Source organism: Gouania willdenowi, chromosome 12 (assembly GCF_900634775.1).
Source record: "Gouania willdenowi chromosome 12, fGouWil2.1, whole genome shotgun sequence".
Taxonomy (NCBI): domain Eukaryota; kingdom Metazoa; phylum Chordata; class Actinopteri; order Blenniiformes; family Gobiesocidae; genus Gouania; species Gouania willdenowi.
The window spans coordinates 13,518,783-13,590,871 of NC_041055.1; positions in this window are offsets into that span (position 1 = coordinate 13,518,783).

Below are 72,089 nucleotides of genomic sequence, written 5' to 3' on the forward strand. Positions count from 1 at the left end.
AATTGAGTCCAAGGTGGATTTTAGTAGACTAGCAGAGCTATCGACAAGCGATAATGTGCGCACCACCACGATAGCTCTGACCTTGCCGTACGCACAAAATCATGAAAAACGGTAGGATGAAAATAATACATTTGTGTGCAATAATCGAACATTTCACAATACATATCATATATGAAGGATGCATTTGCAAAAACGGAGGAAAACATTACACTGATGCCCCAGGGAGTGAGTGACATGCACGCACCTACAAATACAGTTTTATATTAATAATCAGAATTGTAATCAAAATCACATGATCAATACGCAAAACTGCTGATCAATTGGCTGCAACACCTGTAGCTGTTATAAAAAGGAACGCACTCACAATGCGTAAAGACAGTGGTTTATCTGGCACTGCTGGAGGACATGCGGATGAGGTGTAGCGGGAGGGTGGACGAGGCTGCGGTGGAAGGGAGGACAAGGTGCTGCGGAGCCCCCGGCCTCACTCACCAGTAAAAACCCTGAAACTAATGAAAAATATGGTTTTACTTGAAATATTGTGAATTACATATAGTTCCAAATGTGTTTTACCACCTGTTCATTTATATTATTTTTTAACAAGGAAATACAATTTAATCCCATGCTTCTGGTGCATATAGTTCACCTGATTTTGTTTTACTGACTTAAAACCAAAACAGAATTACAGAAAAATCAAAAGCCAGACAAGCAGTCTGTTTTCTGTTTTGAAGTTAAATCTTCTGTTTGTGTGATTAGGGGTGACACTTTAATGCGTTAATTGCATTTAATTAATTACAGGAAAAATGAATGTGCTAAAATAATTGCGTTAATCGGTTCTTCTTTTTTGCACTGCAAACAACGAGGAACCTTTCTTTATGCACACATTCCCGTTATACTCGGAAATACTGATGCACCGGCTACAACGGTAGAAGCTGAGGAGTCTTTGAGCGTGTTACTTTTAGTTAAAAAAAGGGATGGAAAACTAAAGTTATGTGCAAATTTTGCAAGAAAGAGTTTGTGGATCAGCGGAGATGTTCTAGCCTCCAGTGGAGCTTTTCCACCTCAATGCTAACTATGTAGCAGCTAGCACGGACAGCAGTTCTTCGGATGGTACACATGAGCGAGCAGACTGAGTGGCCCATACAATCCACACTGGACAAGATGACAGGGTGGATAAATTATTATAGTGGACACTCGACCACTATTGGTGGTAGAGGATGTGGGCGAGGCTACTACTACTACTAGTAGTGACTTAATTTTGTGATGAACAATATTATTTTTGATGTGCTATAATTTACAGCACTGTGATTTATGGGTCTGTTTTATTTATTTTATATTATCTGAAGGAAATAAAAAACAAGTTCGGTGTTCATTAATTGTATTGCTCAGAAAATAGTTCTTACTGTTTATGATGTGCTAACTTATAGCACTACATATGAACCTGATGTTTTATTTCATTTCTATTTTCTGTTATTTAGAGATTGACTAAAGTACTCATCAATATTCCCCTGATGGTCTAAACTAAAGGTGTCAGCAGCCCTTTATAGTCTCACAAACAGAAACATTGAAATGTTTCAAATCTGTTAAACACAATAAAGGACTTCATAAAGCCACTTTGTTACATATCATTTATTTGATTTGCTACAATAATGTAATTTAAATGAAAACACCTCAATTTGAGGGCATTTCTCAGCATATTTTAGGTGAGATTAAAAAAAAAGAATAATTAGATACATTAATCACAGAGCATAATTAATTAATGGCACAATATTTTTAATCTTTTGACAGCACTATGCGTGATTTTTGGATATTTATGAGGAAACTATGGACGAGAACTTCATGTTTTAAGCTCTGTATTTCCGTTTTGGTTTTGTCAGTAAAACAAAATAACCACACTGTTTATGAGTTATTTTGATTTGGTTTTAAAACGGAATAACCAAAGAATGAAGGGTACTAGGATTATCATAGAATACAAAGTTGAATACATAGTAAAATCAAACGTAATACTTTGTAAGGGTATAGTCATTCCGGTGTGATTATAGGCCCACTGAAAGAGAACCTCGTCTTATACTAATGCTATGTTTTCTTTAACACGTAGACCAAATACAAATCAAATGACTTGGACTTACCCAAGCTGTTATTGTTGAGGATATTGCTTGCACGATGGGCGATGTCCCAAAATCCTGTATTTAAAAAATTTAAATTTTATCTCCACTTTTGCACAATAAGCATTGCTCTGCTAAGTAGCGTTGCTTGAGAGTTTTCCACTTGCTGCAGAGAATTTGCCATGGCTTGTCAAACCCTTTCTCCCTCATTTCCTCTGTTGTGTACTGTCTAATATAGCGGTAATATTTTTTGCCATTATAATACTGAGTAAAGGTTCGGTCTCCTCTTCTGCCCACGTATATCGCGCCATCTCTTTTTCTTCTTCTTCTGTCTTTAGTGGGTTTTTTTGGCGGTTGACCCTTACGTCACGTCATATGACATGGTTGCATTAATTTTCCTATCTACAAAAGATTTGACCTAAACTTCTATAGGAGTTGTTTCTTTACTTTTAATGCTTAAGCTTAGAGATACATTATCTGCAAAGTCATGAGAACTCTCAAAATGCTATTATATCTAGACAACACAGGATTGGTTGGTAAATTAGGTTGTCTGGCCTTTTATATTCCCGAGGTTGAGGTGTCACAAAGAACTGTCTGTTTGTTTGCTCTACAGTTGATTGCTTCCGAGGTTACCACAGCAGTTGCATGTAGACTGTTTACAATTTTATTTCCATTCTGTGAAAAAACAAACACTAGCATTTGACCGATTAACAGTCCTGATCGCCCCATTGGATAATTATCTGGAACTGCTGGAGGATGTGCGCACGGGAGACTCAGGAGAGAGTGGATCTTCAGAGACCAGCGAGACCTATTTGCAGAACCGTGCCCATGAGGACAAGGCTGCTGTGGGAGGGTGGATGAGGAACTGTGGAGCCCCCGGCCTCAAACACTCAGCCACAGCACCACCGACCCAGTTAACAGCCTGACACTGAAGAAAAATATGCTTCTCCTGGCCCTGCAAATGAAGTTCAGAAATGTCACGTGTCACGCTGGATTTCTGCCAATCAGAGATATTTCTACAAACGTGTGCTTCATCGGCTGTTTTGTGTGTTTCTATTGGCTGCTCAAGTGAAGTCAGGCACGTTCACGTACCATTGATAGTAAACGTGTAATGGTAGAAATTCCAGCAAAAGACTCCATCGCGGTGTTTGGCACAACAGTTGTTTCTCTGTTCTGAGTGGCAGCTGAGATCACAGCCGCCTGTATGACCTCTCTGGTGAGGGTAAGCTGACGGCAGCAGCCGTTGCTCAGGGCAGTAACTACAGAGTGATACGTGTATTAATGTTCGAGTCTCTAAAACACCAGAAAACTCTCCAATAACACAAGATAAAGTCCATAATGATTTTTTGGGGCTGTTCGGAAATCATGGAGACGTGGAGTTTTCCTCACGCTTGTAAATGTCATTGAAATTCATGGAAACTGATGGAAAACGTCACTTTTGACAGTAAGTAGTACTGTAACGCAATATTTTTTTAAAGAAATAACGCCGTTACCATTACATTATGGTGCGTTTGTCCGTTACTTTGCTAGCTGCAGTGTACTTCCTGTTTACAGTGGCGCTACAAATTTTTGCGGGACGCCTTGCCAAACACGGTAAAACAGTAGAAGAAGAAGGCGAGAGTGGAAATACGCATATTTTAACAGACTGTGACTGTTATCCAGGGACAGATCAGCCAAACTATTGCACGGTATGTTGTTGTAAATATGCAGACTGTCGCTGCTGCTGAGTCACCGCTAACAGCAGCTCATTAGCCTGATATGTTTAGCATTGTGTAGCTGAGAAAAATGCTGTGAATTAGTTTTTCCACATTTATTTTCATAAGAATTTTCAACAGCAGAATGTGCACCTGGAATTTACATTACTATGCAAAACTGTTTTAGTTTTGAAGCAGTTGTTTTGTGCTTTATATGCACATCATTTATGGTTGTTTTATAGCAGTTGATCAACAGTGGATTATTATATTATTACAGCACTGATATGAAGCTGTACGGAAACAAATGACCCAAAATAAATAATACATTCTTTAATTCTAAGTAACTCAAAAGTTGCTTTTTCCAGTAACGCATTACTTTTTGGTGTAAATAATCAAAATAGTAACTGAGTTACTTTGTGAATGAAGTAATTAGTAACAGTAACTAGTTACTTTTTTTCAGTAACTAGCACAACACTGCCTATCAGCAGCATTTGACACAGTAGATCATGCCATCCTCCTGGATCATCTGCAATCCAACGTTGGTCTTCGCGAAATGGCCCTGAGCTGGTTCCAGTATATTTGGCAGGTTGGACTGAGTGTGGTGCACTTGGTGGCGCAAAATCCTCTACCCAGCCGGCCACCTGTGGTGTCCCCCAGGGATCTGTCCTTGGCCCACTTTTATTCACTTTATACATGCTCCCCCTTTGCCATGTGATCAGCAAGCATGGCGTGTCATTCCATTGTTATGCCGATGACACACAGCTCTACATCAGAGTGGAGCCATCACCCCCTACAGCACTTTCATCATCTTCATCATTCGCCACACTGACAACCTGTCTGGAGGAGACTAAGGCGTGGATGTATCTCAACTTCCTACAACTCAATAGTTCCAAAACCGAAGCCATGCTGGTCGGCACACCACATCAGGTTCAAACATCCCCCATAACCTCTATCACCTTTGCTGGTCAGGAAATTCCACTCTCCCCAGCAGTCACCAACTTGGGTGTGAGAATGGATTCCCACATGACGTTTGACACACACATCAAGCAGCTGTGCAAAAACTCCTTCTACCACCTAAGGAACCTCACTAAACTCCGCCCCACACTTTCTCCGCCCGACGCTGAAAAACTGGTACACGCCTTTGTCTCCTCCAGGCTAGACTATTGTAATGCTCTCCTCATCGGGATCCCTAGCAAGAGCATTCGCAAGCTTCAATACATCCAAAACAGTGCTGCTAGGATCCTGATGGGGTTTCACAAATATGATCATATCACCCCCATCCTGAAATCATTGCACTGGCACCTTCTGGAACAAAGGATTGAATATATGATCTCCCTCCTCACCCACCAGTGTGTACATGGAAATGCCCCAGCCTACCTAAAGGAACTTCTTATCCCCCAGACCTCCTCACGCACCCTCCGTTCCGGCAAAGCTCCCCTCCTGAAGAACCAAGCTGTGCAGCATGGGTGATCGAGTCTTCTGCTCAACTGCTCCCAGACTGTGGAATGCTCTCCCCGAATATCTGAGAGCTCCACAGACTGTGGATTCTTTTAAATGCAGCCTAAAGACTCACCTTTTTACAAAGGCCTTTCCGTAGCCTTTTTTTTTATGCCTCATTGTTTTTGGTTTTAAACTGTTTTACTAGTCATATTTATAGTAGGTCTTCTTTCTTTGTAGCACTTTGAGATTTATTTTATGTAAAGTGCAATACAAATTAAATGTATTATTATTATTATTATTATTATTACTATTATTATTATTACGTGTGCATGCACAGTTCTCTGCGGCACACCTCAGCAGGTGAGCGCAATCGCACTGATGAGAGCCTTTGGCTGTGCGCAACGGAGCTGAGAACACCAGAAACTTGCACTGCACAAAACGCATGGGAAAAGGACTCAAACCAAAAGGGCTTCCTTTGTGAGCTCATATTGACTGGACTGTTAAAATGTGATCTCATCATTGTATAATTCATTTGCTCAATTCATTTGCTGAGTTAATCAATTTGTTTATATGAGAAGTTGAAAAGAGAGCATTAAAGGGCAAAAATAAGTTAGTATTTAAAATATAGCAAATGTCTTTAATAAAATTCAGAGTGAAAATATTTAATTTATGTATGAAAATAGTATAATATAAAAGTATTTTGTTGAGAAACTGTTAAATTAAAATTAACATTGTGCTATCTATAATTTATATAAACATAAGAAAAATGTTTTCAGGTTATAAAAGTAGACCTAGTTTTCTATTTGGTCAATGCTTATTTTTACAGAATATTTACCTGCAATGGTTTTGTAAAAGTAAATTTCAAATATACTTTTACCTAATTAATTGTGCTTACCTGAAATTGTGTTTATTCGTACTTATCTTGTTTGATAAAAAAATGAACTTATTTGCATTGAGCTCTATTCTCCCATGCGCATAAGTAAAAAAAAAGCAGTGCAGCGGTGCTGTTTCTGGCTGCGCACTATTCTCCCCCTTTACTTAAGCAGTGTTTGGAATAACGGCGTTTAAAATAACGGCGTTACGTAACGGCATTTGTTTTTCAGTAACGGGGAAATCTAACTAATTACTTTTTACGCCGTTACAACGCCGTTATCGTTACTGAACGTTAAATGCGGTGCGTTACATGCATTGATTGAATAAACTGTTATCTGAAAGCGTCACTGGCTTCTTACTCAATGTAGTGAGGAGGTGGGTTAAAAACAAGATGAGCGATTATGTTTGGCTAAGGCGACGTCATGTTTCATGGTAGCCAATCAGAGCCAGTATTTTTACACATGTGCCAGCAAGAGGAGGCGGGTTAATAACAAGGTGAGCGATTATGATTGGCTATGGCGACGTGCCAGCACACACGACACACAAACACGCGACACACACACACTGCAGATTGGATGAAGCAGCAGAGATGGCGAGCGTGGAGCAATCTGATGAAAAGTTGTCATTTTTAAGGTGACGATACAAACACTACTTTATATTAATTGTGGTCAAAGGCAAGAAAGTTCATGTGAAGTGTACATTATATCCAGGAGTGAAGACTTCGTCGACATCCGTTGTAAGCAACTCATATTTAAAGAAACACCTCACAACGACACAGGCATTTAAAAAAATTGAATTCTTTGACATATAGCAACTTTTTTTTTTGAAACAGTAACGCAAATAGTTACTTTCATTGGTAATGAGTTACTTTTATTATAGTGTAATTCAGTTACTAACGCAGTTACTTTTTGGAACAAGTAGTGAGTAACTAGAACTAATTACTTTTTTAAAGTAACGTTCCCAACACTGTGCTTAAGTCAGTCACTGCGTGCACCATCCCAGTTACGGACACTGGGTGAAGTGGCCCTGAAATGTGGGCTTTCCCATTCAAATTTGGCCTTACGCGTATTCTGCTTGAGTTTTTTCCTCTTACGCGCTTCTGAACCTAGAATAAGTGCAGCACCCTGATAAGATGAAACATTATATTGCACAAGTATAAACTTAGTTACAATTTAAGCCACACACACTCATAATATTGCAGAAGAGACTCACAGAGAAAATCTATCCAAACAAACACTGTCACAGGGGTGGGGGGAGTCACACAAGCACCACAACGGATTGATCACATCAGCATTTTTAATATGTTCACATTTACCAGTTTTAGAAAGAAAAAAATGTGTTACATTTAATTATACTTTATTGATGCTTTTCACTCCTTGTCCTGGAAGGGGGTGCGTCACGGAGCTGATCAGCTGTGTGCAATGAAACTATTTTAACACTATGTACAATGCTTTCCATAAAGGTGGGTTAACAAACATAATTTATCCATACCCTGCAATGGGAAACTCTAGATATTTGATGTGTGCACGTCAGCAGTGTGTAATGTTACTAACGTGTGTCATATAAGAGTGTTAAGGAACATTAAAGTGTTCCTTGAGAAGCGTGTTCAGGTGGGTGGAGCCAGGTAGTTCCCAGGGTTTATTCAAAAAAACATGCAAGCGAGCAGGTTGAGTTCTTGGAGAATGTTACCATGGTAACAGACTCAGAGAAGAACATACCTCGCGTTTAGAAATAGGATACTCAGACTTTCCCTCATTTGAGCCCAAACATACTCATAATTTGAACATAACCCGCCTTCTGGAATACCTCTCCGATGTGGAACCAGGAGAATCATCCTTGTTTTTTCAGTTCATGTTCTAATCAAAATCATTTATATATCGTCATCATTTTGTGTTTTCTGTGTCAATTTGTGTGTTTCTCGTATCATTTTGTATATTTTGTTTTGGTGTGTGGTATTTCAGTTATTCTCTCTCTGATTAAAATTCTATCTTTGAATGTAAATGGCTTAGAAAACCCAGTGAAAAGAGCTAACACATTTATCAAAAACAGAAAATTAGAAATTGAAGAGATTTGGATTCAAAAATACATTCCACAGCTTTTATCCAATTTAAGTATGAGTGTCAAAAAGAAGTAAAAGATAATGGAGGTTGGTATGTCATTGTAAAAGGGATTATTGATAAAACACTAATCATATTGGTCAATAATTATGCACCTCCTGAGAGCACGAATGAATTTGTTTGTTGTCATTGCAGTAGAAGCTGAAGATATATGTTTATGTGGGGGAGATTTCAATGTGATTATGGATTATGATCTGGATACAACCAGTATTAGGAGAAGTTAAAAAAATCTATCACAATACTGGTCAAAAAACGGGTGGATGGGAGGAAATATATATTTTGGATGTGTTGAGAGACCTGCACCCCCTGCAGAGCGATTTTAGTCGTTACCTTTCAACACATTCTGTTTATTCCCGGATTTATTTTTTTTCTTTATTGATTTATTTTGCAGAAGGAAAATAGAGAAATAATACAAGAAAGTCAAATTGGGGTGTCAGGTCTATCAGAACATAGTGCCATCTATCTGACAATATGCTTAGCACATAGAAGAAAAGATACGTTATGGAAGTTGAATGAGGGAATATTAAATAATGAATCAGTTTTCAAACAAATTAAATCAGACATTCGGATTTGGAAGACAAAAAATAATGGTGAAACAGACCCAGCGGGATGCACTGAAAGCTATGTTATCCGGGGAAAATTGATAGCAATCACAGGCAATCTTAAGAAATCAGAATAGTAAAGTACAAGACACTTTGAACTAAATAAAACATTATAGTATAAACATAAAAATACGGAAGACCCGATAATACACACACAAATTAGCGAGGTAAGAAAATAAATCAACAACCTGCTCCAAATTGAAATCGAGACAAAAGCAAGATATTTAAAAGAAAATTACTATCAATAGGGTCCGAAAGCTTCAAAACTATTGGTGAGATGACTACGAAAACAACAGGTAGAAACTACAGTTCATAAACTATATGATCTACAGACAAATCAACCTAAATATGAGCCAAAAAGATTAGTGAGTGTAGAGTGTAGATGCAGGCATAAAACAAGAGATTAGAGTAATGTATCTCATTGTACGTCTCATTCAGCACTGTTATTTCTGAATAAAATCTATGAAGGTAGATATGTTGCAAAATGTGAGAGCTTGTAGAATGCGATGTGAAGTTGTAAAATATGATGTGAGCTTGTGTATAAAAAATCCACACACGTGAAATGAATTTAATGTCACAAAAGATGGGAAAAAAATAGAGACTGATATTTACACAAAAATTACAGCTGCAAACTTGTAGTCCAATATTTTTTCACATGTTTTTTAATTACTTGCGTAAATGATTGTTTACAACCACAACTCTCCAGTTACAACTTCTCGAATTTGCCGCTACAGATGCACAAACTACTTTTCTCGTGTGAATCTGCGCTGCTTGAGTTTTGCAACACATTTTGCGAGACGTCTGTAGCAAAACCGATTCATGCTTGTTTTTGTTTATATTTAGGTTAACGCTATGTGGAGATGAGGATCGAGAGCTGACAGCTGATGCAGTGGCCAAGTGTTTAACGTATTTAATAAAATTTTCATTTTTATGAGACAGTTCACATACATGTTCATTGTTTTATTGTTTCATCACATTACACAGATTGTAGATTTTGTAAAATACATTAATACTTGTTGCGCAGATTTCAACAAGGAGAATCACTCTCCATGACAATTTTTGTTCATAAATGACGCAAATTAAATTAAAGAATGTATTATGTTTTGGGTCATTTGTGTCCATACAGCTTCATATCAGTGCTGTAATAATATAATAATCCACTGTTGATCAACTGTGCCCGTGTATTAAAATTGTTTTGGATAAAAGCCTCTGATGAATGAAATGTTATTGTATCCAACCCAACAGTTTCTAGTCATTTACATTCACTGTACTAAACTCTGCTCAGTATTAGTCTTTACAAACACCAATCTGACTGAAACACTAAGTATTCTTTCAATAACAGTTTATTTACTGAGACCAGCAGAAACTGAAAATGTTACATGGAATTGTGAAATAAATAAAACACAAAACAACCTGAATATTATTCTAAATCAATGATCAAAAATTAAAGAGGCTTCAGCATCATAAAACGGTTGTGTTTAGCCTTAGAATGTTCACTTAGAGCTTAAGTACAAAAACTAGCATAATGTTCAACATAAACATAAAAAAACCTTTAAAATAAATACATGAAAGTAATCTGAATTAACATTCAGAATACATTTTGACCAACTCTGCTTTACAAAAACTGCTATAAAACAACCATAAATGATGTGCATATAAAGCAGAAAACAGCTGCTCCAAAATTAAAACAGTAATTTTTCAGCCTTAGCACAGTAATGAAAAGTAAGCTGTGCATATTCCAGGTTCACATTCTGCTGTTGAAAATGCTTATAAAAATAAATGTGTAAAAACAAATTCACAGCATTTTTCTCAGCGACACAATGCTAAACATATTAGGCTAACGAGCTGCTGTTAGCAGTGACTCATCAGTAGCGACAGACTTCTTATTTACAACAACGTACCGTGCAATAGTTTGGCTGACCTGTCCCTGGATAACAGTCACAGTCCGTTAAAATCCAGCCGCTGTTTTTTCAGTGCAGAGGCTTCCATCACGTCCACCATTGCAGCATTAGCTTTGCTTCACCGATGCATCTTTTGGAGACAGATGAGTAAATCAATGTGCATTTTTCCAATCTGAGAAGCACGTCCTGCTCTCGCATTGACTCACATGCGCATGTGATGTTAACAGAAACATGCTGACAATGCTTCTTCTTCTTCTTCTTCTGTTTTAGCGTGGTTGGCACGGCATCCTGCAAAAATATGTAGCGCCACTGTAAACAGGAATTAGACTGCTGCTAGCAAAGTAACGGACAAATGCACCAAATTGTAACGGTAAATGCGTTATTTCTTTAAAAAAATATTGCGTTACAATAGTTACTGTCAAAAGTATCGTTGGGGCGGTAACGCTTTACAAGTCAGTGAGGCTTCATCTGACCATAAATAATTAAACCTTTACTTGAGAGTGACTACGAGCAGTTATAAGATGCTGTGGTGGAGAAAGAAACAGTAACAGTCTATCTTGACCTGGTCCCAGCCTTTTTCTTTATCGCTTCTTAGCAGTACAGATCATCAACGGCAATGCAGCATGCACACAGCACCTTGGCAACATCTCAGGAAAACATGCAGCTCGGCTCTATTTTTCCTCTCCCAGCCCAGATGTACCACTTAGTGATGGGAATTCTGGCTCTTTCTAGGGAACTGGCTCCTTCCGCTCACCTCACTCTTCAGATTTTATGGTGCTTAAATTCATTTATCACCAAAAAGTATGCGCAATATGAATTACTAATGTAAAAAAACAAGCACTATATAAATACACCTTTAATTCTATACTCAACGGAGTGATTAAAAAAAAAAATTATAAAGTACAAAAACAAACATTTAACTATTTACAAATAACTTAACTACTTTAAACCATTAGCTTTTTAGTAATACACTAATTTAAAGTGAAACATGCAGGAACTTACAGAATCACACAACATCCAGCATCCTCCTTTAGTTAAAATAGGCATTCAGGAAAATGAAGTGCCTCAGCTTTGAGGGGTTGGCCCTATTTCTTCTCTCTGTAACGATGCTGTAAACACTGCAGTAGCAGCAACAGTTGCATAGACACACTGACACCTTCATTAATATCAGGTCCACTTGCTTGTCTTTGTTCTTCCCAATGGATGAACAATTCTCATGTCTCATGTCAAGTTGTTTGTGAAGCCTGCGCTATATGAGATTTTCATCTTGCAGACGTAGTTTGGGCAAAGTAATTGAAATGTGTCCAGATTTTGCTGTGTTTCCTGTTGTCACTCATTTTCTCAATTTTTTTTACCTTTCCTGTCTGTTTGCGTTGCGTCCTTGCTCTCTTTCATTCTCATCTCCCTCCTTCCTATCCATGTGCTTGCAGTGTATTGTGTGTGTATGTCCGCCTCTCCCTCCTCTGCTCAGTGCACGGAGCACCGCAGACAAAGACATCACCACATATTGACCAATCATATGCGGCTTGAAGAAAACGTAAAAAAAAAAAAGCGGTTCCCAATCAGGTGCTGACTCCCGTCGTTCACGTCAAAGAGCCGGCTTTTAGAGCCGTTTCGTTCGCGACCGACACATCACTTGCCTTAATTAGTCAAATACCCCTTCCAATTCAAACAATGGTATCTTCCAAATCAAAGCATTCGCGTCTAAGGATGCAAGTGTCGATTTCCTTTATTTTGGGGGATTTACAATCGGCCGATCCTTGCAAATGAAACCGATCTTTTCCTCCAATCTTTTCTACCTCCGCAAACATCTTAAAGTCAGTCACTGTCCTCTTCTGCTGTGAGAAGACTGACAGGATCACCTATCAGGTCATGTGTGTATGTGCATGCTGCCCTTGCCTCTGCTACACAGAATAACAACAACAGTCACGGAGGCGGTTTGCTTAGCTTTTCTGCTGTTCGGCAGTAGTACACAAAAAAAGAGAACAAAAAGCAATTTAAAGAGAACAATTTTTAATTCCTGTAACGCGTAAAAAAGTCTGGTGGAGCTGCAAACAAAACGCTACCTGATTCACTAAGACTGCCACACCGCTGAGTGTGGAGTGTGGTGGGTTTCCCCTTTTCTAAATGCTGATGATGTAAAGAAATCTCCGCGGACACCTTCTTGATATAAACATAACATTTTATTAATACAAAGTGAAGATGACTCTTCGAATTAGACTCTCCATGTTAAGGTCTGAGAGCAGCAAAGCCAAAAGCTACTCTAAGGGAAAACAGCAAAGCAAGGGCCCAAAGAGAGGAAGCAACAAATGTTTACTGTGGACCTAAAGGTGATAAAAATCCTATTTGTCAAAGCGCCGGAATCAGCCAGAATCAGACACTTTTATGACATACAGCTGCGGCTAGTCTGGGAACAAGGAACCTCCTTGGTTTCCGGCTCAATATATCACTCTAGCAACTGGGCTGGCTGGGTTTAATTGTGAAAATGTGAGAATGTTTAACTTTTCAGAGCTTTTATCTTGTAAACTGTTGCGGATTATTTTTCAATTTATATTTTTACATTCAAATATCCACAAAGCTGCTGTATTTGGACATTTTTTTAATTTTTGCACTACAAGGAAACCTAAAACTCAGGACACTTTATTGGTCGTTTAAGACGTTTTTTGTTTAAGTTTGTCCTGTAAATTATTATTTTATCATCTACGCCAAACCCTGTGATTTTTTCTTATTTGTTAAACTATAATATTGCAGTGTAACCTGATGGACAAGTTTCTTTGTTTTTAAAATGTGAAAATGAAAGATTACAGGAACTGATATAATTAACTACCTCATGTGCAGTTAAAACAACAAGTTTTTATTGTTCCGTGGATATTGTTCAATGTTTTACAATAAAATAAGATTGGGATATTCAGGGTGCATGCTCTAAAAAATAAATAAATAAATAGATTACAAAAATCGGGAAGTCAGGCTTTTAAAAAAAAAAATCTGTGATCGGCCAGAAAACTGCAATCGGTGCACCCATATTGGCATCAGGTGTTGCCATTTAAAACATTCTACATTTTCAAAATAAAACTACAAAACACATTCTGTTTAAATGTTTAAATCATGTTTCAGTGAGGGAGAAGCTTGTTATTTCCCTCATTGTATGTTAAACACAAAAGGAAAAGTGAGCTGGGTGAACAAATCTCAGAGAACATCTGGATCTATATGTGGAAAAAAAAACAATACAACACAATCACTCAGCTGGAAGGATATCACCTGGAAAAATCAAATACAGTATTTCTTTACACTGCAAATTAAAAGTAAACAAATGCAGGTCCCACAATCATGCTGGGATAGTGTCACAACTTGGAACCAAACCACACACACATTTTCTGGAAATGCAACAAATTAGAAGCCGCGGGATAATCCATTTTGAGATGCTTCATTGTTTTGTACTTTGGACACTTGGATGGATCAATACATAAACGAGACCAATATCTGGTGAAGATCTTTCTAGCAGCTGGAAAGAAGGCCATCACTAAAAACTGGCTCATGATCAAAGGATCAAACCTCAAAAAATAAATGATAATTATGGATGATAATCTTGAGATAGAAAGGCTTACTTTTAATTTAAAAATGATGGTAGAATGCTTTGATAAGATACAAAGTAACACACCACAGTTATGTTATTAATACACACCCTCTGAGAAATATAGTCTTGATTTTGTATTTCTTTTTTGTTGTTTTTTACTTTTAGTTCATGCTTTCATTTTATTTCATAATTTTCTTTTTTTGTCATGTGGAAAAAATAAGTGCACTGACTAAACAAAATAAAGATTGAAACGGGTGAGGTTGAGAAAATGCACATAACTCTGCAAAGTGTAGCAAAAATTCATACTTGTGCTTTTTTGATAAGGTTGTTTTTCTTCCTGAAGCTGCATGAGGGCGTTCTGCATCTGACTCCTCGCCGCTGTCTATGGCCATGCTAGTAGCTAGGCCACTAGTGTACTGCTGCTAGTATCTTGGTCCACCGTACACCGTGAATATTGTGTGCTGCTGTCGCTGGGAGGTAACGTTTCAACTGTGGGCTGACTAGTGGTAGCAGTCGATGTGAAAGGAGATTTTATCTCTTTTAACCTATTCAAATCAATCAATAAGTTTAATTCACATCAGTCTAAAAATAGTGAATTTATATATACTGTCCATCCATCCATCCATCTTCTCCCGCTTAGCTGTTTCCGGGTCGCGGGGGCAGCATCCTCATTAGGGAGGCCCAGACTTCCCTATCCCCGGCCACTTCCTCCAGCTCTTCCGAGGGGACCCCGAGACGTTCCCAGGCCAGCCGAGAGACATAGTCTCTCCAGCGTGTCCTGGGTCTTCCCCGGGGCCTCCTTCCGGAGGGACGTGCCCTGAACGCCTCACTAGAATGCCCCCTGAACGCCTCACTAGGGAGGCGTTCAGGGGGCATCCTAATTAGGTGCCCGAGCCACCTCATCTGGCTCTTCTCGATTCGGAGGAGCAGCGACTCTACTTTGAGCACCTCCCGAATGACTGAGCTTCTCACCCTATCTCTAAGGGAGAGCCCAGCCACCCTACGGAGGAAACTCATTTCGGCCGCTTGTACCCGTGATTTTGTTCTTTCGGTCATGACCCAAAGTTCATGACCATAGGTGAGGGTTGGAACGTAGACCGACCTGTAAATCGAGAGCTTCGCTTTTTGGCTCAGCTCCCTTTTTACAATGACGGACTGGTGCAGACTCCGCATCACTGCAGACGCCTCACCAATCCGCCTGTCGATCTCTCGCTCCATCCTTCCCTCACTCGTGAACAACAACCCGAGGTACTTGAACTCCTCCACCTGGGGCAGAACCTCATCTCCAACCTGGAGAAGGCACTCCACCTTTTTCCGGTCGAGAACCATGGACTCGGATTTGGAGGTGCTGATTCTCATTCCGGCCGCTTCACACTCGGCTGCGAACCGATCCAGTGAGAGTTGAAGGTCACGGTATGTTGGAGCCAACAGGACCACATCATCTGCAAAAAGCAGTGATGTAATACTGAGGCCCCCGAACCGGACCCCCTCAACGCCCTGACTGCGCCTAGAAATTCTGTTCATAAAAATTATGAACAGAATCGGTGACAAAGGGCAGCCCTGGCGGAGTCCAACCCTCACCGGAAACGATTTCGACTTACTGCCGGCAATGCGGACCAGACTCTGACTCCGGTCATACAGGGAACGAACAGCTCCTATCAGGAGGTTCGATACCCCATACTCCCGGAGGAACCCCCACAGGAATCCCCAAGGGACACGGTCAAATGTCTTTTCCAGGTCCACAAAACACATGTGGACTGGTTGGGCAAATTCCCATGACCCCTCAAGGACCCTGCTGAGGGTGTGGAGCTGGTCCACAGTTCCACGGCCAGGACGAAAACCACATTGCTCCTCCTGAATCCGAGGTTCAACTATCCGGCGGACCCTCCTCTCCAGTACCCCTGAATAGACCTTACCGGGGAGGCTGAGGAGTGTGATCCCTCTATAATTGGAACACACCCTCCGGTCTCCCTTCTTAAAAAGGGGGACCACCACCCCGGTCTGCCAATCCAGAGGCACTGCCCCCGATGTCCACGTGATGTTGCAGAGTCGTGTCAGCCATGACAGCCCCACAACATCCAGGTCCTTGAGGAACTCCGGGCGGATCTCATCCACCCCCGGAGCCCTGCCACCGAGGAGCTTTTTAACCACCTCGGCCCCAGAGATAGGAGAGCCCACTCTCGGGTCCCTGGGCCCTGCTTCCTGATTGGAAGTCGTGTCGGTGGGATTGAGGAGGTCTTCGAAGTATTCCCCCCACCGATCCACAACGTCTCGAGTCAAGTTCAGCAGCGCACCATCCGCACCATACATAGTGTTGACGGTGCACTGCTTCCCCCTCCTGAGACGCCGGATAGTGGTCCGACTAAGAGCGGTTCAATAGCCATATATGAAAGATAAAAATCAAAGGCAGTTCACGTCGCCCGGATTGGCGCTACCGGGGCCCCACCTTGGAGCCAGGCCCGGGGTTGGGGCTCAAGTGCGAGCGCCTGGTGGCCGGGGCTTTGCCCACGGGCCCTGGCCGGGCAGAGCCCGAAAGGACGACGTGGGCCCGCCCTCCCGTAGGCCCACCACCCGCAGGAGGGATCATATGAGGCCGGTGCAGTGTGGATCAGGCAGTCGTCCAGGGCGGGGGCCTTGGCGATCTGATCCCCGGCTACAGAAGCTAGCGTTAGGGACGTGGAATGTCACCTCTCTGACGGGGAAGGAGCCTGAGCTTGTGTGCGAGGTGGAGAAGTTCGGACTAGATATAGTCGGTCTCACCTCGACACATAACAAGGGCTCTGGAACCAGCCTTCTCGACAGGGGTTGGACTCTCTTCTACTCTGGAGTCGCCAATGGTGAGAGGCGCCGGGCTGGGGTGGCTATACTTCTTGCCCCCCGACTTAGTGCCTGTACGTTGGAGTTTACCCCGGTAGACGAGAGGGTAGCCTCCCTCCGCCTTCGGGTGGGGGGACGGATCATGACTGTTGTTTGTGCCTATGGGCCAAACAGCAGCTCGGAGTATCCACCCTTCTTGGAATCCTTAGAGGGAGTACTGGAGAGTGCTCCTTCTGGGGATTCCCTCGTTCTGCTGGGGGACTTCAACGCTCACGTTGGCAGCGACAGTGAGACCTGGAGGGGCGTGATTGGGAGGAACGGCCCCCCTGATCAGAACCCGAGCGGTGTTTTGTTGTTGGACTTCTGTGCTCGCCACAGATTGTCCATAACAAACACCATGTTCAAGCATTAGGGTGTCCATATGTGCACTTGGCACCAGGACACCCTAGGCCGCAGTTCGATGATCGACTTCGTAGTCGTGTCATCGGACTTGCGGCCGCATGTCTTGGACACTCGGGTAAAGAGAGGGGCGGAGCTGTCAACTGATCACCACCTGGTGGTGAGTTGGCTCCGATGGCGGGGGAGGATGCCGGTTAGACCTGGCAGACCCAAACGTATAGTGAGGGTCTGCTGGGAACGCCTGGCAGAGTCTCCCGTCAGAAGGAGCTTCAACTCCCACCTCCGGGAAAACTTCAACCATGTCTCGGAGGAGGCGGGGGACATTGAGTTCGAGTGGGCCATGTTCCTTGCCTCTGTTGCTGAGGCGGCTGATCGGTGCTGTGGCCGCAAGGTAGTCGGTGCCTGTCGTGGCGGCAATACCCGAACCCGTTGGTGGACACCGGGGGTGAGGGATGCCGTCAAGCTGAAGAAGGAGTCCTACCGGGCCTTTTTGGCCTGTGGGACTCCGGAGGCAGCAGACAGGTACCGACGGGCCAAGCGGAGTGCAGCCACGGCGGTCGCCGAGGCAAAAGCCCGGACATGGGAGGAGTTTGGTGAGGCCATGGAGAACGACTTCCAGACGGCTTCAAAGAGATATATATACTGTATATACAGTAATTCATGGTGGCTCCTGACTGCTGCTTTATTTTCTAATTTCCATTGTTGTCACACTGTTTTTCATTTTTATTCAATTACCCCTTGGGACAATTTACATACCCCTGAGGGTACCAGTACGGCACTTAGGGAACCTAAGTGTCGTATTTTAGATTCATGATTAATTCAAGACAATACCAGTGATACATGGCTTTTCAAGGTCAACACTATACTGTATGTAGTGCAATCTTTTTGCGACAGCAATGCATGTTTTTTGATTGCAATTATATAAATGAATTTATTTTATTGCATAATTGTGACCATCACCAGCCGTCCCTAAGAAAGTTTAAGAAAAACTTTATTAAAGGGAGTATATAAAAAGAGATGGGAGTGTTAGACCTTGGTGGGGGGTGGGGGACAGGGTAGGTAAGGGGTGGAGAAGAGTAGACTATTTTAGGGTAATGTGATTTTTTTTTTTTTTTTTTCGCTGGTACGTCTTCATTCATCCATCTCTTTTCTGAGTTGTTTCCGGGTTTGTTGCCGCCGTCGGCACAAATCTCGCGACAACTGGCACCCAGGCCATTTCAGGTGGCAGTTCTCGCGAGGCTAGCGACAGCGTTCAGTTTAGTAAGGCATCTTTTAATTATTATTACATTAAAATACGTGATATTTACGGGAACATACTAATATTGGAAGATGGTGGGAAAGAGGGGTAAAATACGGGAGTTTCCCGGCCAAAACGGGATACTTGACAGGTATGGTAATGCTACTATCCTGTGGCCCATTACTGAGGTTTTTGATCTGTGGTTTAGGGTATTTTTTAATAAACCTACAGATTTATGATAGAATAATCATTCTTCTTTTCTTTTTAATGATTTATTTTCCCTTTGATTAAATCAGAAGGTATTTCTTGAACTGGAACAAATCTTCAAACATTTTCATTTAGGTCAGGGTCTGTTTAGTTGTTGTTTTTACCAGTACAACAAACTTTCAAGGAGATAATTAGTCTCCTTAGTCCTGGTTTTGTAATATACCTGGTTTCTATCTCTCTGCTCTGCTGTGTGGTTTTCAGTCATCTTTATATTTCAAACCCATTATTTGTCTTAACCAGGTTTAACTTAAATAATGGCTTGGATTTAAATAGCACTTTTTCAAAGCCTGTTACACAAACCATTCATTCATTTCCGTGCGCAACAGTAGATTCCGTGATTTTGTCTGCAATTTTGTTAATGTGGATTTTATAGGGCCCTAAAAAATTATGTATGGTTGTCACAAAATCCCACGGCAGACTCATGGAACTCTATCCAACCATTATAGGCGTTCTGTTGATCCCACTACAACACTTGATTTGCCAAAAAATACTTTTTCATAACTTGAATGAGTTTTTATTTAAAAACTGAAAAAATAGTACAAATCTAGTTCATCAATTTAAACATTCTGGTTTCAACGAGTACTTTAAACAGTTAAGTACTTGAGGTGCAGACTGAATAGTTTATTGGTGTATTGGTGTGTGATTCTTCGTGTGGTGAGGATTCTAAGTTTCATTACTATACACTATCATTTATTTGGCCAAACCTGTGCACTGGGGGCCTTTGCCTTTTTTATTATGTGTAATATAATATTGCATCACATACATTAAGAGAAATGTGATCAAAAACATTTGTATTAATAAAAATCCATTAAAATGATGAAAAAGTTTTTTTTTTTTGTTGTTTTTTATGTCAAAGTGTTGTAGTATGATCAGCAGGAGACCAATGAAGATTTCAGTGATTTTGGTGACGTGCAGTGACGTTATTACATATTCTTGTGTCTGTAAATTTAATTAATCTTCAGCAGATTCTTATGTACTGCCCCCTAGTGGAGGGGTAGTGCTTTACACATGTGGGTCAGTAGCTTTGTTTGTGTTAATCTGTCTCAAAAACGTGGGCCAGTTCACAAACGTACTTTGCTCAACCCACAAACACAATAGCATATTTATACATGATAAGTCATGACAAATACACACACATACACACGTGTAAATTGTGGCTGTATTTATTGATCCAAAAAACATGTGGACATCTGAAAAGCACATGTAAAAATTGTAAATACTGTGTATTTGTTAATTTGAAAAACATCTGAAGATTGGGTATCTATTTGTGAATATTATTGAGACGAGTCTCTCCCCTTGCAGCAGTGGTCATCCGTCAGCTCAGACACCTGGAGCTCGTCTTACAGTCTGAGTTTGAAAAGCTGTGAGAGCCTCAGAGCAATGCACACTGTCCTCAACTCCTTAAACTCGTTTCTGAACGTTCCATTCACGGTGATATCCAGTGGCTGTGCCAATTTATTCATCCCACTAGTGTAGGAGACCATGTCTGTGACTTGTCACAGATACTACAACACACCTTTTAACCATAGGAACAGTGAATTGAACCTCCATTTTTCCCCTCTCTCTCACAAGCTGAGAACAAAAAGGCTACAGAAATTTACAACTTAACTGTGTGTCTTCCCCCTACTTGCCATGAACCAAGGCATAGACACTGTGCTTTTCCTCCAAGAATTAACAATGAACACATTTTAAAAGTGGATAAGTGGATTTGTGATACAAATTGAATTTATTTATTTATTTTTCCTACGCTGTGTCATTAACTCTCTTATTCACAGGAAACAAGGACATTCTTCGAATACGGTTACATACAGTAAAGTTACAGAAAAACAATCCTGGCTCTGATTGTTTCTTTTTGCTCGGTCGCGGTGCATTCTGGCAATCTGCCAAAGGCTGCAGGAGCAGCAGGGGGGACTCAAAGTGCCTGTTTTTTTCACACAAACTGCTAGTTTCATGTAAAGCTGTCCTTACATAGGGACAGCTTTAGCAAATATGAAAAAGTCGCTTTTAAAAGAGTTGCAGACTGCACCTTTAAGTCAGTCACTGCACATTCAAATCTGGCTTTACGTGCTTTCTCCAGGAGACTTAAGTTATTTTCCTCTTATGCATCGGCTGCAGCTTACAATGAAACTATGACAGACGTCAGGCTGATGTCCAACTATTTGAACACTGTGTATAATGTAAATAGCAGTAAATAATAAGAGAAACATTGATGACAGATGGTGATGATGATGACTAATGCAAGCTGATCATTTCTGAATGCAGGAATGTAGGAAGTTAATAAAAACAGGCTTTCCACACAAACAAACATTAATCTGGCGTTAGTATGAGGGGGAAAAAGAGAGAGATTGTAACTGTGGTCCGGACAGAAAAATGGGGCCGATCCTCACCCTGCAATATTCTGATCAAATCAACACTGTTCATCAATGAAGGAGTTTCAAATTAAAAGTGCAAGTTATCATTTTCAATGACATTTACAAGCGTTGGGAAAACTCCATGTTCCGTGATTTCTAGACAGCCACCAAAAAATGACATCATGGCCCATTCTACCTCCCTGGCTTCAGAACGCTTTCATTCACAGATCGCTTTTAGTTGACTTAGGGTGTACTCATACTGGCGACTGAGGAGTTTCTAACCCAGTCTTTTTTTTTTTACAAATCTGAAAATGATAAACTTTATAATATATTGCAATCATTAATATGACTCTTCTCAAAATAACAAGTTTTGTATATTGTGTTATCAATTCACTAATGCACTGTGAACTTACGTATAGCATTTAACATAGTGCGGTTATGTCCAAAGGCAGCTCTATACGCTGCGTAAATGGTTGTCATCTTGGGGAACTGACTACGCATGTACAAACACATGCTATGGGAAGAGAGGCAGAGCAGCCGTGTGCTTTTGGGAGGGGGCGTGGCCTCCTCCTGCCTTACAGTAAAGTGAGACACAGCCGTTCCAGGAAATAGCGCTGTTTTAGTAATTTGGGCTATGAAACGCACAAAATGCGGACCCTTTCAAACTTATTGGTACTGTAGACTATTGGAAATGGAAAAATAAATCATTCATAATTATATTATAATTAAAACAAATAATCACAATAATAATTCACCCTTGGGTAGGCACTGCCTACCTTGCCTACCCTGACTGCATGTCACTGTCTACCACGTATGAGTACAATTACCATAATTACAACTCCTTAGCTTTCAGAAACTGTTGGAATTTTTCAGATAGAGCAAAAAATGAGCGGAGCTACGGTCATTTTAATTAACGTGTTCCCAAGATGCATGGGGCCCTGGAAACCCAGTCCAATCATGTAATCCAGCCGTGAAAAGAGGACGTGCCCTATGTCACCAGCTGGTGACAGACACAGCGCACTATCTCCAAATCCTCACTTCTGATTGATCAACCCCACACACGGGGGAGAGGGGAGGGGGGCAGTTTTGCTACAGATGTCTCGCAAAATGTGTTGCAAAACTCAAGCAGTGCAGATTCACACGAGAAAAGTAGTTTGTGCATCTGTAGCAGCAGATTGGAGAAGTTGTAACCGCAGAGTTGTGGTTGTAAACAATCATTTACGCAAGTAATTCAAATAACATGTGAATAAATGTTGGACTACAAGATTGCAGCTGTAATTTTATGTGTAAATATCAGTCTCTATATTTTTTCCCATCATTTGTGACATTAAATTTATTTCACGCGTGTGTGGATTTTTTATACACACGCTCACATCACATTCTACAAGCTCTCACATTTTGCACCATATCTACATTCATAATCTAGAACCTGGACTAATAATATGCACAGGAGACTTGGGTCCTGTATGTGAAAAATATGGGTTATGCCGGAAAGTGCATTCCTACAGCATAGTAAAGTAGTTTTGTTACCAATATTTTAAGTGTAGTGCGTTACTTTACTTTGTTACCCAAAAAAGTAATATTTTCACTGTGACGGATTATCTCCAACACAGCCTGGGGCCTACTGAACAGAAAAATGACTGCCATTTAATAACTACGGCCCCTCTAACCACCACAAACATTAATAATTCATATCAGGCAAAGTGCCATGCCGAGGGACACAACAATGACTGGGATAAAGTAGGATTCGAACCACCAACCCTTCGGTAGTTGACAACCCACTTTCACACTGATCCACTCTCTAATATCACATTACAGTTGGAATTTATGGCCTTTTACTTTTAGGTTATTGACAGTGATGAGTCGTAATTGAACCCCTTGTGAGAGGATAATATGAACAATTACAGTGAGACATGATCGGACTGGTGAGCTTGGAGGGCAAAGTTGGACCTTATAATCAATGTCATTTGATCAACTACAGTTTGGACCACTTTAGTTTTTTATGTCTTTTTCATCATTTCTTCATGAGGCTCTGGAAAATTATATATCAAAAGTTATAATCAATTTGAAGTTTTTGGCAAGAAAAATAGGTTCTTTAACTGTAATAAACAACTGCTTTAATGACAAAACAAATGTTTTCCTTTTACCAAACCAAAGTTTGTTATGAATGCACTCTTGTTCCATTGCCTGCTTTTTAAAGGTGTGTCATTTGCTTTTGTCAATATTTGGCATTTCTTTTCTCTGGATCTTTGATCTGAAACATTTTGATTCCTTAAAGTATTTGCACAATCAGTGCAATGACAGTCTGTATCATATTCCTACTAGTGTGTAGTTCAAATACAGTTTCTCTTTATCTTGCTTTGATTTGATAATCTTAAGATAACATATTCAAAGCTTTCAAATAAACTTATTTCCAATAGCTCACATTCCAGCTGCAGAACCTAAATAGCCCACTAGGGGGCCACATCCAGTATTTGCATACTGCAGTGTGTCTCACAGGACCACACTTTATTTGAGGTGGTGGTTTTCTGGGAGTGGGGGGTGAGGTCTGTTTTTACAGGCACACAAAAAAGAAAGAAAAACAATGAGTTAGAAATAGACTCTAATAAAATAAATGAATTAAATGACATAAAAATGACATAATAATAAAATGTAATTGTTTTTTAAATAAATAAATAAATAACTAGGGATGTACCGAAAATGAAAATTCTTGGCCATATTGCAATTGCATACATTTACATTAATGCTTCAAAAAATAAATCAATTTTATGTTATCTTTTTTATTTTTTTTATTTTTTATTTTTACATAGCAGTGACATTCCAACAGTGCACAATATAAAATTAAATACATAATACAAAAGTTTAACTTGACCCCACTTATGTTTATATTAAATTATAATGCACAGGCCTATAACTGACTGGGCTGCTGAAAGAGAGTCCAAATCTCCACCAGATAAAAGAACAGAGCTGCCTTGCGTTTTATCAACAGAGTTTGTTGTAACATCAGACACAGAACTAGACTCTTTCATGCACCATTTTACAATATGCATGTCTCAAATTTGTCAATTTATAATACAGATGAAAGAACATAACCACCAATGGTCTATTGCAGGGGTGCACATAACATTTTGGGTCTGGTGGCTTTGACTTGGTGCTCATCTTTTCTATAATCACCTCACAGGCGGTACAAAATAGAGGGGTGCATGTCACGTTACATTTACTTGGCCTTGTAGTCCTAATTTAAAAATAGAAGTACCAGAACGAAATGTCTGTTCTTTAAAAAATGCTTATTAAAAGCTTAAAGACTGAAGGTTGTTGTATCTGTTTTTGTTCACCAGAGTTGAATTTTCACCTCATATTCTGCACCACATTGTAGTGTGTTCATCATTAATCTGAAGCCAGCTAATACTTGAATCACAACTCTTCTGTCGTGATTCAGACTCTCTGGCATTTCATTTGAGGTAGATTCACCTCAAATGAGGTGCTCAGTGCGACTTCTTTCACATTTTGACAGTGTTCTAAAAACAATGGCTCATACTCCACACTACAATCTTAGGTATTTATTAATGATAATAATTTTTGCTCCCTACTATAAGCTGGCTCATTTTTGCTTTGGCTTTTCACATGTTTTTGTTGCTTGCATTAATTGTGGCTAAATTGTAAATTATATGATTTTAACTATACTGAACACTTAATACTTAATACAGACAGCTTGGATGAACTGTTCTCATATGTCTGTGTAGATTGTTCAAGGAGAGTGTGATGAGATGTTTAGATGAAAAAGTCTACACTCTTCCTTGGAGCAGTCAAAAACATTAACATGTGTTAAAATGTGTCCTTTGCTCAATTTTCTCTTCCTCACCTCCATCGTGAGGTCACTGAATAACTTGTTCCTTTTGTCTCTCTCTCCCTTGGTGCTGATAATGTTCTGCGCACCATGTGTGTCGGTAAGGCCCTCCCTTCTTGATTCCTCTATTGAGACCACTGATCTGGATTATACCATAACAGATAACAGATAAACATAGTATAATGGAGATCAGTGTTTGAGACACTTGTAACCTCTCATATTGACCAAACGTGTGGCTGAAAATGATTTCATCAGGTAGTCACAGGAGTGATGCACGGAAGTCTGTTGCAGAGATTTACAAGAATAGGACCCCATGTGAATCCATCGGGGCTCTCAGCTGAAAGTCCCCATCTGCCTGTGCTGTGCTTCAGCAGCTTAATATATGTATTAAATGGCACATGGCACCAAAAGGCATGCTGATGCTAAATGCTGGAACACATCCTAAATAGTGCATCTACAAAAAAAATATGACCTTCTTAAAGTTAAATTTTGCATTTTACTGTTGCTTTTCGGAGCATGACCATATATGGGTTGTGACGTAGAGACGGACAATGCCAGGCTTCCCTTCAGCCTGATAGATCAGGCTCACAACACCAATGAAGTTAGACAGCATCGTAACTATTATCATTACACCAACTACTCTCAAAGATGCCTCCATACTGTGCAGCAGCTCATTTAAGAAGAATGGAGTTTCCTTATTAACAGAGCTTGATTCTTGCAGCCAAGCACAGACAGCAGGGCCGCTGGGCTGCTTCCTATTCATATTGAGTTCATAGTAAACTGCTGGTCCAGCCTGAACTCAAAAAAGGCTAAATGTATCTTTTTCTTTTCTTCATAGTACACACATTTCCGTTTGTTTGTGTGGAGAGCCCACTTTCATAAAAGCAACTGTAAGAACTTCTCAGATGAGCCTCATGTATCGCTCCTCGTGCATCATTAAAATCAGCGTGCACGGGGGGCATGTGAGCCACACGCTGTGCTATGTATGTAATATGTATCTGTCTGAATTCTATAAAATATGAAGCATTGTAGAGCAGTGTGTGTGTTGCCAAGTTGGATAGAAAAAGTAGCCATGGAGCGCTCTTCCTGAATGGTGAGGAGAGGGGAGTCGATATCCTTCCTCTAGTTCATATCAATAAGCCTGAATGAATCCTTCAAGCAGAATGTCTATCTGCATCTCATGCTTAGATTCATCTAAGCATGAAGGGGAACAATTTTACCAGCATAAAAACGTTTGTGTACTTTGGAAGTATCGTTCACTAGGATTCCAAAACTGACGTCACAGTTAGGCTGCTGCATTCCATAAGCGGCGTTTGGCGGAAATGGAAAATATGATGTTAAATCAAAGATTAAGGAGAAACTGAGCATCATTTGGCACTTTTATTGATGGATAATATACAAGTTATAAATTGGAAAATTATCAGAATCACTGCATATGCAGATCTTAATAATTTTTTTTTATAAATGTAATCTGTCTCAGTTTGCTTACCGCTATCATAACTCGCAGCAAACTAATTGCAAGAAATGCAGATCTCTCCTTATGCCAAAAAAAAAGATTCCCCTCCTTCTCCATATCTTGCCTTTTTAGTTCACGTTCTCATCTGTCTCATAATTAGGGACGTATATGAGCCATGAAGACTGAACTCTCCTGAAAAGAGCCCTAGGAATTATCCACCATCTGCTCTGCTACGCTCCCATCGCTTCAGCTCTGTCCATCTTTGCTCTGCTCCCTCCTACACATTTACAGGAGTCTTAAAAACAATAATTAGTTGTTTGAGTTGGGGGGAAAAGTCAGCCTATACTCTGTCTGTACTAAGCAAAAAAAAAAAATCAAATCCCACTCCAACACACATTTTGTTCTACATCTCGAACACTCTTTTTTCAGAATTTTCTCACTCGAGGCACCACAGGGATATGTGAACAAAACTGACAAAGAGTCTGGCTCCCTAACAGCCTTCATTAATTAATCACAACATACATTTCTTTTAAGCAGCAATCATCTTAGTTAAACTCTGACAATATTGTTGGAACTGGTCTTAGTTGGGCTGTTTATACACTTGAATCCTCATACTTTAAATAATAATTGAAGGAATCACAGCCTGGTTAATTATTTGGATTGTTTCTATGTTTGCTGTGTGTGTCCCATTGCCCTGACAATGTCCTTACCAGTGATATTAAAATCAGGCTGGGTCAAAATATTGTCTGAAATCTGAACGGACAAATAAATCTGTGGAAACGTTGTAGGACAAGTCCTGATACCTACATTTTGGTGGTGACTTAAGCATTTTAAATAGCAAAATGCTATACTTTGTTTCATTTTGCTTATTAATCATAGTATGGTTTATTTGGCGACCGTGGCTCAGGTGGTAGTGGGTCATCTTCTGATCGATAGGTTTGGGGTTCGATCCCAGTACCTGACTATGTGTCGAAGTGTCCTTGGGCAAGACACTGAACCCTAAGTTGCTCCCAGTGGTCGACTAGTGCCTTGCATGGCAGTCCTGTCCCACTGGTGTGTGAATGTGAGAGTGATTGGGTGAATGAGCTGATATGTAAAGCGCTTTGAGACTGCTTCAGTGTGGGGATAAAGCGCTATATAAAATCAAGTCCATTTACCAAGTCCATTTATTTAAAATAGTTTTTTGCCGGTAGCAAACATTTCTAAAGGAACCCCTGGACCCCCCTATCAGAAACCGCGTGGCCTTACTAGATGCCACACAGTCCCCAGGACACACAGAGGCACCTCACCACCCCGCCCCGCACATCATAACTTTTGTTTGTGCCTCATTTAAGAAAATAAATCGTTCCACTAAAGCAAAGGCTCTTAAAAGTTGATGATTATATACAAATAGCATGGCGGGCACAACAGACTCACACACTCCAATAGATACCTACTTACTGTATGTGGACATGAACACCTATAAATATTAATGCTGTCAGGAAGTGACATGTGTTTATACAAAAACACTAGTGTTACTTGACTACCTGCAAAAAAAAAATTGCTGCTCCCTAACCTTGCTGACATACACCAATAACTGTTTGTTCATGTTAACAATTATTAGTGCTGCATTTAAGTGATTATTTCAGCTAAAGCAGCTGCGATTACAGGACTGCTTGAACAAAAACACATTTATGCCCTTTACCTCGTTTGTTCGTTTACCTTCAAACTTATAAAGTGAAAAAATTAAAGGAATTAACAATTTTTTAATCCTTTACATTTGTTCACTCTCTGAAAAAAACTAGGACTTTGGACAATGCATGTCAAAATAAACTAGTATTTATATTCACCAACAGTGTGTATGTGTGTTATTCCCGCTGTGTGCGATCAAATGGACATGGCATCCATCAGAACAGCACTGTCACTTCAGAGCATTAACACATCAATTATTCAATATAAAACAGCTACATTTTCAAAATAGAAAATATTTTCTTTTCATGGTCAGCAGAATTAAAAGCTTCACATCGAATAAACACATTCCATGATTTAATTTTCAGTGTAAAAGTATGTAAGCAGATGCTTAATTCAGATCATTCTTATCCATAACGATGTTCTCTGTGACTTGTGCTAATTTATGAAAATTATGCTAAAAATGCATGAGCAACACAAGATCTGTTCATCTTCCCAGATTTTTTTGTGTCGCCTCATTAAGAACAAGCGACATATAAGCTTTGTGGAGCTCCCAGAGACAAAACATCAATACCTGTGTCCTAATAAGCATTTAAGCTAGTTCGATTTTGCACAGTCAGAGTGCCCAGTTCCTCACCTTTATTCATCTGGCTGGCCTTCATCTGCTCCAGTCGACCCACGCCATTAATTACCTTGCGGCTAGCTTCTAACATTGCTGACAAACATGTCACAAAGCACAGCACAATAATAGAAACTTATGAGGGGTAGCTCTGGGTTCTCTCAGGCTGGGTTGTCATGGCATGTATTTTATGTCATAGATCTAAGGTGAAGCCTTCCTAGCATCACTGCATCTCTCGGCCTATTGGTCATGTACATGTTTTGTCAGGACCAATGGGTTCATAATTCTTTGACAATGTAGCGACAGATGTGCAGCAGCGTGTATTTCAGTGTAACGCAAACATGACAAAAGCTTTTATCCCCCTTTACAAGGGAATCCATGGCAAACGCTTCAGTCCTTATAATGCTACTGTTACAAATGACTTTAAAGCTTCCTTTAAAACAATATCATTTAAAAATATTAAACCAGGGTTTTGATAATTCTGATAAAGTATGGCAAAGTCTAAGAATAACCTGACTTGTGTTGGGCAAGTTTAGTAGTTAGTGTCATTTAAATGTACAGTAATTAGATACATTACAATATTAATGTCTTTGAAATATAATGCTTTACAAATTACTTTGGAGTTACTTTCACCAAAATTACAGCAGAAGTATGACTAGCATTCTGAAATGCTAAAATATTGTTTATTGTATCTGATTATATATCCAGTGAGGGGTGATGTGGTATAGCATAATGACTGTGTAGGCTACTAACAACTTAATATAATAGGCAGAGTGAAGGGTCATGGTGCAATACAATAAGTAACAATGACCATCTGAATCACAAAAGCAGACAAAGTTAAAAACTGGTAAGTTATGATAAAGATATCGTAAATATTTAAAGTCTAGGCCTATTCTTATGAAACACAATAGAGCTAAAAACAACTATAATGTCACCTATAGCCTAATGACATGAAAGACACAATTTCTTTTTGTTTACATTGTTTTATTCTCTTGCACATTGTGCACAGTTTTTTACTGCTGCTGACATGGTGACCAATATATATATATATATATATATATATATATATATATATATATATATATATATATATATATATATATATATATATATATATATATACATATATATATATATATATATATCAGCTGTGAAGCCTGCAGGTCCAGAACCACTTGTGAAGTCAGATCAAACCAACTTTGCAGTTACTGGAGCAGCGTTTTCCAAAACCAAAAAGACGAGCAATAGTTATCTTCCCCTTTGAGTTTGCCGCAGCGACGATCGTCAGTGGCATCACTCATTTTTCTCAAAAAAAACAAACTCCAAAAGTCACATTTGGAACTATTTTGGCTATAAACAAGGTAGAGACGGTAGAGAGGCGTTTCCATCAAGCTATAGGAGCCAAAGGAGGGAACACATCTAACCTCATAAAACACCTGCTGTGACGTCACACACATTTTTATCTAAGACAGGTTACTACACCCTGTTTATGTTCTCATTGGCTAATATTAAAGGATGTCAAAGTATAAAGCACCTACAAAATACACAACATATAGTTTTCACAGGGAATCAGTTCCTGTTTATTGTATTTTGTCCTCTATGGTTTATTGTGTTGCTTTTGCACATGTACTCTTATCATACACCAAACAACACTATAAGTAATGAATAAGTATATAACTTGTACAAATATATTGCAACTTCTATCATAGCAGGGCCACAAAAATGGGTTTGTTTGCAAGGAGGGTCATATGATCAACATTCATGTCGGCATTTAGAATAATGAGCGATTTGAGCATTAATACAGGAAAGAGTTTTTATCGTAATTTTGCGTCTTTCTGTCATTCTGTGTATGTTTGTTGTCTTGCTTCTCAGACATTTTGTGCATTGCTGTAGTATTTTTGTGTATTTTTTTGCAGTCATATTGTGTATTTGTGCTGCCATTTTGCATTTTTTGTGTTATCTTGCTCTTGTTTTGTGTATTTTGCTGTCATTTTGTACATTTAATTTGGGGGCCGCATAACATTAGACCAAGGGCCGCATTTGGCCCCCGAGCTGCCAGTTGCTTATGTCTGCGCTAGTACAGTTGTACTAGTTGTATTAATTAGAAAACGCACCATGGGTTTAAACCGTTTACTAATGTTAATGTCAAATGTATGAAGGGATGGAGTACAGTTGGGGAATGTCACAACTAACTTTAAATTCAAAATATATATATATATATATATATATATATATTGTAAGTTTTCACAAACCACAACTTAAGTGGTATAAAAAAATGTTTTTAGGCTTTTTTATTTTTGCCTATTATACTATTTAGAGTGTTCCAGATTGCTTAATTTGTGGCAAAATCCAAAAAATTATCTGGGGGAGGATCCCCCTAGACCCCCCTACAATGGGTTTGTTGTCACCTTTTTCATGCCGTTGGTGTTTGCATGTCTGTAATTAAAACTAGCATCAGGAGGCCACAGTGCAGTGCGTGCGTGCGTGTGTGTGTGTGTGTGTGTGTGTGTGTGTGTGTGAGAGACAGCTATTTTTAGATCAGTGTGGACCATGTCCCTGTAGTTACTTTAGGCCCGATTAGAGTTTGAGATCCAGAGTACCTCGGTTCTGATGGGTCCGTGGTCGGTGGTTCGTCTCTTGTGGTAGACGGGTTGTTGAAGAAAAGTCTGAAGATCAAAGTGTGGTTCTGGCTTGTGGTCGGACCAATGGCCCTGTTCATTGTTCAGCGTGTTTCACAGCTCATTCAGTCAGCAGGTTTCTACTTTTTCTGACTTGTGTTCTTCACCACGGCTCGAGAACTGACCTTGCGTGGACTTCATCAGCGCAGCGTGCTTTGCTCTATCGGCCTTCAGGCTCAGCTCAGATCATGCAGACCTTTGTCCTTGTGTTGGTTCAGTGTTTCATCTCTTGCAGATGGAAATGGAGGTTTTTTTTCTCTGGACGCAAAAGCTTATTTAAAATTCTAATGAAAGAAAACACTTTGAGGTTACAAAGAAAATAAAAGATTAAAAAAGACATCACTGTAGTGGGAAACTTAGCGGCCAGCACCAAAATCCAATGATTTGAATTGTGTGCTTTGGTTTTATAATGGTCTAAGCAATTTTATTGGTCGACACGTTTTCGGGAGCCAATTAGATTGTTTGGGTGGTTCATGTGGGCTGTGTTTTTATCATGTGGGTGTGAGTGAGTGGATAAATGAAAACCCCTTTGGAAAGGAAATTATAAAATAGCTCATAACAGTCATATTATAACCTTCATAACGAGATGAAAGCAGAGATCATAATTTCCCGAACAGTTTGATACTCGACAAGATATGCTTCATGTAGTTAAATGAGAGATATTCCTTAAAGACACTTAAAGACCATCTTTACTGTATATGACCTTATTTTAAGAATTCATTGAGTTCCTGTGAATAAAGATAGGTAATGGCAGTATAGAAAAATACATTTCAAACTTTTATCAGAAATTTGTGTCCGCTGTTAGAATACTTCATTGTTAATTCTTGGAGAAATTTGTGTGCTTCAAGAAGCAGGGGATAAGCTACCAATCATAAATTCCTGTAGCCTCCTTTGTCTGTTGTGAGGAAGATAAAGGCATATGGTTCTTTAAAGTTTGTGACGGGAGGACATGTCTTCCTACACATACACAGTAATGACAATAGTTCTTTCTCTATATTTTTATATATTATTATATATATTATTATATTCTCTATATTTATCCTTTGTACACAGCTGTCAAATCTACAATGTTTCAGCACCAATGACAGTGCAAAATCATAAGGCCATAATTCCTCTAATGAATCAGCAGTACAGCAGTAAATGAAAATTGTGTGCTTACCTGTTATTTGTCCAAAAGAGAAGGAGAACTTTGTATCCACGCAACTTTTTTACATATTTCACAGCCGAGGCCTGCCTTGTCTTTCATGAACTGATTTTCTGTGTCAATATCCATACCAGAACTTTCACCGTCATCTCCTTCTCTTTTCTCTGTTCCTGAGTCCTCCTCATGTCCAATGGATATTATTCCTCCAGTGTCCTGTCTTTTGGAGGCTGTTTCTCCTGCATTAGCATCTATACTACAGGTGCTGCTACTCGCTACGCTACTGCTGTCCTGCCGTTGCTCACAGAAACAACCACATACTTCTTTACCTAAAGCTTAGCTTCACTTATTGGCTTAAAAAAAAAAAACTCTTTAAACCAAACTTCCTTTTTTGTGCCATTTTCTATCATCTTCCAAGCTGACAAGACAATGTTTGCTGAAAATGACACTTCAGACATTACGTGGGCATGGCCTGATTTTGCCCTCTCTTCCTCTCTCGTGCTCATTATTTACATTTGCCTTTGTGTGTAAATTGACATTTCCGGTGATTACTCAATAAACTCAATAAAAGACGCAGTTGCCCAAATATAATATATGACCCCGAACACCTTCGCAAAATTCTATAAGGTGAACGTGGCCTCATCTGCTGGAAGGGGTTCTCATCGTCACAGTCAGGTGAGGCATCTGACATTGGCTCCTCGTGACCTTGCTGGTATTCGCCATTCAGTGCTCCGCCTCTAGTGGTCAACAAGGATGAAATAGAACAAAGTTTACATTTGTAACTACTGTTCTATGAAAAAAAAAAATCCAGTTAACCTTTCCAGTAAAAAAAATAGTTTCAATAAAACAATAGTCAACATTAACAGTCACTGAATAAGAAAATGCAGAGTAAAGTGTGTGCGTTGGAGAGAAAAAAGCTGGACACCCGAGGCGGAGCGTGTGGAGTCTGGTGTGGCTGCAGTGCAGAGAGGATGCTTTGCATGGCGCTCCGGACTCACCGCTCCAGTGAGCTCCTGTGTCTTTCTCTCCATGTTTTTACCCTAAAACTCTAGTGTCGCATTGATGTCAGGCCAGAATCAGCTGATCCGCAAGCAAATGACATTGTGAGTGACAAGCGCTACTCAGGAGCTCAGACCAGCTGGATGATTCTCAGTAGGTCATCTGCAAACGGTACTGAATGATTGACAGATTCTGTTGCTGCATTACCTCAGATCAAAGGCATCAACAGATCAATTGGACGGTTTCTGTCCAAATCTGCCTGTTTTAAGAGCAAAGTTACAGGATCTAGCGGAGCACCCACATTAAATTAGGGGGGAAAATATAGGTTTTTGGTCAGGTTTTAAAGTTGTTGTTTTATTTAAAAAAAAAAAAAAAAAAAAAAAAGGTTTTCTACATTATTAAGTGTTTGCTCAGCAGACAGAGAAGTCCCCCAGCCTCCAATTGAACTTCTTCAAATGTCATTTTGTGTTTCTGTGCACATCTCTCCACTTTATATGAGCAAAATGTTCATTTAAATAGGGCGGTCTCAACCACTACTAAAATCCACCTGTTAGTGGCGCAGTGTTAGTGAATTCCCCACAGCAGGTGAGCAAACAGCGCCACCAAAGGATTTAGGGACGTACCCGGTTTACCATCCTTTATTACAGATCTTAGTGAATCTGCCCCTTAAAGTGTAAACAAGTTACTTACAAGCACTGTCCAGGGTGTACCCCTGCCCAGCGCCCAATGAGATTGGCAACGGCAGACCCCCGCGACCCTGTGAGACAGGAGCAAGTGGGTTTGAAAATGGATGGATGGACATCAACACTAGAATGTGCTTCAGTAATGGCATTTATACATTTAAATAAAGCTACAATAGCTGCAGACTCAAAGAGCTCATGGGCTGATATTTTATGCCATACATTTGTGCATGTGGGTCACTATTAGGGTTACTGTATGCAATTGATTTATTTCACCCCCTCACACCAGCAAGACAAGTAACAGTTAGGCTAACATTATAGTGATATGTGCGTACAGAATCTCTTCTGGTCCTGGTCACACTACCCTTAAAAAGGCCAGATACCATTGTACACTGATAACATTTGCCAATGCCTCTTCTCATAGACTCTGTCACTGTTATGCTTAGCGCAATCAGCAGCATACAAAACCCTGAGAGCACAGAACAACTACAGATTCATTGGACACACTCACTGAAACCTTTGAATACCGAACCGGTCTGCCCCAAAAACCCTGTGACCAAATAAATCCTGTGTCCGCATCTGACCTGTAACCCTTTAACTTGACTTCGTCTCGTTTCATTCAAAACCACCACAACAGTTAGTATTGTGTCGTCTGTATGCACATTTTCTAGAGTGAAAACCAATTCTGGCAGTAGGCAGATGTAACTTATTAATAGCATTTTATGTGTTATAAAAGACCGGATTCAGCAGCATAACACACACGCCCTGTCACAACCTCTGCTAGACCTGTCATTGATGGATGAGCCTGCAAACCTTCCCAGCCACACACATATGAGATATAAAGACAGCAACACAAAAGCCACACAGGTTGGCTACAACTGAGTTGCTGTACTTGGTTGCAGAAAAGCACTGAAATTAAGATCTTTTTCTATTTTTTTTTTTTGCATATTTTAACAAGTCTATTTTGGTTTTCCCCAACAATTAAAATCCTGGTATTGTTTTTAGCAATGCTCCTGCTTCCATGTTAGCTATAGAATATATGGTTGGATTAATCTAAAGTGGAGAGTGAGAACGATAAGATCTGAACAGCAAGAAAGGCTCATAATGAAGAATTCACTTAACTGTATGTTCGAGGGGGATAAGGTTATTCGTTATGAATGTATGTATTATAAAGGAAAGGGGGTGCGACCTCTAATGAGGGATAATAATGCTATGCAGCACTTATTATGAATTCATAACCAGCCAGGAACGGGGTATACCTATATACAGTACTCTTTCCGTTCAGACACTATTAAGACAAAATAACCACCAGTTTATCATTGTAACAGTTGTTAGAGCTACTATCTTTACCAGGGAACAACTATTTATTCCTGGTAGGGATGTAACAATTCATCCAACTCCTGATACGATTCGATTCACGATACTGGGTTCACGGTACGATTCTCTCACAATTTATTTTACAAAATGGGACTGTAGAAAAATGATGACTGAAAAATATTCCTTTATTTTTTGGGGGGAAAATACTGTACTATTTTACTTTTATTTTTCATTGTCAAAATAATCCCTTGAAAAACAATTCTAAACAATGCAATTTAACTAAGAATACATCTTAAATGAAATAAATAAATAAAGGAATAATACAAATGAAGAAGAAGCCTATTAATTTAAATTCTGATTCTGTAGTAAACAATGCAAAATTGCATAATTGTTTTTTTTTTTTTTTAAAAAAAAAAAAGTGCAACTGAAAATGTATTTTGTGCCTTAACAATTGAACTTAAAAAAAAAAATTGAGTCATTGCATTGTATTTACGTGAGATATTTGTTTAGACCAGCAGAGGGCGCTGGTAACCCAGTGGTCGGTTGGCATGCAGATTCTTGCGGTGAAGAAGAGATGCTATGCGCTAGCAGACAGAGCAAATAGAAAAATTTGACTTTTAGAGATATTCACGTAATTTTACATATTCTTTCGGTGTTAAAGGGGCAAGGCATCATTTATGAACATGTTTAAGAGTAGAAGGCGGCCAGAAAGAAAGTAAATGCAGATTCCGCCCGCTGCCCCTCACTTCTGGACAAGAGGATAAATATATATATATATAAAAAAGTACTGCAATTCAATTTTCACAGTATCGATGTGAACCGTGATACCTATGAATCGATTTTTAACTGCCTTACAATTAATCGTTTCATCCCTAATTCCTGGTAATTGTTTTCCGGAGTGTTACTGGGTGTTTTACCGGTTCATATCTCCCGTCCGCTCCGCGGTCCAAACTGAAACTGTAGCCACACACACACACACACACACACACACACACACACACACACACACACACACACACACACACACACACACACACACACACACACACACACATACACATACACTGCAGTCGCGTTCTGAACGCATCTTATACAAACCCCAAGTAAACAAACCAAACAGAGCAAGCCGCAGAAACAAACTAGGGCATTTAGGAATCGAAGAAATCCAAAAATCTTCGTAATGGTTCTGTGACCGGACATTAGGAACCGGTTCCTTTTTGGAACCAATTCTCGGTGCCCAACCCTAGTCTTGGCGTGGTTGCTCTTGTTCAGTTCCTGGTTGCTTTTATGGGGCATCCACCACATCACTCAATGGGTTTTGTGGTAGGATTGTGTCAGTCCCACTGACCAACACCAACGAGAGCCTATTTTGGATACTTTTTCTGATTTTGACTATCCTCCTGACTTGTGACTTGAACTTTGATTGGATCCACAACAAATTGTTTTCAGAGGAACATTTTCATTTGGACATTTTATGTTTTTATTTCTTAGTTACTGGACCCAGAGGTATTTCATTGTGCAAAGAGTTTTTTTTTATCAAAACTAATTTTTTTTTACATTTACTCTTACCTGTGTCCAGTAGTTATTGCTCTTACTCTTAGCTCCTACGAACCTAGGTAGTGACGTGTACATACCCTGAAGTGGGTTACATATAATTTTATTATCCTCTTTGCTATGCTATTTCTGAGTTTATTAATTACATGATTTGTTCTCTTCACTCAATAATTCTAATAATATATTATACATTTTATAGAGCGCTTTTTTGGACACTCAAGGTCACTTTACAGAATTAAGGGATTATCTTTCACTCCACACAATTGTGGTAAGCTACTATTGTAGCCACAGCTGCCCTGGAGCAGACTGAAAGAAGCGAGGCTGCTAAAGTGTGCCATCGGCCCCTCCGACCACCACACACTCTCACTCACACACTACATTCATACGAGACAATGTGGGTGAAGTGTCTTGCCCAAGTACACAATGACAGATACTGGGGCGACTGCCACCCCACTCAAACTTACAGTACATGTAATCCGTAACAAAGGGATGGCTTGTTTTTTGTGTTGTCTTTGTTTTAATTTCTTTGTGTAAGCTGCATGCCCCTGAGTTAGGCTTGCCCCAAATCAGCACACCTGTGGAGCGGGCTGACGGAGAGATTGGCTGAGGATGGGAGAAGCGCTGAGGACAAGCAGCACATGAACACCAGAGAAGCATCGAGGATGAGCACCGGAGGAGCAGTGGATGAGCACGAGGGGCCCTAAACCTCCATGGGAAGTGGAAACAAAGAGAATCATGACAAGACGCAATGGCAGGGGAGAACCCTACCTTGCCCGTAAGTGGCCGCATATCATTGGTAGCAGTGCCTGTTTAGCTGGAGCCTTGGGCCCTGTGGTGTGTCTTGTGGAGAGCGCGCTTTGTGCTGTGCAATGTGTGTCAGAGAGGAGCTGTCAGATTAACCCAGCGGACCAGTAGACTAGTGTGGCGTTCAGCTATGGAAGAGCACCACAGACAAGACGATCCCACGTAGTGACGGGTCTTCCCTGCCTGGCTTGTAAGTAACTGAAACAGTAGCGGTGCCACTAATTATGTGTTAACAGTTGTCTGATCGTGTTGTGAGTGTGTGTCGACCTTGCTGGCCCGCTGTCTTGTGCCCTAGGGAACTGGAATCGAGTCGGCCGGCGGGACCACCCAAACTCCTCTTAGCCTGTTGTGTGTGTGTTTTTAGCTTATCTTCTGAACTGTTTGTTCTTTTTTTGGTAACACCAATCTTGCTCTTATTTAGTTTAATTTTGGTCTCCACCTACTACAACTTTAACTAAAACAAATAATAGTATCAAAACCCTCCACTACATAAAGACATACATCTGATAATTGACTTTTTGCATAGCAGGTTTTGTATGAAAAAACAGGTAATTGTGTGTCCACACGAAAAAGGGTAAAACACTATAGTAAACATATCAGGCCTCTATGTGGTGCTGTGATGCTGCCACAGAAATACACCAAAACAGAGAAGAAGGCAAAGAGAGAAAGGCAGCATCTATTTGCAAGCATGTCTGGACTAGGAGTGGAGGTTTTTTCTATTTTTTTCTTTATTTGGTCACCAGAGCTAGCCTCTTTGGCGCCCTAGGCGATATTTTCTTTTGACGCCCCTTATACTGCTTAAGCAATTGATATTTACATCATTGTTTTATCAGAATCATTTTTAACACTTACATAGTGATCTATACCATACCCACAAAGACACTTTACATAAGGAGAAAACATGAGCAAAAGTACTTTTTGGATGTTTTATTTAATTTTGATAAAAGGGCTTCACAAACAAGTAAATTAAAGCCAATTTAAATATCTTAGTAACAGGTTCAAAATACAACTTATGAATATTATTAGAGTAAGGCATTGCACAAAAACAAGATACAGATTAAAGATGAATATATATTGGTGGGTTGGCTCATCAAGTATTCTTTTTAATTTAAATACTTATGACTAAAATGTTTTACTAATGACACTCACATTTTGTGAAAAGCTACAAAACTTCCAGATTTAACATAATATTACTGAAATTGTAGAAATGAACACACCAATTTAAACAATTGCAGTTCACAGAGGTGTTGAGCAAATAAACTATTTAGTAAAAATAGTGTAATTTTCTGGTGGTGATTTATAAAGCAGCTTTAACCAACACAAGCTAAAAAAAGCCCCATCCATTCTATGTTGAGAGATTGTCTCAAAAATATTCACAAATAGATCCACAATTTTCACATGTTTTACAGATCCACACTAATAATTTACACGTGTTTTATCATGTATGTGTGTATTTATCATGAAGTATCATGTGTAAATCTCTAATTGTGCTTGTGAATTGTATAAAGTGTGTTTGTGGATCAACCGGTGTGTGCGTTTATTTTTTAATCAAACATAACGCAGCTTTGCTCAGATCCACACACACAGGGCTCCCGTGTGTGAATCTTAGTTACGTTTGTCTCAAAAATGAACGCGCACGCAGGTCGATCCACAAACGCACTTCACATAATTGCAAATGTGCATCTGTAAAACACATGCACCTTGTGGATGTATTTGTGGATTTGAAAAACAGATGTGAAAATCTAAAAAAAACATGTGAAAATCTAAAAAATACCAGTGAAAATTGTGGATCTATTTATGAATATTTTTGAAACAAATCTCTACCAATACGATTCATTCTTTATTCCAGCCTTACTAGTTTATTCTCCTGGTTTTACTGGCAGCGAAGTCATCGATGACATCGTCAAATTTCCTCAGTGAATCTAAAGGGGAAAAAACAGAATGTGAACCCACTAGCTATAGTCTATCAAGCAAACCAAGTCACAGGAAGTGCATGATGTGATTAGAAATTGATAAATATTTAGATATTTATAAATAGAAAAAGAAGCTGTACAAATTTGAGATGTAGCACAAAACAGATAAAATGAGAAGTTATTTATTTATGAAGTAGATTGACAAAGAAAACTAAAAACACAAGTTTACATATAAAATACAGTTTTATTTAATGTAAAAATGTTATGGCTAAATTAGAATTATTAATGTTCTTAATAATTTATGCATCTATAATATGTTTACCTATCTATAGATCGTGTCAAGTCATTTAAACATATATCGATTAAATAAATAAGGCCCCTTGTGTAAAATACAAACTGTGACATCACTCCTTACATGTACATAACGCATAGTTCTCCTAAAATGATGTTAAACTACAATGTAATAAATTTAAGAGAACACTGTTGCCATGCATTCAATGTTTTTTTAACTCATTCAGTGCCAGCCGGTTTCAGATTTTCTACCCCCCTCAGTGCCAGCTGTTTTTGAACATTTTGACTGATTTTTAAAGACCCACAGAATATTTTGTCCTAGGACAATCTGAATTCTGACACCAGATTCTGAAAGATCTGTCAAGTCTCCACTTTCATCAGAAAAAATAATTTTGATTTAAGCTTGTTTCGTTCTTCTGTAATCAGCAGTTGAATACCGGAGAGGGTCCCATTCCTCTCTCTAACACTCCCTCTATGTCTGCTTCTTCCCTTGTGTGTTTGCTCCTGTACTCCTTCTGGCTTTTGTCTTGCAGGTCCGTGGGATCCTTAGTGTGGAGTTACAGAGTCTCAACAACTCTGTCTCCACCCTTTCCTCGCACACACCCAACACAGCATAACGTGGATGGCTGTTCATCATAGGAATGGGATCCACACAAGGTTCCTGCTGCTTAACAGAAGGTTTTCCTTGCCGCCATGATGAATTCATGTTGGGTGTGGGATACATACAGTATGTATGTGTATATACGTATATATGCATATGTGTGTATCCATAAAATGAAGAGTCCGTCCTTAAGACTGCTCTACTGTAAAGTGTGTTGAGATACCATTGGTTATGATTTGGCACTATACAAATAAAGATTGATTGATTGATTGATTGATTGATTGATTGATTGATTGATTGAATAGAGGCAAGTGTCACACAAATCGCCAGTTTGCGACAAACTTTTTTGCTTTAGGGACACCTCAACATTGTTTCCTTATATAAAACTAAAAAAACATCACTGAGACCAGGATTTTGATGGCAAAATCATTATTATTTTGCTATCTGGGTCAGAGTTGAATGTATTTCTTACTGTATTTTGCCGTTTCTCCTCCCGTCAGTCTGCACACACGCAACTTCCTTCCCCTCCCGGAGTGTCACCGCTCACCCCGTTTTTTTTTTTTATTGTTATCGCTCACCATTGCCACACTGCAATACTCGACTCAGTTCCACACATGCTGTGGTCGATTGTGAGAACTTCAGCATAAACTCTCGTAGCGCCATTTTATGTCTCTTGAACTCATTTTCTCTGCCTCTAAACTCTGTCCATCACTGATGACCTCTCATCCAAATGTGTGCTGCTATCTTGCTCACAGTTGAATGTTTTGCTCACTGCCTCCCCTCGTCAATCACACAGACGTAACTTCCTCTTCCTCCCGACACACAGAGCTTACCATTTGGCGCAGTTAGTTGATGGTTTTATCACATCGCAACATTATCAATAATCCACTCCATACATGTTGTTGTGAGATGCTGGATACTTCACAATATCACACCGTATCTTTAGTTTTTCGTGGGCGGACTACAGATTTTTGTATTTAAAACATGATTCATTGTCAAATGTAGATCATATTTTTCACTGCCTATTTTTTATTAAGAGGCAGATACAAAAATAAAATAGCTACTGATGAGTGACATTTTTAGTATTTATTTAGCAGGTTTGACAGCTAAATAATCAAAACACTGGGTTCTGAGTGGGCTGTGCTGTGTTGTGGAAATAGCACCCTGATTGTTTACTGGTCCAATATATTGTCTCCCACCAGTTTCAAGTCAAGCCTTTAAGTCAGTTTGATTTATCTGTCAGTACTTTTGTCAATTAATGGCTTTTCTTTTTAGTGATAAATGGGCTTTACTTTGCACACTACACTATACCTGCCTGCCTTCTCTGCAATTGGTTCTTTAACACTTCACCCTTCATCATATCATGCACCAGCTATGATTTATATAGTTCAGAAAAACTTTTGTATGTTTACATAGGAACATTTTGAATAAATAGACAGGCGCTAATAGCTAGTTGTTCACTGGGATTATTCAATTGTAAAACCATAGTTTTACAACCATGTAAAATATACTAAATATTTCAACCTCTTTTCATCCAGAACACATAAAAGAAAAACTATTTCAAAATAAAAAAATTAAAAAAGCCTTCTTGTAAAATGTTGGAGCCCTGAAACTGTAGTCAATCAGATTAACCGACTTTTTTGGTATGGACAGCTCCACAAAACTAGTGGCTTCGAACAGAGAACATATTGGGTATCATTGGTTTGATGAATGATGAAATAAATATTTTTTTATATGATTTTGTGACTGGAAACATTTGCTTTTGTTTAGTTAGAGCACAATTTGAGCACTTGCATTCAAAATAGTTTGAATTTCAATAACAAATAATTTTGCTTTGTTTATTTTCTGAACATTTATTGTCACAACTTTTCTTATTGCCAGAATAGCTAGCCTGGTTGACACACAGCTCAGTGAAATGCAAAGCCTTCCTCTCAGCCAGAGAGCCCCCCCCCCCACGACAGGGTTTGATTTACACTTCTGCAGAAAATACTGAAGGAAAGGCGTGCTTGACAGTTATCCATAAATATGGATAAGGCACTCAAACTGCAATCAAAATATTCACAAATCATAGATTTACGTTTTGCAGCTGTCAATAAATATCCAAGTAAAATTTGTATGCCCTCTCAAGATGTCATTAATCAGCTTTTTTTTTCTTCTCCAGTGCCTGGGGAAAATATGCTTACAAAAAAATTACAAAAAAAACATTTAAAAGGTGTTTCCCATGGCAAACAACATGAATTGTATTAAGGCTAAACACTTATGATCTCTTGATGAGAGCATTCCTTTGTGAGTAAATTGATTTAATCAGTTTTCCATTATGTACAAAAATAATTATTACCACAGAGCACATGTTTTTTTCTTCCCTGAGAACATTCTATACATTTATCAACACTGTTCTACACATGCACACACAACCAAACTCTTTCCGCATGAAGACTTCCATATAATAGGGCTCATATAACCTCTGTCTAACCTGGTGGTGAATAACAAAAGGTTGCATCTTTAACATAATTCTGCCTTTATTGGTTTTTTCTCCACACTTTACCAAAACATTCACTGAATTAAAATAAAATGGTAAATGTTAAACTATTAAAATAAACTTACAGTGTACATAAACTGCAATCTTTGCCACAATTCTACTTTTGTAAACTCACTCTCATTGCTTTTGAACCATTTCTGTTGTGTTTTTTTTCTCGCTGTCTCTTTCATAAAAACACAATATGTTGGGCTATTGAGGCCTAAAAATAAGACTGTTGTGAGCAAACAGTTGGAATTCCTTTCAAAAATGCTGTTGAATACCAAAATTGCAACAAGCATTGTGGAATTATACTGCATGCCATCCCTCCTGCGACTACCAGCTATAAAAGTCTTCAACAATGTTTGGAAATAAATACAGTTTTTCTCGATTTTCTCAAAGACACAATTCTCAAAAGCTACTTGCCTTTTCTCTAAACTGTGAACACACAACCCAATATACAAGCTACATTCACTGGACCTCAGACCCTCTAAAACTGAATTATGTTGTCAAATTGTGTCCCGAGTCAATCAAAATTAACAACACTACTGAGCAGTTACTAAACACTACATAGAAAAATAAAAAAAACACAATTCTCAGGACATGGAACTGTAGAATTAAATGTTTATTGTACACTGTCCTAAGGGCTCTATTCTCCCATGCGCGTAAGTCAGAAAAGCCGTGCAGCGGCGCTGTTTTTGGCTGCGCGCTATTCTCCCCCTATACTTAAGTCAGTCGCCATCCCAGTTATACACTGGGTGGAGCGGCTCTGAAATATGAGTGTTCCCATTCAAATTTGGCCTTACGCAAATTAGTAAATTATGCTTAAGTAATTTACCTGTTACGCGCTTCTAACCTTGAAATAAGTGCAGCACCCTGATAAGGTGAAACATTACATAGAAATATGGACTTGGTTACATTTTAAGGCACACAGACACATGCATCATGGAGCTGCTCTGTGCGCACCCGAGTTGTGCCACAGCTGCTGCTGCTCAATTAATTAAAACAAGGTTTTGCCCACGTTGCCACACTTTTGTCCAACTATTTTCATACTATGTCCAACGTAAAGCCACAGTTTGAACCACTACAGAGTAAATAATATTTTTTTCTCAATTGCAAAAACAAATTTCACAAAATTTTCCTTCATTTTCCCAAAACTCTATACACAACACACTTTTCTCTCTTCAAAATTGAAACTTTCACACCAAAACAGCTGCTCAAAGCCTGCATTTTTTTTTAACACTATACTCATCATTACGCACTACAACAAAACAACTGAAAACACAATGTTCAGTGTTTGTTTTTTTCACAACTGCCAAAACACATTTTTAGAAACCTTACAGTATCTGTTCTCAGAAAGTCAGGATATATTACTGTAGAGTATTGGGCATTCATAGATGTGTGTTTCATATGAACAGTATGTAAATCTACAGAAAATACAGTATGTACAGTACTGTATCACAACTCAATGCAAACACACCCTGAACATTAAAAAGAATGTTCAGGGTGTGATTTTTTTATTTACAGTATTTATGCCACACACACACACACACGCACACACACACACACACACACACACACACACACGCACACACACGCACACACACACACACACACACACACACACAATCATTATGCATCCTCATGTCATTGCGCTGTGTAGGGCCACAGGACCTAATCTACATGGCAGGCAATATTGTCCCTTGCCAGGCAACGTGGGAAAAATGCCTTGGCATGGCGGATCCAGCCTTGGAGGCCTCCACAGGCATGTCATCACAGGCTAGGTCCATAGCTCTGAGACTGTTCTCTCTTGTGTAAGGTTGGCCGTCATACACCGTCCACCTCCATGATGAGAAAAACTCCTCTATGGGGTTGAGGAAAGGTGAGTAGGGTGGCAGACAGACATTGAGAAATTGTTGGTTGATGTTAAACCACTCTCTAATCTGGTTAGTTCGAAGGAAATGCTAGACCTACAAACAGTTAAACTAACTCTCCATTACAATACTACAGTACAAAGGCACAGTGATTCACTGAACCATTTTTTTACGTACAGTATACTGTGGTACAGTATATAATTGCTGTCAACATGTACATACTATATTGTCAGAAAAGGTAATTACCTGTTCCCTTTTCTACATCTTTGGATTATGGTGGACACAGTGATTCTACTGATGCTTGGTTGTAACCTTTGTCTGGCCACCCTCAGGCCATTACCATGAACAAGAACATGGTTAGTCACAGTAGCTATGATTTCATCAGATAATACTGCTCTTTGTCTTTGCTGACCGCTTCGACCACCTCTCACAGGAACAACTCCTCTCAGATTTCTATACATTGTAGTGCCTCACGATGGAGTGCTCTCTGAACTGACCTGTATATGTTCCCTCACATCATTAGCTACATGTGTGATACATTTTGAGTTGTTGTGTTCAACCGATGAAACCTGTGCTTTAATTGTGTGTGACTTTTGTCACCTATGCTCACCATTATGCAACAGAGGTGCATCACAATGAAAATGTGTTGGTGTCACGGCAAATTTGCGGTTGACCTCATTTGGAGACATGATTGGCGCTCTGGTTGAATGATGAAATCCAGTCAAGGCATGATGATTTTATAAAAAAGGATTTATTATAAACTAAATGGAAAAGAGTACAAAAAAGAGTGTCCCATCCTGGATAGGAAGGAAAGGCGGCCAGCGACAACTAACGGAAAATTCTACAGCTTAAGCTTTATGCAGATAGAGAAAAAAGTTCCACCCTGATGAGAGGAAAAGGAGGAGGTCAGATGCTCCCAACAGTGGTGACATTGGAGAATGATGAAGAAGTGGATGTATTGAGGAAGGCTGGCGCCACTGATATCTGTCTTTGATAGTGTGTGTGCATCAGTTGATGTCTGTGTGTGTGCATGTGAGCCTTGAAGGTCAGGCTGGTGTCTTATCTGTGCGCTAACATGACTCAGCTGTTTAAAAGTGCAAGTGCAAAGAGTAATGCAGTCATTGTGTAATAACACACGACAAATTGTACGCATGAACACACTTTAGATGATATGATTAATATAATAATTGCCATAACATTGGCGAGTTGTGTCCGAACAGGTAAAAAGTGCTTATGGTTTTGCCAAAAGAGTGAGTGATTCAATCAGTGGGTTCAGGCAACTGAGTATTTGGTTCAGACAAAAGAGTTTAGTGTTTTAGAAATTGAGAAAAACTTTAAACAGAAAAACTCCAGTAAAACCATCAATAATGGTTGATTGCATAATTGGGTAGGTTATATAAGGAAGTGATGTCAAACCGTTCATAGAATATGGTTTTGTGCATGGGTTGCTGCATGATGTATCTTTTTCCTACAGTCTTTGTACTTTAATGTAATTATATATATATATGTATATATATATATATATATGTATATATATATACCTCTATCTCAGCTCCCAGAGAAACCAAAGAGTTTAATTTACAAGTCAAGTGGATGTGTTTTTGTAATGTAAGAAAATTTAATTAATGCAACAATTGTTAACAACTCAAAATAATGTCCTCTGAAGAGAATGCTGTCATTTGGCTGTCAACCATTTAAGCTCTGAAAATCAAGCTGCTATACTTCAGCTAATCAAAAGATCATTCTTAACTGCAGTGTCAGGTACCACCGATGCCTGCCATGCAGCATGATGGAAATCTGCATAACAAAGCCAGCACAAAACGTGGGATAAATCTACAGATTTAACTATAAAGGATGCATGAGAAAAAGGAATAAACAGCTCTCACTTGTCTGTAACCTTAGTGATCTGTCATCTCAGCCGTAAATAAGACACAAATATGCTACATGTTAAGCTTCTAAACCATGAAAAACAGCAAGGAAAAAAGAAACATTATACTGAGTTTTTTGTTGCATGCAGAGGAATGTTGAATGCCTGACATACAGTAGTTTGATCAGATAAGTATCAGAGTTAGCTGAAGTGACAGCACACTCTTCTTGCAACAATGTCTTCAAATAACATGTTTCTCTTCTAAAAAGTGAAATGACCTTGTTTCACTTTGTCATTTTTCAAAGGATTAGAAAGCAGCAGACACCTAAAAGCCAGTATTGCTAACCTCCGCCTAACTGAAAGTATTTTATACCATTTCTGATTGGTACATCGTGAAGATAAGCCGTGACAAAAATGGGCCCCTCCACAACCCTAGGAGTGAACATGAGGGCGTGACTTGGATTTCTTGTGTGACGATGGTCCCTGTGATTGACTGGCCACATGTGTTTCCATAGCAGGAATAGAGGTTAGTGCTCAGCAGCTTTACTATTATAATGACATAGACAATTTAATACATTCATCCATCCGTCTGTCGGTCTCAAGCCCAACCCTGCCTATATACTAATGCACATTTATAACCTGATTCAGCAGATGAAAGTTAAAAGGGTGAAAATAAACAGCAAAACAAAGAGCAAGACATCCTGCCTTGACTAACTGTGAAAAGGCAGAAAACTGTAAATACAGGAAAAACCTTTCGGACAGTAGTAAGAGCTTTTGAAAATAAATTAATTATGCCAAGGCTCATTTATGCTGACTGATCTGAATGCAAAATTAAATTAATGGATTGCCCTAAAAAGGCATTTTGAAGAAAGCTATTTTTCAAGACTCTGCTGTGTGGTAAACAACCTGGGCATTTTCCTGAAAATGGAAGAGAGTTTTAAAAGAGAGACTGAAAAAACACTGAGAAAAAGGTCTCAAATTAAAAAAAAAAAAAAAAATGACTGCACATGGTTATTACCACAACATACTATTAGAAAAGGAATTAAGTTCCTTTATTAAACAATTAAAAAAAAAAGCAGTGGTTTGCCAAACAATGAGCTTCATTAAAGGGGACATATCTTGAAAAATCCACTTTTGCAGTTTGTTTTGATCACATATGAGGTAACTTGAGTGTCCACCAGCACACAAAAGGTGAAATAAACCCATCCAGATTTGTGACCTCACATGTCAAATCGGGAAAGAAAATACCCTCTCCTCCACTGGTACCGAAGGAGTGATGGCTACCGGTAAAACTAAATACAGAACTTCCCTGCTGCCGTTGCCGCGCCTCCACAGTGAATGTACACCGTAGTGTAAGCATCATTTGTTCATGCAGAGGTGTACTCCGCTCTTGTGGTTTGGCACATTGGCAAACCTGTTATATCGCCTCGTAATGATGATCTGACATGTTTGTGACACAATGTGACGCAGCGGTTGGAGAAAACAAATGATTATCACCTTGAATTAACACTCTGGAGAGAGTTTGAATGACTGCTGCTGCTGAGCTGCACGAACCCTGAAGCGCTGAGACGGACTCAAGATAACAATAGCCGCGTGTTTTACTGTAATGTGCAGTTTTTTGGCTGAAAACAATAACAGTGTGTGGATAGCAAAACTAAAATCACTTTGGTGATCACTGATCACCCTGTAAAAGAGCGAGACATGAAGTGTCTATAGACGCTTCATGAATATGCATAAGGCCCCAAAACAGCCCGATTTTAGAATTGCTCAGAAAGTGACTCTTCAGAGGGCTAAAACTCTGGAAAACAGGTCAGTTTGGGAAAATAAACGTCAAATCCTATGTTTTTGGGCTTCTTAGAACAAATGGAGATGAAAAACGGACAACGGATTCAGTGCAGACTGTCCGCCACCCTCAGAGCTGACATACTTGGGCACACCACCACGTAGTAGTTTCCAATAAAAGTGCTTATTGTGTTGTGACAGCTCATAGTGCAATAAAATAGACAACGGAAGGCAACACACAGAAAACCCAAAAAACACCATCAAATAGTGCAATGAAAATAAAAATAAACAATAAGATAATAGAGGATATATAAAGAGAAATATAAAAAGTTTTTACAAGCGTGGGCAAGGGGATATATTTACATATTTACAGACAGTTCAAGGGGAGATTACCTTGACTGTTTTTTTGTACAGTCGTACAGCGGTGGGCACCGCTGGACTGGCCATCAGGTGTTGATTTTGGGCCGGTCATTTTTTTTTCTTTATAAACTAATGGTATTATTAATAGTATTCATGATACCTATTGGTCCACAAAACTGGTAGATCGTACCATTAGTCATGATTGATTCAGGGCTGGACCAATTACAGCCGAGGGCAGATGCCCCCCTCCATCTTGGGCCTAGGCTGTCAATCAATCAGTCATACAGAGAGAGAGGAGAAGATGAAGAATAGCAGCAAAAAGCGGAAAGGAGGCATGGAAAAAAATTGACATAAAAAGAGACAAGCTCTTCAGGCAGATGCTGCCAAATGTGTAAAAATAACACAGATGTATGCTGGTGGCTATGGCGGAGCTTAGTCTTCGGCAGCAGCAGCAGCATCCAAAGCGGCCGCAGCAGGCAGGTGATGATGACAGAGGTGGACGTCAGGTGGATCAGGGGAAGGGGAGCCAGGAAGAGGAGAGACCCGTGGCCACTGCAGGTGAGAGTTGAGGAGAATCTGAACTACATGATGAACTGCAGTCAACAACGGTCAGATATGAATCAGTTTGGGTGTAATTTATTTTCATTGTGCTTGCTAACTCTTAACACAATGAGTCATTAAAAGTTGGCCATCTTACAATTTAACTAGCTGTGCATGCTAGCTAGCATGACAGGGTTTCTCTACTGCTCTCTTCAATGTTTTTCAGTTGATATAAGAGCATTATGTAGTAGGGCTGGGCAAAAAAAAAAAAAATCAATTAATCAAATTTATAGATAAGAACTTTTTTTTATTTTGCAAATTCGAGTTAAAAAAGAAGAGATGTATTTTATTTATTTATTTTTTTTCCCACCACAGTTTTTTTGGACTTTTTTTGCATTCCGTGCTTGCGGGTTACCGTAGTGTGATGTGAGCCAGAGAAAATGTTTTGTATCTAACTTGAATGCAAACAAGTAAAGTGCTCAGCAAATACTCTGACCATTGCTAAAAAAGTAACATTCGGCCTTCGGTTTACTGAGTTAAAAGCAAGGCCAAATAGTAGCGTGTGACGCAATGACGGAATCAAACAACATGCAATGATTTTGAGTCGGAAAAGTGAGCGCATGTTGCTGCAGGAGCACAGCAGCAGCAGCTCCTCCTTTTCGTACACAACACAGCCAGACTCTCTCCATGGTCCGTCACCGTGTAAATGTTGGAAGCCGTCCAATTCCACAATCGAGTCTGTTGTTAAATCTGTGAGCCACAAATCTGTAAACTTATTTCATCATACCTCCCCTTTAATGCACTTTAGTTTATTTTTTTGGAATGCATGTTTTGTTTTATTTGAACGGCTAATATAAATGAAAAACTTTGCTGTGCTTTTTTTGAAAAGCAAAGGCTACTGGAATATTAATAAAAAATGTCATAATATTCAATATACATTTACTTTCTTTACGAAACATGTCTAAAAATGTATTCTAGGCTATTTATGCACTATTAAAAAAATAATGAAAAACTTAACAACCGCATTCGGTATTTGGTATAATTCTGTATTCGGCCAAACGTTTATATTTTATTTGGCTTCGGCCACAAATTTTCATTTTGGTGCATCCCTAAGAATTAGTGCATCTTAATAGGTCTTAATGTATAAAATACTTGGTGGAATAGATATAAGAATGAGGTAATGTATATGTACAAACAGATGTTTTCTTCCAGCCTTAACCTCTCACTGTCTTTTATAGGATGCTGTCACTCATTTTTGGGAGTCTGCCGTGGTTTCCTCTAAGTACTGTATAAAATACATGATTCAACTATTTTTCTAGAGTGAAGATACCAGTACCTTGATCATCTGATCAAGTCCATCAGGTGTCATTCTTTCTCACCTTTCTCTGTTTGTCTCCTTTTTAAAGGTTGCCATGTTTGAGGAAATGTTCTGGAGTGTTGCTGCTGTGGAGGTCTAAGGTGACTGTTTATTGATGTGGTGAGTACATAGTCTGTGAAAATGTCACTTAATCACAATCTGTTATGTATACATTTTAATATTCATCTCATCTCTGTTCCTCTGTGTCCTATTTTTCAGGATCCTATCGTACGTTGTTCATTGTTTGTTCAGAAGGTTCCTTTAAATAAGTACTGTATAGAATTGACGCAACTATTTCCCCACATTTTCTAGATACCAGTACTGTGATCATATAAGTAAGTCCATCAAGTGTTATTCTTTCTAGTTTTTCTTTAACTGTCTCCATTCACTTTTTAAAAGTTTCCATGTTTGAGGAAATATTTTGTGTTGCTGTGCTGATGTGGTGAATAAATAAATAGTAAATTTACTTACTTAGTTCCTCTTACAAGGGGAGGTGATAATACAATGAAAAACATCAGACTGTGAGTGTCTGTCTTGTGTTTAGTGATTCATGAAATATGGAATCACCTTCCAGGTTGTGTGACGGCTAAAGCAGCTTGGTGCTGATGTGGCAGATTTGATAAATAGATATGCAGCACTCTGAAATGCATGCTTTGCAAAAAAATCACTATTTAAAACTGTGGTGCTTTGACCTTGTATGTGAGTGCAAGATTTCAATTTCATTTAGAAGACACTTTTATCCAAAGTGACGTACAACACGAGCAGTTAGGGTTAAGGGACTTGCTCAACATCCCACAGTGATGTGTTGGATTTAAACCAGTGACCCTCCGATTACAAGCCTGCTTCCTAAACCGTTATGCCACCACCGCCAGATTTCTTTTAGATCTTCAGGCAACACATATACTGTAATTAGTAACTGAGGTAAGCTATCACTAATTTTACATGACTTGTGTTTTATGAATGAAATAAAATAAAATAAAGAAATTGTGCCATTCTTGAACAATATAATTTTTTACGGTAGAATTAAAGGGAGCAGCTATTTTTGGCCAGATGTGACGTAGAAGCATTGATTCTGTGTTATTAGTAGCTGTTAAACAGTGTTCTGTAGGTGTCAGCATTTCAGAAGTTAGTTTTTTAGTACCTCTGCTGAATTGGGTGTGAATGGTTATCTGTTTAAGCTAGAGAGGGATAATGTTTTTCAGGACAGTGACAATAGCATTTTAGTGATTCCGAGGTGGAAAATTCCAGATTTGCTTTACTGCATATCTAAAGTGGCCGATGCAGGCAGTGCTCAATCAACTGAGACGGAGTCTTTCTGTTGTTACAACCATAAACGGTTTGCGGCTCCAATCTGACCCGCATGCGCAATGTTGCTTTTGTCTCAAAGTTTTTGTGCAATGGAGCCAGAGAATGAATGAGCAGGTGCAGAGGAGGATGATGGGAAAAACAAAGAAAAAGAGTGCCAAATAATGTTTTGGCTTTTTGTGGTACCGATTTGCTTTTAAACACATTATATGAACCTTCAAGCTTTGACCCGAACCTGACAAAGCAAAACTGAAGCCGACACTGACAGTTAAAACCTATTTTGTTGCTCCATGAGTGCTGCAAGCTGCTGCACTCACTGCTGTTATGCGCATTAAATCCTCCTTGACCATTCACACTGAGGTCGCATTGAAAAAGATCCAATCTGTATCTGATTCAGGACCACATATGAAAGTGGCCTGAATCCGATTTGAAAAAGTCAGATATGGGTTGCATTTGAGTGTACACACTGCTTTTAAAAATCAGATCTGGTCACTTGACCACCAAAAAATCGGATTTGGGCCACATTTGACTGCAGTGTGAATGCAGCCTAAAGTAAACTGTTTAGAAGGGTGAGTATGTCCCATATATATTAAATGCACTAGTGCCCTATCCATGGTGTACCCCGGCCCAACGCCCGAAGAAAGCTGCTGATAGGCACCAGCAGACCCTGCAACCCTGAAAAGGCACAATGGACATATAAGTGCAACCCATATTTGTACTGTTACACCAAGCCTATAAGCTACTGAACCACAACATGAAAATGCCACTATAAACTGGCCTTAAGCAGTACACCAAGACACCACTTACAAAAACAAGGGTTATTTATTTACAAAAATGATATATACAAGCAGGGTTACGCAGAACACAAAATAAAAGAACAAATAGGTTTTAGCCAAGTGTACTGTACTACATGAAAGGGTCTATAACTAAACTAATATTACTCGAGTGTCTGACACGCTATCAAACTCTGACTAAAGCAAGGATGCACCGTGTGCTGATTGGAGCTGTGTTAGGGTCACCCACCCATTTGACCCTCTCCGGGTTCAGGCAATGTCATCTTTTGTCTTTTATAGCCGGCCTCCGCTGAAGCTCAGCCAATCTAGAATGGACCTGTTTCCTTCCCAGACTAGTGGCTGGCTCAGCTGTCAATTGAAAGAAACACCTACAGCGCACAAGAACACAGAAAATATGCAGAACACCAACAAAACACAACATACGACAGCAGTCATAACAGTACACAATATGTTGTAACAACATTTAAAAAATGCACAATATTACAATTGTTTTTCACAATTTCCATTAACACACATTGATTTAAACATGAGAAACATTAAAAATGGCTCTATGGGTTGACATTTACACATTCAGACACCTGATTGAAACCATTCCCTGCATCGCTTTTTGTAGTTCACATTATTTATTGTAGGTGTAGTGACTTTTACATATGTGCTCAGACAAGTTTAACTTTAGCTCTAAAATGAACATGAAATTAAGCTGGTTTAGGACATGATGCACTCCTGTCCCTGCATTAAAATAACTTATCAAATTGTGCTGGCAAGTTTGGGCTGACCTGTGTTGTTGTAGATGGAGGATGAGTGGGTTTTATAGTAGACAAAGCGTATGTCAGTGGAGATCAGACAGGTCATTTCCCAGCCATGCAGGGGGACGAAGCTGCAGATTCAGCAGTCTTGAATTCAGATGATGATGACAGCTATGGATGCACCCAGTTGTTTTTTTTCACAAGGCCATTCCTCCTCATCAGCCTCTTAGAGGAAAGTTCAGTTGAGTCAGCACAAAAGAGATAAAAACGTCGCTGTGTGGCCTCCTCCGCTTGCTGCTGCTTTCTTTTCCTCTTTGAAAAGGGAAGGAGCCATCCATGTTTTGAGGGAAGGAACACAAGATTAAAAAGACAAAGTAACCAAAACAGTAATGCTTTACATTTTGGACACATTCAGCTGTTGTAGCACCTTTTGCCCATCGACATGGATGAACATATTCAATATTTTTGGGAATGGCAAAACACTATTTCAATGTTGTTGGAAAAAAAACCACAAAAATGTTTGTCTTTATTTTGCTAATAAAGCAGTTTGCACAGTTTTTTTTTTCTTCTTATCATTTGCAGTCAATAACTCTCATGAAAGCTGTTTGGTTTGGTTTTATTTATTTTTTTAACTTCTTTTAATTTTCCCACCAATAATTTCTCAGAAAATGAAGATACATTTTTCCATGTTAGTAAAATATGAGAAAATTGTGTCCCTACTTACCCAGAGGTAGGAAAAAAAATCCAATTAAAGTAGAAAAATATTAACTCAAGAAAAAGTCAACTCTGGGAGTGATTGACTGAATACTTTCTCAATTAAATAGAATACCTTTTTTCCTATTATAAATTAAGACTTACATTGAGCAACTTAAGACTCAGTTGTAACATATTCATCATATGCATACCAATGTTTTGTCTGTCTTTCTTGTCTGCAATTTTATTTTTCTGCAAAATGTGAGTAGAACTGATACTTATATAAATGGTGTGCATTGAGGTTCGTGACTAGTGAGTCACTGATGTCTCTGGAGTTGGATGTACAAATGAAATTAATTCAATAGAAGTTTAAATGTGCAAGTATTTTTAAAGTAATTTTTTCTTTGTAAATTTGTAAATAGGGAGCAGTTATATCCTTACACTTTTACTTTTATTCTATTATAGTATGTTATTGTATACTATTGCATATGTTGTATGTATGTCCACTGAAACATTTGACAATAATGATACTGATTAGATAACGTTTTTTACCTGGTATAAAAAATATAGCCCCACGACCCTGAAAAACAGAATGGATGGATACAACATTTAGTTTTTTTTTTTTTTTAATTTATTTTTCTAACAGTGTTTAATTATGCTCCTTCAATTCACCTTCTCAGCATCCATTTGTTTGTCTTTTGCAAGCTAATCAAAACACATCACCTGACACTTAATTTACCGCACAACATCCGAGCCTGTGCAAAAATGATAGAAATTCATCCCGACCCAGCCCTTCGGACAATTTATAGCTCAAAAGCCATTCCTGCTGGTCTTAAACAGGGAACATCCTGGAGCGCCCTCCTCTGATCACTAAGCAGAAGTTGAGACTGAGCACGGAGTGAAGCAATGAGAAGTGCAATTTCAGTTCTGCATCATGTGTTGACACGGACCCCTACACCGTGGTCTGAGATGCCTCCAAATAATTCAAACTAGTGACAGAAGCATAAATTAGGCTTGTCAGAGTTATATAGGTCATTACTTGGATGTAGGAATAAAGCAGCGCTCACAAAAAAATGATGCATGCCACTTGGAGAGTGACACAGATGCACACACAACATATTTAAAGTGACTATTGTTACGGCTAAATTTACAATTACCTTGTATTTAATTAATAAATATAAACTCTGTGTTGATAAACGATGAAAACCAGACTGAAGAGTTGATGAAGAAGTGAAAAATGATTTCTTCTAAACTAAATAAAAAGATACAAAGCAGGATGGTCAAAAAGAAGGTCTCCTCCGGCCAGAGGAGAAAAGCAAGACTAACTAAAAGTTCCTTCACACACACATTTCTACACAGCTCGGCTGTCCCACCCCCGATAGATAAGAAGGAACAGGCAGGGAGGAGGTGTTTTTGCCCTCCGAGATTGGCTTCACCCAGTATTGAATATGATAGTCATGTGCGCAGATGTGCGTAAGAGTGTGTGTGTGGTGTATTGTGTGTGTGTCTGGTGTATTGTGTGTGTGTCTGTGTGTGTGGGTGTGTGTGTGTGTCTGTGTGTGTGTGTGTGTGTGTCTGGCCTTCAGATAAAGCTGTGTTATGGGAGTGGTGAGCCAACTGACCTTCTAGAAAGAAGAAGACAAAGCCAGGCATGGAAAGTTACAACTTAAAGCATTAAGTTGAATAAGATCTATGAGCAAATATGAGTGAATATAATTGATCAATTTTGTGATCACACTATTATTTGGTAGCTGTCAATTATAGGTCTGCACGTTATTATTTAAAAAGTAACTAAATCCCTGTTTTCTGCAGACCTGCCACTAGGGGGGAAATACAATAAATGTCTCCTGACGTAGTAAGAGCGCTGTCTTCTCAACAACTACATACACAGCCCTCAAGTATAAGCACACAGCACATATAGCCCCACAGACGCTATATCACTCACAAGCAGCTCCTGCTCTATTCCCACCATGAGCCTCAGAACACGTGGCCTCACACACATAAATACACACATAATTGTTTTTCATAATGGTAAAACAAGGGACGGGACCCAGTTAAGCAAACTGCTTCTCTCGTCTCCTTTTTCGGCATTTACAAAAAAAATGCCGAAAAAAGCCACGCATGCTGTCTGAACTTCTGAAGGGATGGAGTAGGTGAAGATGTTGGCTACTGTTACAGAGCTAGCGTTTGGAAACATTTCAGCTTATATGAATATGAAAATGGAAAGGGGCAGGGCATTGACAAAATCTACTCCATATGTAGGGCCCTCGGCCCCTTGGGGCTTTTTCGGGTGTGTGGTGGCATCTCGGCCTGTGGTTGCTGGTCTGGGGTCTGCTCGGTTGTGGGGGGGTGGCCTGGGGCTCTTTGGCCCCCGCTCTTTCTGCTGACCTGGCTGCCTCTTTGGGCCGGGGGTGAAGCCTAAGTTTGCAGAAGTGGATCTTGCTCAAACTTTGGTCATGGACACATTGGCATGTCTTGGGCTGTGGGATAAACTCATACTGGGCCTAACCTTAGACACGTTGATCCCAAATACCAGTTTTAGGTATAACCACTCACTCCTACCCTTAGTCACGGCCACCATCATTATACTTGAGCTACACACTTGTCACCAGACTGGCTGAATGGATTTCACAGCACAATATACACAACTATAACATCACATCTCACTCTCACTTTAAAGCAGTCACTTCTTCCCCACCCTTTCCATGTCCTACCCTGACTCCGGCTTACCTGTTCCCTTCCCCCTTACCTAGGTGTAACACTGCCCTGTCTTTTTATATCCTCCTTATAATAAAGTTATTCTTACCCTTCCTTAGGGAGGGCTGGTGATGGTCATAATTATGCAATAAAATAAATTCATTTATTTAATTGCAATAACAAAACATGCATTGCTGTCTAAGATTCAACTTCTTGCAGTGTTAACCTTCGACAGCATTGCAGACAGGAAAAAAAAAAAAAAGGTTGCTTAGCCTAAAAAATCACAAGCTTAAGACAGATGTGTGCACGAGGTGGAATAGTGCATATGATATGGTTGAAAGGTTCCTGGAGCAACAGCCCAGTGTCAGTGCCACCTTGCTCTCTCCTTGGATGAGAAGAATATAATTAGTTTGCCACTCTCACTGAAGGTGACATTTCAATTGCAGAAGATCTCATCACTGCCCTGAAGTCCATGCAGGTTGCTACTACTCTCATCTTTCAGGAGAAAACCCTGACTGTGTGTTTAGCTTTACATGCTTGCCAAGCTCCTCCAGGATACAAAGCCCAGTGCTGAAGATTCACCACTGGTCTGGGAGATAAAACAAGCCATTAGTGAGGATCTCAGCAAGTGCTACAGCACTGAGGAGGAGAGAAACACTCTTCACTCAGCCTCTGCCCTGGAACTGCGCTTTAAAGCCTTACCTTTCCTTTCTGAGGAGGAGCAAGAGGACGCGGTTAGAAGAGTGATTGTATAGAGGCTGCATCATTAGAGGTAATACTGCAATTTAATTTTCTTTAAAAAAAAAAAAAAAAAAAAAATCTAATATACTCGTCTCTCTGGGCTGACCAAGTGAAAAAAAAAATCACTAAAGGCTGTATTCTCCCATGCGTGTAAGTCAGAAAAGTCACGCAGCAGTGCTGTTTTTGGGTGCATGCTATTCTCCCCCTGTACTTATGTCAGTCACTGCGCGCCTTCATCCTAGTTACACACTCTGGGTGAAGCGGCCCTGAAATGTGAGCGTTCCCATTCAAATCTGGCTAAAGTTTTTCCTCTTACGCACTTCTAAACCTGGAATAAGTGCAGCGCCCTGATAAGGTGAAACTTTATATTGCACTAGAAATGTGGACTCAGTTACAATTTAAGCCACACCGACTCATAATATTGTAAAAGAGACTCCCAAAAAAAATCTATCCAAACTGACACCTTCACACTGTCACAAGGTTAATATGTTCGCATTTAATAGTTCTAGATGGGACAAATTGTGCTACATTTCATTATATTTTATCCGTGCCATCCTCTCCTTTCACCTTAGGGCGGTGGATATTGTGTCATGTTTCACTGTGATCACCCGAGTTGAGCCTCAACTGCTGCTGCTTCATATTGAAACTCTGACAGACGTCAGACTTCTGTCCACGTTGGTCATAGTGATGTTCATACTATGTCCAACGTAAAGCCACAGTTTGATCCACTACAGAGTAAATAATAAGTGAAACTGTCATATACGGAGGTTGGTGAAATGTGCATGAGAGGATGGGCCAGAATCTTTCCCAGACATTTAAATGAGGTTAAGCTTCAGTTTGGACTCACTCACAAACAATTTATATTTAAAACTGTGTATTATATAGGAAGCCACTGGTTCTGTTTAACTGCAAACACCTTTGTCTCCACAGCATTAAAGCAGGACACTCTGCAGGGTTATTTCCTTAAACCTCCAGCGCATCACACTCGGTCACACTATAGAGCAGGTACCGTATTAATGACAGATGTTGCTGATGTGCTTATCATTTCTGAATGCAGGAATGAAAGAAGTTAATAAAATCAGGCTTTCCACACAAACAAACCTTAATCTCATGTTATAATGAGGTGAAAAAAAAGAGAGTTTTTAACTGAGACTCGGACAGAGAAATGTGACCGATCCTCACAGTGCTATAATCTGATCAATAAACTGATAAAATAAACCTGTTACATTGTTTATCAACAAAAGTGTTTCAAATTAAAAGTGTGCTTTATCATTTTCACGGACTTCAAAGACATTTACAAGCGTTGGGAAAACTCCATGTTCCGTAATTTCTAGACAGCCCCCAAAAAATTACATCATGGCCCATTTCGCCTCCTTTCCTTCAGACCGCCTTCATTGACTACGCGTTTTCGGTCTACTTGCGCACAGTGGGCGTGTCAGGAACCTGGACCGGAGAATATGTGCAGGAGAGAAGTGCGTAACTGCAAGCACGTAAAAAAGCGCTTAAGTCCAGACGGGAGAGTAAATGGTAAATGGACTTGATTCTATATAGCGCTTTATCACCACACTGAAGCAGTCTCAAAGCGCTTTACATATCAGCTCATTCACCCAATCACTCTCACATTCACACACCAGTGGGACAGGACTGCCATGCAAGGCGCTAGTCGACCACTGGGAGCAACTTATGGTTCAGTGTCTTGCCCAAGGACACTTCGACACATAGTCAGGTACTGGGATCGAACCCCCAACCTCTCGATCAGAAGGCAACCCACTACCACCTGAGCCACGGTCGGAGAGTAGGCCCCTAATACAGGCCCATAATGCGACATTATTGGTAATGAAAAGAAAAAAAGTGAATTTGTGTTTTCTTAAATGTGGTGTTAAGCATTTGAAATTCTGAGAGGATGAGATAAAAGAGGAAACCAACCCTGACCACAACACAGCCAGCTCAGCAAACCAGTGGGGAGGAGCCACACCCGCTGCCAAAAGCAGAGTTTCATCATCTTCTCTGCTACAGAATCTGTACTTCTCTGATAGTACGAATCTACCTTTTTAAAATGTTAAAATTTACCCAGTAACAAATTATTTTGTGTTTGAAATCTACAATCCACTTTCATATTGTACCAGCATTTAGATGGTGACTGATGATCATTTTAATCACTATCTTTCTCTCTCTCTCTCTCTCTCTCTCTCTCTCTCTATGATGCTACAGCTCAGCATCAGCTCAAGTCAACGCATGCCAAAGCTGAGGAGGAAGTCATCAAGTACTGCCGTGCTGAAACACCCACTCTCTCAGAGGACCGTCTTTCAGCTGGTGGAAAGAGAACCAAGTGCATTCCTGGCACCAGTGTCTCTGCAGAGAGAGTGTTCTATACCGTAAGAGACATATAACCCATACTCTGATGCACAACAGTAATTTAATAACCGCCCCAGACAAGTCAAAGGTGCCTTCACATTTCTGTATACAATATGGAAAATAGCGAGAGCTTATTGCAATACATAAACACATAAAACATGTCCTTTTACATAGAATCATGGTAAATAATGCCACTTTTACTCAATTACAAATGTGGCTCCTGAATGTAATATGCTAAAATTTAAACTTCAATCAGAAAGACGTTACAGGATCCATCATCTGACTCTGTCACCAATAATTTACTTGGCATGAAGAGGAAAATGCAATGACCTCTTTGCTTTCTTTAGTTGTGTCATAAAATGAGCAGTGTTGAAGAAAACAATTAAAATGCAGTTTGGATTATTTATTATTCATTTAATTTATGAGTTTAAAAATGCAGCTATATCCTGAAAATGAAAACGCATTTCTGTTAAACCATTATAAATTTAATCATGGTACAGATATGCGTCCATATGTCTGAGCCATATATGAAATATAGCTGTTTTCCCCCACATAATTAACACAACAAAACATTCAACTTGAAGATTTACATCAAGACTTACTTGTAAAAACGTGTGCATGAAAAATGGGTTTTAGGACAAAGGTGGCTATAAAACACATCAAAGTATTTTTGGGACAAAAGTGATTCATTGAAAACTGAATACCAAACCCCAGAGAATAATGCATTACCAGCAATATGAAAACAAAATGACCTTGAAATTCGAAACCTGGTCTTGGCATAAAATAAACAAAACATTCAATAATAATTAAAAAAAAGAATCTCCTAATGAAGGTTTGATAGCCTAAAGATGTGAACAACTTCTAGGGTCTCAACAAAGTTTTTTGATCCATTAATATACATGTTCAGATACTGTATTAGGATTGCTGTATGAAGCTGTGTGACAGAAAGTCATGCTCTGGTCTAATGAACCCTTTTTTATCTTTGGGTTTTATCTTGACAATATCTCATAGAAAGGAGCTCCACCAAATCAACTGATGTTGGCTCACAATTGGCTGATCCGGTCACACATTCAATGTCACAGAGCTTTTAACTAAAAGGATTTGTCAACATTGTGTCAGTCACATAGCATTTCAAGTCCTCTGTTACCAGTGGTGGGCCTCTTTGAATGAGTAAATTATTATCTTTTACACTCTTGACGAATTGACAAAAAATTGAAGGAGGGGTGAGTGGAGGTTAGCCAATCACAGCTATTAAGGTCAAGTACATAAATATACAATTCCATTACATGCTGATAGGCAGTATGAGAGCCAGACTTTATTCCCGACTGTAATCACAAAAGATCAAAGCAAGTCATAGATTGACTGATCTCGTCTTATTGGAAAGCTGTATTCTCTTTAAACCAGGGGGACAAAGACTTGCAGTGGCAAGGGACAACATTTGGCCAAATACGAGAGCAAGCAAGAGTCAGATTCTTAAAGCAGTGAGTACATCACTAAGAACGGGTTCATGATAACTAATGTTCACAGAGGGGAGTGCCAGTCTAAATACTGCACTGAAGTCTAACAGCTGCCAAAACATTCATACATTCACATCAAATGAATTCTCTCTTTAAACAGTATCTACCCTGTAATCACAAACTAAAGCAGGCTGTGTTACAGAACTGTTCCTTTTATATTAGGAATCAAATTACCTTACGTTTAACAATACATCTATTCAAAAATACATTGAAATTCATAGTAGCATTAGTGTTGTGACATTGCCACATACATTACAGTTCCTCAAAAAGCCTTGGTAACCATAGGAGGAGCAGGCTCTGCAGCTTTTTGCCTTTAGGCAATCGTGCTTTGCAGAGGGGTCCTGATGGCTTGCTGGTATTATATTATGTTTAGCACATTTAGCAAAAAATGAAAAGTAAGTACAAGCCTTTTTTAATCTTCCTCACAGCTATATAATAAAATCAATACATGTCGTGTTTCCTTCACAGGTACAGTAGGAGCCATATTATTGGCGAGTACTCACTTGTGCTTACCTTTGTTGTAATTGGTTTGTTGGTGTTGGGAGTGTCAGTGAACATGCACAATTAGATGTGATTTATACAGGTGGGTTAAATGGGTGGTAATTGAACATTTGGAGTGGGGTAAGCTGCGGGGCAAAACTCTTTGTTGACAAGACGCTGGACGAATCCTGGAACACATTCTGGGCACACAGTGGATGCGCACTCTGAAAGCACCCTGGACTCATTGGGTTGGCAGACTGGACGTACTCTGTTATGCACTTTGGAGACTGCACCAATATCTCATTGTGCATTGTGGAACGTTGGACAGAATGGACTGATTAAACCAATAAACTGGATAACCGCTGTGGAGTATTACCTAACACCTCTAAACTATGTCACAGTATGTAAATGGTATTGTAAATTTAAAACAAGGTGTGACATGTAGTTGGAACATGTTTTGTTTAGCTAACCCACAGCTGAATCCCAGGTGAGTTTCTTATGGAAAAGTTCATGTCTGCCTTAAATGTATGGTAACTATCTGAAAGGGGGAGTGAACAGCAGGTTCCATGCCAGCAGGAAGCATTCATGGTACACCTGTTACAATCATGGGGACCTCCTCCAACATGACAGCATCTTATTTTTCTGTAAGCTGAGAGAATGGGAACAACTGAACACAAAACAAATGCCTGAGCAATACTGTTCATAGCAAGAGAACTGACAGACCTTCACAATCAAGGTAGTTCACCCAGTAAGTTATTGCTTTGTCCTCCTGTACTCTGTTGTCTTTAAGTGGTTATTATTTACTTTTTGAAACACGACTGTCTCTCAGAAAAAAGCGTGAAAGAGAAGGAGAGACTCTCCTCTTCTTTCACACTTAGGAAATGCTAAGTGCACTTTTTTTTGGTTATTCCAGTGTTTAATAAAAAAAAAAATGTTAAAAAAGACAGTGCATAGTTTACCCCTAATATCAATGAAGCACATAATGTGGGTGGCATAAGACTGATTATTATTGTCAAGAATAAGTATGATCTGAAAAAGTACCTTCAATTTTGCAGTCCCTTGCTGCAGGCTTCTCAGCTTTATAAAATAATTGTATATTTATTGCCACATCAACTGCAGAATACTGTTTTACACTGTAACCGCTGTTCGCCCGTATTAGAGGGGTAATAATGTAAAAATAAATGCTTTCTAAATCTAGTTTTTTATATAAACTACAATTTCCACCTACTGACATTCATTCACAAGTTAATTTCCACAGACAGACTTGTATCATTTACGTCATGGGCGCTGGTCAGAGCGTCCCAACAGCGAAACCAAATGGCCAATTGTGTAAAGTGCAAATTAATAAATATATGGCCATTCAGTGTCACAGAATTACAGGGTCTTAGGGTGTTGAAAATTGTGTTTACTAGACATGGCTCATTTCTGCCACTAAAAAAAAAAAAAACTAGGAATGGTAAAATTATAATTTTAAAAAATGCTTAAGTTATAATTACGAATTATGACTTTTTATTTATTTTTTAATTATTATATCATTATTTTACTATTTAACCTGGCAGCTATGGAAGCCCTGCTTGTGCGGCTTCGTCAATCAGCGGGATGACGGCTAATTTAACAAGGAGCAGCTGTGTGCACTTCGCAACTTCAACAGTTGTGCAGTTCACATAGTGTATGAGCACAAGGCTGTTTTTTGACGGCCCTATGAAGAGAGAAGCTGGCTGCTTTGTGAGAATGCTGGAAGATGAAGCTTTCTGTTTTTTTTTTCCTGGCTCTCTTTCACAAACTAATGCCACATGTGGACATGCTGTATAACCAGCTGCAAAAAGAGACATTGATTCTGTCTACATCTCAGGAATCATCCAGTGATTTATTAGCTGGGATTCCATTACCCACAAAATCCAAATAGCACAATAAAAAATGGTAATGGAAACACCTGAATTTGGGAAAAAAAACGTTTTGATATTAAAATGTATCGCAAAAGCGCTATGGAAGAACATCACGTACCTGCTCACATGACCACCTCTCTCCGAGAAAACATGGCTTATATACTTTTATTATTATTATTATTATTATTATTATTATTATTATTATTATTATTATTATTATTATTATTATTATTATACATTTGTTATAGAACTTAATCAAATTAAACTTTTATGACCCTTGCAAAAAATAAAAATAATTTCTTGATCAAGGTGGCAAAGAAGATGAGGGACCAATCAAATCAAAAGGGATTTTTGCTCTGATTTGCTCCACAGTCTATTGGGTAATAGGGGAATTGATTGACCAAGTGGAAAGTCACTCCAACAAAGAGAAGCAGTTGTTAAGATTACATGGCAGCATGAGATGATTTGCTGCTTGAATGTCCAATGTTTTACAGACAAAACCATCCACTGTTTTTGACAAAAAAAAGAGTTCACTTTTTTATTTTTAGAACTAAATGAACAAATAAACCAGGCAGAAGGTAGCAAACAATTTACACAAGCAGGTGCACAGATGGAATACTCTTACAAGCAGTTTTCTCACAAATATTTTCTTCTTCAACAGTCAACAAAACTAAGCTTACCTTAGAATTTGAACCACTGTGGACATACTGTACATAGCACAATTTGAGTGTTTTCATAAAGATGTGTAATGATGCAATTGCACTTACTGTATTTTACTAATACTTGGAGCTAAACAAAAAACATGTTCCTAAGAGAGCAGAAAGAATGTGCTACATTTGTTTTCCTAAAATGCCACTCTAATGTATAATATGTTCCTGTTAGATAAGACCAATTTCAGACAAATTGGTTGTGGTTTGGATTCTGCAGAGTTGATTTCTTATTGAATCTGGTATATGGGAGAAAAACTCTGAAACACAGATAGAAAAAAATCTATATTAGATAAGATTGAGACTCACCCCTCAAACAAACTTGACAACTTTCCGCATGTGCCTGCATTGATCTGAACTAACATAATGTTATGCATAATTTCTTCAGCGCGCATGTAAGCTACATGCATCATATATGCCACTGCTGTCAACACAAATTACCAATTGTACACTTTTGGCTATGCATGATTTACTTGTGTTAAAGTCCTTGTCAAATGATTTTTTCCTTACCTCACTACATTGACAGCCAATTGCAGCAGTTTGAAGATGAGACTGTCCAGGGGTGTCCAACAAAGTTTGACCTCGGGCCAGTTTTTTTCTGACCAACTGAATGGCAGGCAAAAATTGCATCTTCATCAGCCAAAACCTGTTTTTTTTCCCGACTAAACACAACAGTTTTCTCATCTATAGCCTATTATTAAGCTATATCTGTATGTGGTATTACGAGGCACTACAACCCATTATTAAAAAAATGACAACGCTAACCCCAGGAATTAATTAAGAATAAAAAACGCTCACTTTAAAGGGCCCATATTATGCTAAATCGACTTTTTCTATGCTTTAAACAAGATAAAAGTGCTATTTGGGCTTCATACACATGCCCAAAGTGTTTTTTCCATTGATTCCCTCAAGCGTTAGTTAGAGGGTGATTTGCTCCTTTCTTACTGCAGGGCGAGCCCAAACACCTCGCTCCAATTTAATGACGCGTTCCCACTTTGATGACAAATTTGATACGGCACTACTCCTGGAAAAGTCGCACCTCCAGGAAGCTCTCTGCCACGATTTACACGTAAAAGGACACGCCCACGAAGGTGAGCATGTCAGCATCCTTCATGCAGTGCTATATATGTATTTTCTACAGTCTACGTATGTACCGGCGAACGCCCAGCCTCCACACTTTGTCTCGTGTTTATAAAGCAGCATGAACTCAGCTACAGAGTGGGTGGGAGGAGGGCGGGTTGTGCTCTGGCCTCTTCGTCATCGTGTGGGGAGGAGGAAGTCAGAAAGTCCCGGCGTGGGTCTGGCCGTCTGCTGGGCGTGGGCCTTGGCTCCTCTGCTGGGATCTCGGGCGGGGGGCTCTCTGGGCCCTCCCCTTGGGGGTTAGGTGCTTGGGTGTGGGTGGGAGGGGGCGGCGGGATGCTGGCGGGGGGCCTTGGGGTTGGGGGTTGGGGTCGGTGGCTGGGTGCTCGGCTTCTTGGGGCTTCCTCGGATGTGTGTGTGGGGGGCGGTGGCTGCCTCTCGGCCTGGGATCTTGGGGGCGTCTGGGGGGTTGCTCATGCCATGGGGGGGTGGCCTGGGGCTCCCTGGCCCCCACTCTTTCTGCTGGCCTGGCTGCATCTGTGGGCCCGGGGAAGTTCCTGGGTTTTCGGTAACGGTTTTTGCACATATACTGGTATACGATGCACTGGCATGCCTTGGGATGTGGGATAAAACTCATACTGGGCTTAACTTTAGACACGTTAATCCCAAATACCTGCTTTAGGTACTACCACTCACTCATTCCCCCTGTCCACAGCCACCACCATTATAGCTAAGCTTCACACTTGTCACTATACTGGCTTGATTACACAACATAATAAGCAAAATATATTCTACGACTTCACATCTCACCCTCACTGTAAAACAATCTATTCTTCCCCACCATTTCTATTTCCTACCTCGAGTCTCTCCTCCCTGCTCCCCTTCCCCTCCCCCTTCACTTAGGTGTAACACTGCTCTCCCTTTTTATATCCTCCCTATAATAAAAGATTTCTTACCCTTCCTTAGGGAGGGCTGGTGATGGTCACAATTGAGCAATAAAATAAATCAATTTACTTTATTGCAATAACAAAACATGCACTGCTGTCTCATAATGATTGCACTTCTCGTAGTGTTGACCTTTGACAGCATGTGCAGACAAGTAAAAAAAAAAAGGAAGTCAGTGTCCCGTCTATAGACACACCCACTCACTCAAATCAGCCCGTTTGGGTAGAGTTGCTCATAAAGCGACTTTTCAGAGGCTAAAACTCTAAAACAGGCGAGATTGGGAAAATAAACCTCAAACACTATGTTTTTGGAATTCTTACAACAAATGGAGATGGGTGAAAAGTAGCATGACATGGGATCTTTAAGGGGTAAACAGAAAGCACAAAGGTGAGTTTGTATAAGGAGAGCAGAGACGTGTTTCCAAGTTGAATCAATTACAATGCTTTATTTTCTTTCACACTATATAAAAAGCTAATTTAATATAAAATAGTTAAGTTCCCTTCTGCAGCAACTAGACTTACCATCAATGAGGGGGGCCACCTGTGGAGGGGGTCCAAAGAAATCAAATCAAAAGACAGTGACACACTCACAACTACGGGAGGGGAAGCGCTGAAACACCCTCACCAGGACTGCACAGCACACAAAGGGACGCCACCACCTTGGACACACCACCACCGATGGCTGCCAATAGCTACAGGAAGAGGAATCACAGTTAAAATACAATTCTAACAAATTAATCAACACAAATGTAAACAGACATTCCACACTGACTTGAGGAATGTCTTGATTATGGGTGTTACTTCTATAGCAGTAAGAAGCGCCCACTAAGTCATCCAGTCAGTGGTGGCAGTGACAGAGCGCTGCCTGCTCAACTACTATATACAATACACATCTTGTAAACATAAGTACACAGCCCCACAGATGCTATATTACTAAAAAACATTCCCTGATCTACTCCCTCATGAACCTCAGAACACAGCGGCCTCACACACGCATAAACCAGCACACAGCAGCAAGAAGTATGCACGTTCGCCCACATGCAGACAGATGGGAATACACACACAAAGCTTGATGAACCCTCTGATTAGACCAGAATCTGTCTCAGCCAATTGCAAAATTCACTTGTAATAGCCAGCGTTCAACCGTAGAGGCCAGTCACTCTGACATTTAACAACTAAATATGCGAAATTAAAATACTTTTACTTAAATTTTAAAAGTTGGACTAGGATCAATCAAGAGCACTACTTAATACCCAAATACATATGCCAGCAGAACAAAGTTGGTTTGGGGTTAAGTTACTCTTTAACAAGTGAGACTTAGCAGTAGGGCCTATGGGTGGCCCAGCACTCATTTATATTTGATTCTATACATTTTTACTCTTATAAAAATAAAAGTCTGAGCAACCTATCTACTAATTCAACTGTGACAAAGGCACATCAACAACAACCAATTAAGGCACATGACCTTTCATAAGAAGTTGATGATGAATGTTACAGCATGAGCAGATGGCAGCAGACAAAGTTCTTTCAAGCAGAAAATGATACAAGGTAGATACAAACAGATGTTTTGCAATGTGGTCACCAGCAATGACCTCTTTAGACACATTATCATTCAACGCCAGCTCCTCTGACTGTTACTGCCATCTTGAATTAGTGATGGCCTAGTGTGCAGAGGGCACTTCCTGTCTCCCTGTCATCTCATTGGAGACAGAGGAAGTGGATCTCGCACACAGCTTTGCCTACATTTCACATTTACTCAGCCTCACAACACACGATTTTTGTAGGCAGCTGCAGAGTACAAATTTACCCGTGAACCCAAGCAGACCTAATGGACATGATCATCTGCCCCGTCCATTACTATATAGAGTTTGTAAAGTTATCAAATGGTACAAGTGCGAAAGTAGATCTCACCCACAACAGCAAAAAACTTGCAGCAAAAACTAGTTTTGCTGCAAATTAGATTCACTATTCTGGTGAACGTACGTGTATGAAATTTAGCCTCTGTCTACGAATGACAAGGTGCATACATGTAGATGCAGCAATGACAATACTGGTATCAGGTATCGGTCCCATACCTGTTGTTGAATCTTTCTTAAAGATAATGTTTATTTAATGTAGTTGAAATAATTAATGTTAAGATGTATTATATTGTTGGGGAAATGTTTAGAGGGAATGATTGTTTTCCTTCAGTTGCAGTAACCAGATATTTGTTTCGACCAGTAGAGGGCGCTAGTAACCCAGTGTTTGGTTGGGATGCAGCTTTTCTGTGCAGTGACTAGAAGAAGAGATGCTATGCTAGTTGGAGAGCTAATATATATATATATATATAAACGACTTTTACAGATGTGATGCTGCAGTTTATTTCCCTCAGTAAAGTTTTTCAAGCTTAAGATCAACTGGACAATCGCCACAAAAGTTGCAGTTAACTCCTACAATAACATTTTTGGTGCAGAAACCCGGGCTATAACTAGCTGAAGAAGAAGTTATTGAGGATTTACTACACAACACATGCCCTGAGATGGAAAAGTCTCAGCCACTCTACAGACTGAGGCAGAAACGGACGGTCCTGAGAGCCTCCATTACAAAGCTGCTGCAAAATATCCAAGATGAAACAAGGATGATATTGACTGCGATCGTTTAGCTGAACTGCTGTCTATGCTAATGCTAAAAGAGAAAAGCCTGCATGGTATTAAACTCAACATTGAACAGGACATATCATCGAAGGAATTAGAAGTTAATATAACATGGATATTAGAGTATGAAGACAATGCGAGTTTATGTAGGACACATGCAACAAGAGCGATGGAACGTGCACAACAAGTAGCTGCTACAGGAGTCTCTTCTCCTCGACTGAGTAATGCAAGTACACGCTCATTAGGTAACAAACCATCAGTAAAGTTACCCAAACTGGTAATTAACAAGTACAATGGCAAAGTTTTCTTGGGACAGGTGTTTTGAGATCAATTTGAGGGTGCCATTCATCAGAATTATGAGCTGAGTAAACTGAAAATGTTTATTTACCTGAAATTGTATCTTGTGGGCCCAGCTGCACGAGCTCTTGCAGGACTGAAGGTATCTGAACGAAATTATGATATTGCAGTGGACATGCTCAAGCAAAGAATTGGCAGAAAGGACCTCATTGTGAGTGCACATATGTTGAAGTTATTGAATCTGACTCCAGTAAAAAGGTCCTCAGACATTGCTTCCTAGAGAACACTTTATGATGATGTGGAAGTTCAGATAAGAAGCTTGGAATCATTAGGTGTCCCATCGGATAATTATGGAGGTGTTCTCTGCCCCATACTGCTTAAAATAATTCCTGATGATCTCACTCTTGAGTTTACACAGAAATCAGACATTGGTCAAGAGTGGAGTGTTACTGAATTAATTGGGTTTCTGCAACAGGAAGGAGAGAGCAGGGAATGAGCTGCACATTTAACTGAAACAGAAAACAACAAAGAGACACACACTGCTGCAAAACATTATAAACCTGATTTCAGCAGCAGAGAAAATTGGAAAAGAACTTGTGTGCCATCAGCCGCTGCCCTTCACACAGGCAGTTCAAATATGCCTTTTGTCCCCAAGAGTGTGTTTTGTGACAGTATCAGTCACAAGTCAGGGCAGTGCACAAATGAAACAGTCACACAACGCAAAGAAAAGCCAAAGAAAAATTTAAGATGTTTCATATGTTTAAAGCCCAGATATCTTGCGAGAGGTGCACTATTTGTGGGAGGAGACATTACGACGTCCTGTGTGATAACAGTAAACAGACAAAAAAAAACAAAGATAATGAAGATGACACTAGTGATGCTGTAGTCACATCAGTTATCTTATGTCAAGCTTACAGTCAACAGAAAAATGTGTCACTGGACTGTTGCAAACTGTGAGCGAGGATCGAAGGACCCACAGGAAAGAAATCTGCTTGATTGATGGGGGCAGCCAGCAAAGTTGTACACAAAAAACAAGTGAAGGCTCTAAGATTACCAATGATGAAAAAAAGACATTGAAGCTTCACACATTTGGATTAAAGACCCCATTGACTACACAACATAATATAGTGAAGTTAGTTGTTGAGAACATCCATGATGTAAATCAAAGGATCGAAGTTGAAGCTGTTCAAACACCATATTTATGTACGCGAGAAAACTATAGTTTCAGTCCATCAAAAGTCCATGCACGCTGAAGTCCAACACCCCGACGCCTTATTCCCACCGCAGGCTCGGTCAAACACCAAGCAGCAGCCCTCCCGTGCATCCGAAGTCGAACCAGATGATCCCAGCAGCTCCGCGAAGCCTTGTTCTACCCGTCAATGGATGATCGAGGCAACCCCAACGGTACAATCCACAAAAAGGTACGCTCCACGGTATTGCAGCTCTGAGCAGTGTCGAGTTGGCGTGTGACGTCACAACACTATGCGCCTGGCGCCCGCGACCTGATCACCTCATATAGGCGTGACATCTCTCTTTCACAATTACAGCTCCATTAATAAAACAGTACTACGAACGAAAAATGACCAAAATTAAATGATTTTATATCCTCTGTGACCAGGTTCTGCACAATAAATGACATTTAAAATAAGTTGGCTCATCCCTGCTGGATGACACACATGTAGGGACCTATGCGGTCCTTACATTCCCCCCCCCCAGCCAGCGGCTTATCAGGACCGAAGAAGGGCTTCATGTCGACTACGTTAATAGTGTCCACCTTCCCCTGATCTGTCATCCAGCGAACTTGGTAGTTCACAGGGCCTAATTTCTTCTCTACTCTAGCAGGCCCTTTCCATCGAGGCGCAAGTTTAGCAGATAACTTTTTTTTTTTTTTTTTCTTTGTCTGCACATGCTGTTGAAGGTTAACACTACAAGAAGTGCAATCTTTTAACAGCAATGCATATTTTGTTATTGCAATTA